Raw genomic sequence first — 72,089 nt, 5'->3', positions numbered from 1 at the left:
AGGAGGCAGAGAGAGACCGAGGAACACCTGGAAAATTCTGAGCAGTGGGAATTGAAGTCACATCTCGTGGTCTGTGCTGCAGCAGCCCAGCTTCTGGGGCAGCACCGGGCTGGGAGCTGCACACAAAATCCCAGCTGGGTCGGTTTACTGTGTTCACTCCCTCAGATATTACATGAATTTGAGGAAGAAATGTTTTACAGTGAGGGTGGAGAAGCCCTGGCACAGGGTGCCCAGAGAAGCTGTGGCTGCCCCATCCCTGTCAACATTCAAGGTCAGGCTGGATGGGGCTCTGAGCAATCGAATGAATTTGGAGATGTCCCTGCTTATGGCAGGAGGTTGGACTAGATGCCCTTCAAAGCATCCTTTAACTGGTCTAGGATTCTATGATTTATATGATTTTAGGCTCCGATTATCCTTGCCAGAGTCCAAAAGAACAGACCAGAGACTACTTTGCATGTTTATTTCACTAAAGACACAGGAACAATTTCTGCCCTCATACAAACAAGAGATTCAACTTGACCTTCTTGTCTATCACATGGAAGAAAGCAAAAATTGGGCCATTTGGTCCATATGTCTTCAGCATTCAGGTGGCTGTTTTCTTCCTCCCTAACTGTGCCTGTTGCTCTCTCTGACCATGTCCCATGAAATCCTCCCAGAGCTCTTTGGTAACTTATCTGCAGAATCCACTGCAGAGCTGTGTCCAGCTCTGAAATATTAAAGCATAATTTAGGGGGGAAAAAATTATGCAAGAGGCAGCCTGCAAATCCTCTTCCTCTATTTCCCTAGCAAAATTGTTCCAACTTCAAGACATCAGGGGGTTTTGTGTTGCAGATGAGCTCACAGATGTATTTTTCCTCCTCCCCAATTCCAATTCCTCTCCAATTCCAATGCATCAGGAGAGTGCATTGGAGGTTCTTAACCACCAAAGCAACCCAATAATCTTAGCAAACCTGTCCTCTGCAGGTGCCAATGACTGTGTCAGTGGAGGGAGGGGCACTCTGGGGATAAGAGGGAGTGAAGTGAGGAGCTGGTAAAGGCTGTTTGCTGTTCCATTGCAGAGGGGAGCTCCCTGTCCAGCCCAGCAGTGGTCACACAACACAAGAGGCCATGCTCCATTTCACACCACTGCTCACAGCTCCCTGCCATTGCATCCAGCCAGTCCATGGCCCTAAAAAACAGAAAGCAAGACAACAAGCCCTCTTGTTTGGGCTGGTCTGGGAGCTGTGTCCTTGCTCAGCACCCACCACCTTCTCCCCCAGTGACCCTGGGAGCAGAGGAGCTCAGCAGTGCCTTCCCTTCACTCTGGATGCACTCCAAGGAATGCTCAGTACATTTTGCTCCTAAGAAATAACCCACCCTGAGGTACAGAAATGACATTTTCCACCCTGAGGTACAGAAATGACATTTTCCACCTCACTGCAGCTCACCTGGATTTTCCTCACAGCTGACACCTGTATTGCTGTGCCGAGTCCCACAAATGATCCAATTCCAGATTTCATCCTCTGGGCTTCTGTGCTTACCACAACACCCTGGGATCTATTTATCATGTACAAGGTTCCTTATGGCCCCCCCAGTTCTGCTGGTGCCATTGTGAACTCCATCAGCTGCAGCAACTGACCCTGCACAGAAAATAACTAACAGAACCCATAACCTGACTCAAAGATTCTCTTTCTAGGTGAAAAAGAAATATATGGGTGTCAAGAATAATGAGAATAATGTGCCCCTTGTTAAGATGCTGGAGCTCAGTTTGGAGGAGCTGTGTTTGCACACAGTGAATGAAATCTGTGGACTCGCTGCCCTGGAAATGTGGGAGGAAAGAGAAAGGAAAGGGAAGTCAAGCCCTACCCCTCACTGAGGGGAGCTTTTTCTGCAAGGACTCCACTGCTGCAGCTGGATCTGCTCATGAGCAGATTTATTCACATGCAGCAACACAAGCAGTTTAAAAACACCACAGCTGAATTACCACAAAGCCAAGTGCCAGAAAATATCAATCTAATGCACCTTTATTGGGTTTTGCTCTGGAATGGCTGCTGAAAAGTCTCCCCAGGTCTTTCATGAGGCTGTAGCAGTTTGTTTTCTCCCCACTGATGATCAGAGGCCCCAAAATGCAAAGGGAGAGGCTCTGTGCACCTCCAGCCCCCAGCCCACGCTGGCAGCAGCACAGGAACAGGACACAAGGGAACAGAAGAGCTTTGGAAAATGCAGCTCAGTGGAGATCTGCTTCTCTTCCATATCCAATTATCCCACTGAACAGACAACAGTGTGCCACAGGAAAATGCATGAAAGGGAGAGAAGAAACTCTGCTAAAATTATTACATCATGAGAACAGACGTTTCATTACTGTGCTACTTCACAGCTCTAGAAATACCCTGTGTGAGAAATGAGGCTATTCCATCAATGTTCTTTGTAGCAAAGGACTGGGGAATGGGGGAGGGCTCAGGAAAGAATATTCAGAAATTATCCTTAATGAGATATCACCAGCTACGAACGGGAGCAGGTGAGAACTTATTTCTTGAGTCAGAAATCAGCATTTCACTGGTGCAAGGCAGAGACATTGGGAGGAAAAATAGCAGCTAAGGATTTTTGCATTTTCTTCCAGCAGAGCAGTGTCCCAAGGAGGGCTGGTGGCATCACTGGCTGGATGCAAGGGGATATATGGATGTGATTGCTCCTCCTCAGACCACTGGCATCAGCTCTGGAAGGTTTCTGCAATTCTGATTCCTGTGTCATGCAAGGCAAATGGAGTTTTGTAGAATTCACTTTGAAGCAAAGCACTTAAGGTTTGGCATCAGAGGCAGCAATTAAACACATTTCTGCCTTCCTTCAGATTACATATCCAGCAGCTCTTGGCTGAAAGACAATTTTGTCTGCTTGAGTTTTATTCTCCCCCCCAAAAAAAAAAAAAAAAAAGAAGTTCAAAAGTCATAGAAGAAAATTATGTAGGGGGTGCAGAAAGAAAAAGCCCTAAAGGACTTAGAGAATATTTTGGGTCGTTTAGCAAAAGTAAGGCTTTAGTATGGTTTAATTGATATATAAATAACCTTGTAGAAAAGAAATAGCAACTCTGAAAGGACTCCAAGCAGTTTGTGCTGAGCACAAAGAGAAGCTGAACTCAGATACAGAATCTACTAGGACAGAGTACTACAGGATTTCCCTTGAAGGTAGAATTAAGAAGCATTCCTGAATTAATACATCCTAGGCAAGACTGAATCACTGCACATGATAGAAGAGCCCAAGAAAGAAGTTCAGGGAGTCTGTCAGTTCTGTCAATTAAACACTCCAGCTGTAGGAAAATTCAATATATAAGAGAATAAATACATGTGCAGATGGCAAGATGTGAGTTTAATAACGAGCACTGTGCATTTATATTACAGATTTTCTAATGCAATGCCTGTCCCCATACAGTCTATTTATCCCCCAGAGCTTCAGCTGGAGGAGTAGAGGCCCAGAGAAGCTGACTTTGGGCAACGAGATGAGCCTGGAGTTCATTCCCCGTCACCCAGAACAGCCACAGACACTGGCACACAAGGACAAAAGATTAACAGGAAACCGGTCCTGCAAAGTGCTGCTGAAGTCAAGGTGACCCAAAACTTAGCAGAGCAGTACAAAAAGTGGGGCTGGCCCTATTTGCATCAGCATCTCATATGTAAGATAACACGTCCAGGGCTGGTCTCTAAAAACTGCCCCTTCTTTCTCCAAGGCAGCTGCAAAGCCTGATACGAACCAAATGTGGCCCAGCCTGAAACTGTCCCCTACCCCCAGCAGCTGTCAGTGCCCCTCCTCCTCCTCACTGGGGAATAAGAGGCGATGTCCATGACCAGCAGGGCAGAACATGCTCCACTGTCGCTTCCAGGTGAGCTCATCCCCGCACCGTGGGAAATGTCCCTGGCACCAGGAGGCTCAGCACTGTTTCTGTCGGTGCCCTTAGGGCCAGAGCCTCCCTGGTGTGTCACAGCACGGCAGCAGCTTCTGAGCAGTGACCTTGGCTGGGTGTGAGCGCAGGGAAAGGCTCAAAGGCTGCACTGCTCCCAGCCCAGGACAACGTTACTCAGCACTGCAGCATGTGCAGCTCTATTTCTGCCGCTCTCCTGCGGCGTCTCAGATGAGCTCAGGCAGCATGGACTCGTGTCCTCTGTGCCCACTCCTGAGCACACACAGTTCTCTATGTCCCACAGCCTTGGAAGAGCATTTACAACCAGCACTGGCACCAAGGACTGACACAGCCCCCTGGCTTTGCTAACTGGGACTTTGGGAGGGGACCCAGCCACTGGCAGCGTGGCATTGTCTGCATCCTCCTGCCAGCACCACGCACACAGAGCTGAACAGCCAGCAGGCAGCAGCTTCAGGATGAGAAGGTGATCCTCCTTATCTGTTTCTGGATGTAGTCTTCTCCCAAAAAAGCCACAACTCTTATAAAAAGGAGTAATTAGTGCTGCTTCATGTGACAGCACAGACAGAAGAATGGAGGCATGCTGCTATTTAAAGAATATTTCTCAAGGTTCTCACACAGGGACAGAATGACAGTTCAGCACAATCAGGTCCCTTCAAACTCACCTGAAACTGGGTGGCGAGCACTGAGAGCTGTGACACTGCCAGAGGAGCCTGGCTGCCTGTCAGGCTGCTGCAGGCACTGACAGGCAACAGTGACAACAGTGGCTTTTCTCTAACAGACCAGATTTATAATGCATAAGGAACCTTCAGATTTTCTGGGGTGAGAGAGCCATTTTTAGCCCAGGTTAAATTAATATTAATATATAATTCAACTATTTCCAAACCTACTTATTGTACCTGCTGTCATTTTTAAGGAATGTGACTGGATTAATGCACCCATGCTGATGGCTGCTCATCACCCTCAGTGATTCCCTTACAGGATTTTAAACTGGGGGAGGGTCCATTTAGAGTATAAGGAAGATTTTTACAATGAAGGTGGTGAGGTCCTGGCACAGGTTGCTCAAAGCTGTGGCTGCCCCATCCCTGGAAGTGTCCAAGGCCAGGCTGGACAGGGCTTGGAACAACCTGGGATAGTGGAAGGTGTCCCTGCCATGGTAGGGGTGGAATGGGATCAGCCTTAAGGTCCCTCCAGCCCAAATAATTTTGGGATTCTACGGAAAGAGCCAAGTCCAGGGCTCTGAAGAAAGCACAAAATGTCTGAATGTGCTGTGATGGCACACAACGGATGAAGCAGGGACCACTCCTATGGAGGAAAACAACCCTCCCATTGCACTGCCTGCCCCAACATCCCCCTCCCAACCGAGGAGAGCAGCCCTGGAGTTCCACAATGCTGACACAGCTCAGCAGGAGGTTTGGGCTTGGATGGAGAGGCCACACTGCAAAGGGCTCATGTGCTGCTTCTTCAAGCACGCAGACCTCGAGTGGAGCTGTCAGGAGAGCGAGTCCCTGTCTGTGCACAGAACCTGCCAGACCAAGGCAACACTTACACCTCCTTCCTCCTCTCCTGCCACCCACCAGGAAAACCCCAAACCATTCCACTGTTTCCATAGAGCTAGAGCACTGTCAATCTCTAATTTTAAGACCTCCTTGGCTCAAATAACAATAAATATTTTCATAACGCGGTTTTCCACATTAATTTATTGTTGCTCTTTTTCTTTACATGGCAGACAGACAACAGAGCTTTCAGTCTTCCAGAGCAATTCAGAGCCCAAGTACAAACCAGGTCTCACCACACCTCCACACAGTTTATTTTTAATAAACTTCTCAGTATCAGCATTGCCATGAGAGCACTGCAGAGCTGCCAGTGTTGTCCTTGAAAATTCTACATGCAAAACCTGAGCTTTTTCCCCACCCTCTCCTTGAATTTTCACAAAAACTTGTGATATTGGTCAAGGGCAAAATTTCACGTTTCATCAGCAGGCACGGAGGAGGTTAAAAATTTGCTGCAAAACTGTGAAATTCTGCCTTGGGAAAAAATGGCATACTTTTCCTGAATTCACTGTGAATGAAATCTCCTCACTTGTCCAGAGAAATGACACCACTTTGAACTGATGCTTTTTTTCCTGCAAGAAAAATTACGGCCCCTTCTCCCCCACCCTCCCAAAAAAACTGCATTTCTTATTTGAGGAAAAATGATGAAGTTGGGTGCAACCATGGGTTATTTCTTGTTGGTGGCATGGATGTTTTTTCTGTTACAGCTTAGACTGTAATGGACCCTTCAAACAGACCAGTACAATATAAAGCTGTGCACTGTGCTCTCTTGCTTGAGTCACATGTTATAAAACTTTAAAAACAGAGCATTTACAACCAGGGACATAAAGACGTGCTTTTAAAATTGTACATACATATATACAGGCTTGTGTGATAAACCAGAATTTCTCTGGGAAAAATGTTCCTATATCACAACAATGTACACACCTCTCTCCTTGGGTCTGTCAGGTTTTTTTAGTTGATAACACTCTAAAAAAGGCAGTAAAATAAATTGCACAGAAGTGACCTCTAGTAACCTCACTGGGATGCCTTAAAGGCACTAAACTGGGCAGCATCCATGCCAGAACTCCATAAGTAATTTAACTGACTGGAAGTTGAGTGGGTCTGAGGAGAACGGATTATTTAAAGCAGTATTTGGGCTAGATGACAAGAAAACTCTTCCTCAGCAATAATCCTCAAGTAACCAGTGATAATTTATACACTAACTGTGATCTTTGACAAGGTGTCCTACTAAACTGCACTGGGAAAATAAATCATAATCAATCAATCAATCATCAATAATACTGGTGCTTTAAGTTACAGTACATGGGGTTTATTAGCACTGCATACTCCTTTTTCAAGTGATTTCGGTACTCTCCAGACACACAGGAAGAGCATTCCTGTTTGAAAGAACAGGGTTTACCATACTAAAATTACATGATGAGAGGAAGGACAAAATGTGGAGAGGAAATAAAAAGGTAACGTGCAAAACCAGAGTGAGACAAACTGATCAGAGAGCTGTGTGTGCACACCAGCTGCTTGGACATAGACATAATGTCAGGAAACTCAATTTTTGTGCTATTTGAGCAAAATATACCAAACTGCCTAGCAGATCTGGATGCTCACTTCCAACTAGTTTGAATGACTAATGAGATACTCAGTTTTCCAAGGCTACTGTGAAAAATCCCAGCCTCCATTTACAATTAGTACATCTCTTTCAAGAGGAGATTACTGCTAGCAAAAAACTCCAAAGGGAACAAACCCTAGAGATCCTCCAGCCCAGGAATGAGACAGAGCAGCCAGCAATGGCACGAGCATCTCAGTCTCAGTCTTGGACTGGAAGCATCACTTGCAACATGGAAGGGGATGCAGCTTTTTATGGCTCATCCAGTTCTCAGCCTTCCCCCAAACCAAAATTGCACTCAGAAAGCGTCCAAGAGGGGTTTACCCAAAAATTCTGTAGTGAGATAATCCTGAAAACTTTTTCTTTCCAACTCAACACACACTGAAAACATTTTTATGGTGAACAGTGTTTCTTCTTTAAAGCTTTTCTATCAATTTTGAATAATTTGATTTTAATCAAAACTATACAAGATTAACTGTTTTCAGCAATTTCATACATATATATTTTTATCTATCACATATATATATATCTATATATGAAGATATATATAAAATTGATCCTTTTTTTCACTTTTTCAGGGTGGTGGGAAGGAGTATCAACTGGGCACTTGTTTTTTCTTAACTAACGTGCATACACAGATCTGTGCTTATCTGTGTGGACTGCAAAGTCAAGGACAGGAATAAATTGACTGAAACAAGAAGGAAATACGACAATCAACCCCTTTGGCCTCCTTAAAAAATTCCAGACCTGGATGCCACGTTAGCAGGGATCCTGGAAAATCAGGTGTTGGCAGAAGGAACCCTTCTCCTCACGGTCAAGTTCTGCCCAGAATTTCTGCCCAGAACTGGCAGATGATATAATATACCTGGGTGTGATTGACCCCATTTGGGGGCAGGAAAGAGCTAAGAGACCTTTCTGCACTGCATTTTACCAGCTGACCTGTGTGTTTCTGGAATTAGTCCTTACTGGCTGTCCCCATGCATGGCCTCTGGACAGGACCCCCAAAAACAAACACATGTCTAGAGACACAAACACAGGTGCTCTATTTAAGGACATGTCTGGCCTGATACTGCACAGCAACACCTGTGTTTGATACTGTCCCTAAATAAATAAATCCTCGCCATAAACAGTACCAGACTGGCATTACAAGTTATGGCAGCTTTTGAGAAATGGATGCTCGTCCCTTCATGGAACTGGGCTATCAGTGCATTTCTCAGAGATCATACAACAAGTGATCTTCCCAAAAATATGTGTCCTGATGCACTTCAAAAGCAACAGCATTTGCCCCTTAAAGCTAATGGTACAAAGTCAAGAGACTGGGGTACCCACAGAATTCACACGTGGAAACCTCAGGAACACCAACCACTCCCTTGAGTGGTTTTTGTGGGGTGCCCAGTTCTTTACCCGTTAGGATGGAAAGCAGAAATGAAAAGGATGTAACAGTCTTTGCAGAATTTAATTGCATAGTATGTTAAACCCTCTGTGCTCTCCCAGAAAGAGGAGGCTCATCCAGACCCATCCACCCTCTGAGCATGGCTACTTTGCTTGCAGATGCCTGAACACTTTTCCAGGGCTGTTCTCCATGCTGGCACGTGGGCTCCACACACTGGGGGAGCCCAAGATCACCCTGTCCCCAGCATGCACAGCTCATCATTCTCTGGAGAAGGCAGGAGCCTGCTCTGTTTTCCCTCCCTTGGAAGGAAGGGTGAGATGACAGAAGCACATCACCACTTCCAGCAGAAGAAATCACTGTCCCTGTTGTCTGCTGAGGAACCCATCTCACCTCATCTGAGCAAAGCAGGAGAGGATTATGCTTGAGGATTACTTCACCTCACCTTTCCCAGTCAGAAGTTTCTGGTACCTGAAAATACACAGAGAGTTGCATTTAATCAGAAATAGTTCAAGGATTCACAGTTCCATGTTCCACGGAGCTGGAAGCAGGACAAGTCATTCAGTGACCACTCTACAGGGAAGGGACACCCATTATTTAATTTTGCTTAGATTTCCCACAACCAAACGGTCTGTGCCACTCCTAGGGATATTAGCATTCATAAGCAACCACACCAATCATTCAGGAGACAGCAAACATCAGAGTATTACCAACTATTCCCTCAAATGTTGCTTTTTTTGAATGGTTTTAAGAAAGAATAAACTTCAGGCTGCAGTGTAATGATTTTGTCGGTGCTCTTTCTCACCTTTAGCTTTACACATGTTAAGTATCCCGTTCCTTAGCTGTTAAATCAGTATAAAGGAGATTATTACCTGCAAGTTAATGGTAGGGAAATGAAGAAGCAGAAAACAGTGTCTTGTTTAAACCAACAGAAAATAAACTCAGCCTCACCAACACATGGGGCTGGGTCATTAATTTGCCCAGGCCCATAGTGCTTCTACACAGGACCTCACCACTCCCCCAACTAAGGTTTTTGCAAGTTGTCACAGCACTGCAATTTGCATTGTAATGCTGGTCTTTGAGCTTGTGGCGTGCCACCAAAGCAGCCAGCAAAATGCACCTTCCCAGGGGTACTTTCTTTTTTTACAGTTAATATTTGTCTAGCATTCACCCATTCAGTCTAAAAGATCCCAAAGAACTTGGCTCATTATTACAATCAGACACAAACACCACTCCTTCAAAGACAAGGATAAAACCCATCCTTACCAAAACTATCACCATCTTCAAGCTCCCTAGGATCCAGAAGAGCAACACTTCAAGTCTTAAAAGATCAGGAACAAAACTCTCCCTAAACCTTCCAGGAGGGGTAAAGGGCTGACTACCCTCACACACCCTTTTGATCCACAGTATGTAAGTACCCATGACTAGGGAAGACCTTATCCCTTTGGAATTAGTACATCACATATTTAAAGAGGAGATTATTGCTAGCAAGAAGCTCCAAAGGGAATAAATCCTCGACAACCTCCACCCCAAATGAGACAGAGCAGCCAGCAATGGCATGAGCATCTCGGAGGTCTCACAGTTTTGAACTGCGAGCATCACTTCCAGCATGGAAGAGGACGTAGCTTTTTTATGGCTCATCCAGATGTCAGCATCTCAGCCTTCCCCCAAAGCACAGCTGCACCAGTTACAAGAGCAATGGCACTGGGGCTCTTCTGAGGCGTGCCCGAGATCTCTGAAGCACCTTGCACTCCTTGCCCACAGAAACACGGGAGGGTTTGGGAGCACAGGGGAAGGGAGCCCCGCACAGCCTCCCGTGGCTGTGGGGCTGTACCTGGTTTGCTCAGGGTCTATTCCTTGAAGAAGTGGCATGTGGTGGAGCTGGATTTCTTGCACTGCCTGGCGCTGGGGTTTTGCGAGGAGGAGGAGGGACATCTAGAGGCCATGCGGAGCCTGTAACTGTGCAAAGAGGCAGAAGAGCATCAGGACCGGATACAAAACCCGACACGTGCCGCAGTAAGCCACGAGAAAAGAAAACGACATTCCACCCACGCTTCAAGTCCCAAGAGCCACTTCTGAAGGCAGAAGGGTGTTTTTGCCCTGTTCCGAACTTACCCTGTGAGTTTATTCCAGGAACAGCTCATGTCAACTGGAAGCAGCATCCAGGCTCCCACCCCGTGTCCCAGAGCCTCTGACCAGGACAGACAAGCCTGCAGTTCCATCAGAAACTACAACAGTCATGTTCTGTTCTCTCAGGACAGTCCGTATCAAGTTTTAAAAGGCATATTTATAGAAAAAGAAAATTACCAGATCATATACCACACCTGGTTATTTCTCCCCAGGTCTAGGTCAGCAGAACACTCCTGTCACTATTGCACCGACAGACTCGACAGGACATGTGAAGGTCACAGCAGTGCCTTTATTGCACTTCAAATTTTAAACTGAGAGTCCCAAAATGAAAGGGAAAAATCAGAGATTTTTTACCATAAAAGTTTAATTATATGCCTCAGTTGATTGTGATTTCAAGAAGAAAGCCTGAAAACATGACTTGAAACACGGGAAGTCCAACTGCCTCTGCCTTATTCTAGACACACAATCTTAGTTTAAACGTATTCCCAAGCTAAACTTCCATACACTAAAAGATTCCCAAAAATCCCCCATTTGTTTTTAAATTGAGCACCTTTTGCTATCGTGTACAAACTTGTCTGCTTTCCCTCACACCTGTGCACCCCCATAGGTAATTACATACCTTCCTTCTCAAGGCAAATTCTTCAAAATTCTGACCAAACCACTTACATTCTTCCAAGGGAACATCTTTTGAAATATCATTTTCTTACAGAGCAACGCTTATAAAAAAAGTTAAAAGTTGGGTTTCTCTCTAGGTTATTTTTAGAGTTCAATATACACCCTTTAAAGGAGATTTCAGTTTGTCTTGACACACAGTGTAACTGCAAGTTAGGCATAAAGAAGTGCAAAAATTTCCATTACAACAGACAACCAAAACCACAGAAATTTTGAAAAGTAAGCAATTCAATTATTTTCAAATTAAAATCTGTGGTTAAAATTGCCTGCCAAAAGTTTTGTTATTGTTCTATGTAAATTATCCACTGCAACCTTTGTGAATTCAATCCTGAAACCTTCAGCCAATGTAGAACAACCAGAAAGTGGTAATGGGGAGGTCAACAAAAGCCAGATTTTTGTTCTATATAAGGACTGTTACCAAGGGAAACAGCAGAATATCCAAAATAAGTTTAGTTTGTTTGGTTTCAGATTTTTACTATAACTAGAAGAGGGAAATTTCAGTTTCTTTCTATTTAGAATATCTCCATGTAAGTAATGTTTTCTGTCAAAATATTAATTATGACTTCTTAAAGTTCTTCTATAATTGATGACATCTGTGTGCTCTCACATGCAGCGAGACAGGGTCTAGATCCTATGGGAAATCTAAAGAAAAAAATGTTAAAAGACTCAAATCCAAAGAGACAAAATATCAGGGAAAATCTGTCCTAGATTTTCAAATGCACACCATGATCAGACATTAGGAAGAAATTCTTCCCTGTGAGGGTGGCACAGGTTGCCCAGAGCAGCTGTGGCTGCTCCATCCCTGGAAGTGTCCAAGACCAGGCTGGATTGGGTTTGGAGCAGCCTGGGACAGTGGAAGGTGTCCCTGCCATGGCAGGGGTGGGACGAGATGGGTTTTTAGGTCCCTTCCAACCCAAACTACTGCAGAATTCTACAATCTTTCACCCCTAATTTCCTCATGCTTTAAAGCTAATAGATCATGGCTTTTCATCTGGCAGCTGAAGATTAGAGGAATGAGATAAAAAAAGGATTTTTTTTTTTTTCTAAATAGGAAATGAAACCGAGTTCCTTATGGAGTTCTTCCTGCTGCCATTCCATGGCTCCCCCAATGAACCAGGCTTCAAAACCACAGCCACGTCTGCTCTGCCAAGGCTGTCAGGAATCAGGGCCCTCCTCTGCTCCAGCATTACCCTGGCTGGATGGAAAACTCTCATTTAAGAGCCTGTTTAAAGAAGAGCTGGTGTTGGGATGGGTTTGACAAACTCCTGGGTGTGCAAGGGGAGCTGGTCTCCGAGGGGGAGGGGAGCTAAATCCCCCCATTGCATTAGGAGCAGTGATTGAAATTGCTGTTTTTAGCACTGTCACTTCACACCTGCTTTCACCATCTCAGCACAGGGTAACTGGAGACAGGCAAAGCAAAGGAATTCTGAGGCACCCCGTGCCATGCTGCTGAGGGATGCTTCCATGGGAAGGGGCAAGGGCTGCTCCCAGCCCCTCACACCCCTGTGCACAGCCCAGATCAACACCACAGCCCGGGCTCCCCAGATCTAACAGAACCACTGCTAGGGAACAGTGCTAGCCAGAAAAAAAGAATTAATGAAAAAAAAATTAGAAAACACACTCTCTTGGCCCAGAACCCAAACGTGAGGTAGCAGGAAGGACTTGTGCGCAGTTTTGTTCTGTCAACTAAGGACTTTTAAACCAAACAGTTTGGTAGATGCACCAGCTATTCCATAAATTAAAGCTAACCCAGAAGTTAAATGAAGCTATTTTTGACACCAAGACAGGGCCTAAAGCTCTCTCTGACAACTGAGAGCATACCCAACCTAGAAGAGATAAATCACCCAATTTGGTGAGACTCCCTACAATAAAAAATATGCTAAATCCCAGCTCTTAACATTTTCCATCCTCAAATCTGAGTTTTGTAGTGTGAGTCAGTACCATAATCCCAGTTTTTCAAATCCAAAATGGAGTCAGGTGGAAACAGATTTGCCAAGGTCACTCAGAAAATCTACATCCTTAAAGCATTGGACTGAACAAAGGAAAAGGTTCCCTTATCACCAGCTTTACTGTTACAGGTTAAATTGTCTCCTGAATACTTAAGCATTTGTCCAAACCAAGTTCCTGCTCCATGTCCCTTCCCAGGCCCCTGAGCCTTGCCATGAGCAGCACACACAAACTCAAAGGCCAGGAAAAATGCCAAATCCTGGCACACCCCTTTCCCTCAGACATTTCCAAAACATATTTGGCATTTTTTATTCAAATTAGCTTGTCTTCTACCACGCTTCTGCAATTAACATTCTCCTGGGTTGCTAGTTTAATTCTCTTGAAATGTCCCAGAAAAATAAGCCATGGTATTTGTGGGCATGAAGGCTGGAGTGGTGGCAGGCAATCCCACCAGGGAAATTCAGTGAACAAAGTCATGGCAGCATGTGGTAAAAATTCAGGTGATTTAGGTTCATGTTTTTACCTCAATTAAAGTGTTTTTTTTCCTGCAAGGATCATACTCTGTAATCTAAAATAGCACCAAGGATATGCTCCAAAATTTCAGATAGACACACATTCCACATTACATTTAATAATAAGCATGCCAGGAACATATTCTATCAAGGGTCTCCTACTCTTAAGTAAAAGAATAGCTAAGCTGACACAAATCATTGACTGTCTAGGGAAAAAAATAGAAATGTGGATGTTTACTCCCAGATTCTTGGTTTTGAAGAATTAGGCTGAGTAATTTCACAGGCCAGAAGAGAAGCAAGAGGGTTCAGGGCGTGGATAAATACCATTTCTGGGCTTTCTGCTCTCAGTGTGATCAAACCACAGTGCTGCCACCCTGACTGAAATATAATATACTCTCAGGCAGCAGTATATTGCTTAATGGGAAAGTAAATACACAAATCAAGGACTTGGAAAAAACATAAAAAACATCAACCACTAAGGAAAAGGCCTTTTGTTTCAGTGAAACAAAGTATTTATCAAGACAAAAAGGTTTATTAATAGAATTTTGTTGAAAGGAATGTTTCTCTTTTCTATGAAAAAGTCCTGACTCACTGTATAGAAAATGGGGAAGCAGCAGAAAGCAAAAAGGATCTTAATGTGCTGTACTGTGGATATTTGGAGACTTCCGTGTGTCTATTCATGAAAGCAGGGAAAGAGCTGGAGCACGTCAGGATTTTATCTTTCCTTCAAATGGTGAAAGGCGAGAACATGAATATTATGATCAGGCCTTTCATGAACCTAAACAGGAAAAACCTGTTCTTGAGATCCTTTGCACTCTGACTTCCAAGAAGATACCTAACAGCACTCTCCAGCCACAGTGCTTCAAAGAACTTAATCTTGTAAAGCAGCATTGCTGCCCCACAGGAACTCAAAAATTGCTTTGTTTCACATGTGCTCTACAGTTTAAGTTTCTTCATTGCTGGCTCAGTTCCATTCCCTGTGGATCACAAGGAGCTGTGGTGATGAACACCAAACCAACAGTGAGAACTGCTGGAAGAAATCTCACACCATGCCCACAGCTCACCTGGGGGACTCTAAAATTCATGAATCAACACCATTTTACCTAAATAGAACTGCCTTTTCAAAAGCAACCAGTGACCTAAAGTAGTGACTTGAAAAGGAATTCAGCACCGAGATAGCTTTTGAGCTCCTTCAGAAAATCAGCTGCCTTGAAGGTACTTCAAGTTGAGCTCAGAGATTAGCCTCAGTCACTTAAGAAATCATGGTGTAAAGCTATAATTTAGATGAACAGTATCATGTCAGCAATTTATCTTGCCGCCCTTTTAAAGTGGCACAGAGTTATTTTGAAAGCCAAAAGGTGAACAATTTTGGATTAAAACCAGAAGTACTCAAACTGCTCTTCTATACTGTCAGGTAATGTGATTTGGTAAAAAGTTTATATCTACTGAATCACATTCCTAAAAAAATGAGAAAACTTCCAGCACACAGAGGGAACACTGTAGTTGATTTTATTTAGCTTTATACAGAAATGGTGACACCAAAAGAGTTCAAAAGGATTGCTGGAGGGCAGCAGAACAAGGATGAGCCCTTTGTCCTGCACATCTCATTACATAACAAAACCCCCACAGAACAAAGTGTGCTTTTGATTTGAAGAAGTAACTGAGTGACATGCTGAATTTGCCATAATAAATGGAGAATACAACTTCAAGTTCCAGTGGCAGTGGAGTTTGAAACTCTTCAAAGCAGCTCAGTGATGCAAGAATTCAGTATTTCTCATCTTCCCACCTCCTTCCACGCTGCAATGCTTAGCAGAGATCTCGACACCTAAAGGAAACACTACATAAATTTCCCTCCACAGTCATGGCTGTGGGCTGTGCACACAGTCTGAACGTGGCACTGAGCCTTCACGTGCCCTGAGCAGGAATTCTCTGCATTCCCAACAAAATCTCTCCTGAAAAAGTCCTTGCATTTACTTTACCACAGGCACCTAACTTTGCTGAGCAGCACTGCCTGAACTGCAGAAGGAAACACAGACTCCCCGAGTTTGGACGAGACCTCCACGGCCATCGAGTCCAACCTGTGACCCATCCAGGATGGGGACTCCTCCTCACCCCTGGGCACCCTCTGGCAGTCTTGTCCTGTCCCTCGTTCCCTGGGAGCTGAGCCCACCCACACCTGGCTGCACCCTCCTGTCAGGGAGTGTAGAGAGGTTGTCCCCCGAGCATCCTTTTCTTCAGGCTGAGCCCAGCTGCCTCGGCTAGAAACAAGGCAGGCTTGGCTGAGACAGGCCTAGATATGAGATTATTACTCTTTGACTGACACAGGGCATTGAGTGGGACAAGTTTCAGTTTTGCTGCTCACCTGCTGGGTGCCAGACCACCTTGAATGACTGAACGCTGAGCCTCGCACTTCAGGGAAATGGAACATCACCTGCTGAATAACCAAAGCCATTTCTCACAACCCCCTGGCAGTTTCTGGGAGTACTGTCATCCAAAACATGACTCAGAGACCCCGTTTGGCCCATGAAACATAAAAGCCTTAAAAAATTAAACAGAGAGATAAATATATACAAACAAAGTGCATGTTGCTGATTACATTGTTTCAGTTAACCACTGGAGCTTTGAATAAAGAAAATGAAGCAGCTACCTATCTCTTTAGAAAAAGCCTCCCTCCAGCTTGGTTCCTGCCCAAACTTCCCTGAGTTTCAGTTTTACTGCCTTGTATCTTAAAAACCCAGAAAGCAGTATTTCAGTGCTCTTTTCCCAATGAATGCTCTACAAGCATGATCTATCAAAACCATTTTTAAAGACTTACGAAGAGAAGTAAAGGTGCAGCAAAAGGAGAGTGGAAAGTGATGAAGTATGTGTGGGAAGCAGCATTCTGAGGTGTCCCAATGCATTCCCCTTTACTAAGAAAGTGGCTGGAGACTGGTGCAGAGGCAGCACAGGACTCCTGGTCCTATGTTCTGTCAGTAATCTCATGTTTGATACTGGATGCTTTACACCCATCTTCATTCTAACAATCTACTTGCATTTTAAACATCTAACCCTTACTGTAACTGATGGGCACAAAGAGGCACCAACTCCTGCTGCAGTCTGTTACCTTAATATTTATTTCACTCAAAAATGTCGTAAGGCATTACTTAAGTTAAAAAAAAAAAAATCCCAAACAAAGCTTAGGAAATAACAGCAACTCATTAATGCACATGGAAAAAAGATCCCTCTTTAATAACATTCAATTCCTATATCTCATTTGACGTGTACAATGGACCATTAACTACACTTACACTGTGCCTTACTTATTTGCATCTTGCTCTGAAATATTTTCTTCACCATGCCACTCTTGTAAAGTACTGGAAGGTACATTCTTTTTTTCCATTAAAGTTGCTATTTTTTACAGTTTGAACAGATGTGGAAGTTCGCCCCTCTCTCATCATAGACTTACCACAAAAGCTCAGCTCCAAACCAGCATGTACTTCTTGTTCAAAATCAATTGTTCAGCTCCTTTTCATTATGAGCAGAACTACATCATCATGTGACTCAAGCAGATCACATTCAGTAAATAAAAGCTAGAATTAGTATATAAGGTCTTCTAAGTTCTCTTTTCAAGGTCATTCACAAGCTATTTGTCTCTAGCAATTCAGCTCCCTAGCTAAACCCAACTCCAGTAAAAAGCTGGATCTGAACCGGTAATTTTGGAAATGAAATCACAAACCACAGTAAATGAAGTGAGTGCTATTCTTATTTGCATTCAATATTGAATTTCTAGACATCAAACTCCATGACATCTTCCCAGAGAAAATCATCAGGAACCAAACCAGAATTTTAAATAACAGTCTTACAATACAAGATGCTGACAAGTCAGAGAACCAGAAACTCCCCAGCCTTAATCCCCTCAGGCAGCTTCCAGCAGTGCTGAGGAGCTGCAGAGCAGGAGGGGCCTGGCTGCATCCCCTGGACTGGCTCTAACACCTAGGACTGAACACAGCTCAGGTGCTAGCACAGGCTGGTTCCCATGCCTTCCAGCAAACTGGAAAATGGGAAACAAAAAAAGGTAAACACAACCTGTCAGATCTGCTGTCTCCACAACAACTCCAGCATCGCTGTTTTTATTAAAGACTCATTTGATCTCGCCCAGCGTGTCACTTGGTCTCTGTAAACAGGACAAGTTTAATTGTTTTCATTGCCTGTCTGGATCCATTTCAAGACATGTCAGTTCTTTGTGGGCAATGTTACAGCTTTATTGTTGCTTCAGATCATACAGAGGCAGCTATAAAAGCCAAGAAACTCAATTATGCAGATGAGCTGCAATAGCAATAGGAACTATGAAAGCTGCACATTCCTATTTGTGATGAGTCACCTATTTAGGACTGAAACTCTCTGACAATCCTCTCTCATTTGGAGATCTCCATCACCCAGCACTTCCCTCATCAACTGGTGAACGCAGGTGAACATCTCAGTCTGGCACATCCTCAGGACCCAACAGGATTTAACTCCACTGCAGAGAAACTGCACATAAAATGGTGAGAGGATTTCTGCCATGGTATTAGAGAATGAGATGGTTTACTCACCATCACGTCACTGCTACACAAGGCTAATAAACAAGGTGACTGAAATACCCAGACTGCAGCAAGATGAACCAGCTGGTACTTCCTTTGTCAGTAAAAGATTTGAAACTATCAAGTTTATGTCCCATCCTCAGCAACTGAGTTTTCTTTTTTTTTTTCACGTTTCCTTTTTCTTTTAAAACATCCAAATACAACACTGGGCATGTTTTCCCTTGGGTAAATACAGTAAAACCTAACCAAGACTTCCTCCCACCTCCTCGGTGTAACTGCTGTTGTAAGTAGACTAAGGATTCACCTCTTCCATTGTGGTGCAAATCCCAAACTGCAAAGAGCACAAAAACACTCCATGAAATATGCTGGTACCTCTGCATCATTCCACCAGCAGTTAAAATTCATGGAAAATGTTGTTATGGAGAGAACACATTCAAGGAATAACATCCCACACAAAAAATAAACTGTGAGTTCTTACCAAAGACTTACTCAGACGGAAGCATTAATTTGAACATACAACTACATAAAATAGTAACTTACTACTGGATTAGTAGGGAGCATGTGAAGGAACTGACTGCTCTAATGCTGTTCAGCCTTATCAATGTTACATTATTCCACCCCACTGCCACAATAATATGGACACTGATGCTTCCAGCTCCACTGTAAGAGGCAGAACACACATTATGGTAGTGGAATACAACATTCTAAAATTCTCAAGAGCCAAAAAAAAAATAAAAAAACTTAGCATGTATTATTTTTATTGAAGTATTTTACAAGTTTAAAGCATATAAAAATAGAAAACTATGTTATCAGAAAACTATAGTATCAGAAGTTGGAATAGCGTATGTAATTTTCGTTTAAATAGTTCAAATTTATTAGCTGCGTCCACAATTAAAACTTAAAATCCTCAAGCTAAGTCACAAGTGGCCAATTGGTATAAATTCATGTCACTGAACCAGGGGGACACACCTGAAGGATGCAAGCACATTTAAATCCTCCTAGATGTACATTGTTTCATTTGCCCTGCACATCTGCTCTCCACACAAAAGGCAAGTTTTTTTAAAAGTTTACTTTATTTTAGAAGTGTGTCATGATAGTTCCATCTAGCTGGTCATGAAGTGCTTGCAACACCACAGACTCAGAACTATGACTGGAACTCACAGCACAGGATGGAGCAAAATCCCTCTTCAGTGGCTTACCTGCACTTACAGTCCTCCAGCAAGGCTACAATGTTCAAAAGCAAGGACAACCCCACTTTTATGTCAAATTGCAATTTTTAATGTTTTCATTAGAATAGTCTTTATATCACTCTCCAATAGAAGAAACAATATAACTAACAGCAAACTTTAATACAGGAACATGCTCCAAGATTAACAACCCAAAATGAAAACAAAATGAAATTAATGTAAAATGTAAATCACATATAGTACAATTGAAGTGTCCAAAACAATTTAAATAATTTTAAATATTTTATTTTTTTAAACTTGCTACAAATGCTTTATACAATATTTCAACATAAAGTCCCCATAACAGAAATGTAACAAAATGGGAATGATAGTGAAAGTGAAAAGTTAAAGTGGCACAAATTCACCAAACAAGTATTAAACTACAAATTTTAAAGAGGTAGATTACTTTTTAAGAACAAAAAATAAAAGGGGTGTCTGTATAAAGAATAACTAGTCGCTTTCCATCCATTCTGTCAGTAATTGTGAAAGCTCTATGAACACGTGACAAACAGTATTTCCATAAAAAGCTGTTATGAACAATAGACCAATTCATTGTCTTAAATTAGAGGTGTACAACCTTTTAGAATAATTATATATTTCATCTTCAAAATATGCAGGTCTGCAGCCCCGCTCTAGCCTTCTTATCCATAAAAAGATACACTGCATCCATTATATATTTGGTGTTTAGAAATTCATCACTGCTATATAAAGTTTTATTTGCATGTGTAAATAACTTGGAAAATCCATAAAACATCCAAATCAGGCTTTTTTCCACTGTATGCTGGACATCTAAAAGACTCAAAGTGAGGAGAAGGTGGGAAGGGAATTTTGCCTGGCCTCTAGTGACTCATTTAGACAAAAGGCTTTAAGAGACCTAATACATGACAAAAATACTTGGGAGTGCAGCAATTGTTGGCCCTGAATCTACGCTGATTTCTGGACAGGCTGAAGGAACCTGCTTTGCCAAGCACAGAAACTGAACTTTCCTGTGGGGGTTTCATTTGTTTTTAACAGTACCCTTCCCTTTAATCTGAATCATCCTTCATGTGTCAAGCACAAAGTAAGAAAACCTAGGCCTGACACTGAGCATGAGCCTGCAGGCAATTTTATGCTTGTGACTCAGCTTCTGCAAGCTTGGATTTCACATCCCTTGGTGTAGTGCTTGTCCTAAGATGAGCATGCAACAGGTCTACCGTGGCATTAAAGGATTTTTGTTGTCGTTTTGTTTTTACAGGAGATTCCTAGAAAATAGAAATTAAAACCAAAACAAAACAAAAACTGAAGATAAACGACAAAACAATTTGCGAACAAGTATGTTTACACAGAGAAACTGAAAGGTGAAAAACAAATTGGCAGACGAATATACACAAAGCAAGTCTCGAAAAAATATTAAGATTTCCTGGAAAAGAAAAAAATCAGAACCCAACAGTGCCTACGTAGAGTAGAATCAAAGTTAAACTGTGCAGATATTAGTGTACAAAGGCAAAGAAATTCTTCATACTATGTAACTGATATAGAAAGAAGTTGACTAAATCTAGATTTATGAAAGTTACTTCAGAGACAAAAAGAATTCCCTAGTGTAACTATTTGTTAAATTGATAAAGACTCCAAGCAGCCAAAGTAAACCAACTTGGCTGGTATCTGAGCCACCAGTCAAGGAAACCTTACCACAGGTCAATTGTTATTTCCCCAAATATTATTGAACAATTCCCATTTGCACCCATTTCCAAGTACTTGGTTATTTTGCCTAAGGTCAAATGATTAACTTAGATGGAAAGATGTGGAGTTTTGGCTTCTTGTTCTACTGATCTGTTCTGGCATCATTTAAATACAGTTTCACACATAACTAAGAGAACAGCTGATGAGCATTAACATGAAGATGTTTATGTCCCAAGGGAACAGGCCTGGTAGACATTTTTTGCTCCTAAAAGGCATTTTTACACCATTAGTCTCCAAATTCCAATAACATTTTTCTCCTTCAACACATCCTAATTTGGGTATGGTCTATTTTAAGTCAAATTCCCCTCTAGCACTTGGGAACAATTCTGCTATATTGAACCTTTACTTCACAAAGTATTTCCTCACTATTTGCACCTCGGAGATCTTCACTGTAAGAAAAACAAACTGTGAGCAGTTTGGATCTTGACAATGAACAGATCCTGCTCTACTTGTTCTGACAGAGCAGAGCTCCCAGTTCCTCCCCCTCCTCCTCTAGCAATGACTTCGATTAAAAAACCCTACCCTCGGCCCTAAATCTGGTGCTAATCACAGCCAGGCGCTGTAATTACCAACCCCAAAAGAACTCTTAATTACCAGTGAGCTTTGTGAAAGTTCCTCAGCAAAGCAGATGCCTGTTTCCAAGAAAAACAGGGCAGGAGCAAGGTAACAAAGGTTATAAACACCGTGCAAAATACACTGTTGATTTGAGAGACTACATGAAGACGTAAATCGGGACTCAGGCACGTAGATTTTTATTTATTTATTGAAGGATTACCCTTTCTTGTGATTAAAATGCTTCTTCTCAAAAAGAAATAGAACTTTAATTATAAAGTTTTATACTGAAACATAAAAGCATGATACTTCTAACAAATTTACATGTTCATGTAACTTTTCTTACATGTCTATTTCCCTTATATTAAGTATTTAATTATCTCAGTCCATATGCACATACATTTTTGAAGTATTTGGTCATGGTTTGTTTCTTTTATATATATATATATATATATATATATATATATATATATGCAGAGAATGCTTTTTATTACAAACCAAAGCAAGGTATTTTAGTGAGTAAAGAATGCAGTCATGTTTTTGAACTTAGTGAACCGCCATAAATCAATCTAGAATGATTCTGGGCTACCTTAGAAATCAGATACCAAATACAAGGTCAGTATCTCCAATAACAGTGAGTTTAATGACATTCAGTTTATTTGCACTCAAGTGTTGACATTTTTTTCCAGAGTTCTCAGTTCAGTTTATAATTAAAGACATTCTCTATACAAACCGTGTATTGTTTCATGACATGACAAAATGCATCAAGTATGTACATCATACCTCAGCATCAGTAAGCTGCTCATCCATGTTTTAGGAAATGCAACTTTTTTTTTTTTAATTGAAGCATGAGAAACTCAAGGAAAAAAAAAAAAGAAAAAAAGAAACAAAAGAAAAAAGGAAAGAAGACCAAGAAAATTGGCTAATCAGCAAGCAACGTGTTCCTGGGTTGTTTCAACTTCAAATTAAATGCTTACCTGAAATCTTTTAATTCTTGCTTTGTACTGCTTTCATCTCTTTTGTTTTCTGCTGCCTCTGCATTTGCTGCCTGCTGCAGGCTCCGAGTGATTGGTCCTCCAATCCTCTCTCTAGATTTTACACTGAACCTGTCTGCCTTTTTCTTACTCGCCACAGATTTACTTGGCAAAACAGCTTTATTATTCCTTTGTATTCTGACGTGCAATTTTCGGGACGCTTTGCTGGAAATTCCAGAGGAATTGTTCTTAGAAACCACCTTAGTTTTTTTCCCATCAACATGGGACATTTTAGATACCCTTACAGGACTAGAGTTCCTCAACGATGAAGATGAATTTGGCTTTTTAGATCGTATGGAAGGTACAAATTTAACGTTTTGTTTGGACTTGAAGGAGGCAGAGGGGAGCTGGAGCTGTGCAGGTCCTGAGGTTCGTGCTCTTGTCTTGCCCAGGTGAGGCTGAGTGCTCTGCATTTTGATTTCTGCATCTGCTGTTCGCCTGCGCTGGTTGCTGCCTTTGTCACTGTTTGCAGGTGAAGAAGCTGCACTTTTTTTGGAAGAATTCTTTTTGGAGGAGGGAGAGATGGGTTTTTTGGGGCAGCTGTATGATGCGTGTTTGTTCAAACTCCCAATGTAAGTGAACTCTCTGTTACAGTAGGGGCAGATGTGAGAGTCTGTCTCAGATGGGTTATTTTTCAGTTCTGCCTTCTGCTGGGCAGATTTCTTTTTTTGCAGGATAGCTTTCTGGACAAGCTGGTTTTTCTTTTTCAATGCACTTATTTTTAGTTTATTGGAGGACATTTTGCTAATCTCAACATTGAAATTGAGTCTTTTAGGCTGACCCATTCGCCTGAAGGCATTCTTCCCAGGCCCAGCAACAACCACCATACCATTCTTAGGCTGCACTGTCTGTTTGAGGGGTACTGGATTTTTTTTAGGTGTGTATCTCTTTTTATCACTAGCAGATGCACAGGCCAGTATGTGTTTGTGTAACTCAGGCATGTTATCAACACTTTTTCCACATTTTGTGCATCGAATGGCAGTAGTAAAAGTCTGTGGGATATTGTGGGTTGTGAAGTTTGTTGCAGTAACTCCAATACCCATGGGATTACGATGGTGATACTGGAACGGAGGTGGTTTAAAGCTTGGGTAGTGTTGATTGAGGCCCATACGAACATCTGGATCTTTAGATTTCACTCCAGAAGCCATTATTTTTATAGTAGTATAAAGCTCTTCTGAAGAATCATTTAGATCTTCATCTTCTTCCTCTTTTGAAGGTTCCAAAGAATCTTCTGGCAGGCTCTGCATATGCTCGGCGTTCGCCTTAGTGGGGTCAGTAAAATTCTGGGGTCTCAAAGTCCCACTTTCAAATTCATGATGTGAGCACTCTTTGTCTGGATGGAGATCCCGTTGGTGCTGTTGCAAATTGCACAAAAAAGCAAATTCCTTTTTACACACTGAACAAACAAAGATATTCCCTACTCCATGAAGCAGAAAGCGATGTTCTGACAAGTCTGTTTTATCCGTAAAAAGCTGTACACAGAATTCACATTTGAAGGGCCATTCTTCAGCATGAATGGATAAATGCTTCGTTAGGTCTTTAATGGAAAGAAAAGGTGATTCGCAGACATTGCACACAAAGCTCTTGTTGAATGTTTCCTGCACTACTCCTGACTGACTTGAAGTATGAGGATCTTCTCTTGCCTTCTGCTGCTCGCTTTCAGCTTCTTCCTGCTTTATTACTGGGAGAGAACTTTCAAGGTTATCAGCAGAGGAAACAACAGAAGAAACTACAGAAAGAGGAGGTGGAGATGGAGACGATGAGGAGGAAGAGGATGAGAAAGAGGACGAAGAGGAGGAAGAAGATGAGGAAGACAGTGTAGGGGGGCCAGGTGAAGCAGCAGAAATAAGAGGTTCAACAGAAGGGACCGGGGATGGAGAAGGAGAAACTGTAGGTGAAAGAACTGGTAGTGGGGATTGGGTAGTAGTGTTGGAGAGTGGTGAGGGACAGGAGGAAGTGTTAGTGGCACTGGCAGAGACATCCGGAATGGGTAAGGGCATGGTTGGGAGCAGGGGGGGAGGTGACGTGGCCACTGTTAACACAGGTGGGCAGGGCGGTGGGGAGGGGGGGTTGGTGGGCGTTAACAATGGAGGCAGCTGGCACACGGCGGGTGCAGCAGGAGCCTGCGGCACGGGGGAAGCGGAGGAACTGAGGGGCTGAGCGTCAGTGGAAGACGACGCCGAGAGAGAGGGATCTGCCTCGGGCTCTGCCGGAGGCTCCGGGGCCTCGCGGGGGCCGGCGGCGCTGCCCGTGCCCAGGTCGCTGTCTAGGGCTGCGTCTGTCCCGTTGTACTCGTTCAGCAGAACCTTCTGCAACATGCAAGTGGTGGGTTTCTTCTTCTTAACACCACTACACGTCAGCTGTGTGGAGTTTTCTTTGCATTCCCTAATTTCAGCATCGCTGCAAGGCTTCTTATGCACACTCAGATCTAAAACGGATTCCCAGGGAACCTGAGTCTTGCTTTTGACATCAGACCTTTGTTTCATACCACTGGATAAATCCAGTGGTTGCTGGTTGCACACGTTGCCAAAAGTCGGAGCTGCTGTCCAGTCTTTTGGTATTTTATATTCTTCAAAGCAAAGAGGGCTCAAAGTCTCTTTGTCCTCCCTTCCAGTCGAGCTCCAAGCAGGTGAGTTGCTGTGGCTTTCTAATTTTGGCATTTTTGAACTCCGAATATTATCGTTCCACACAGTTTTTCCCTCACCTGATTTGACAAAATCTCGAAGCACTGGACTGTGCTGTGGAGAACTGGGAGGAGAGCTGGTCCTTCTTTTAAATCTGCTGGATACTGGAGGCAAAATAGGCGATGATGTAACAGAAGGTCCTATTTTAGGGATTTCACTTGATGGAGCTATCTTCTTATTGTCCTGTGTCTGAAGAAGCTGCTTTAATTTTGATGACAAATAAACCCCTTTTTCTTTATGAAAAGGCAAGCTTTCTGTTGAAATGCTAAGAGGAAGATTTAAAGAACTAGTAGGAGTTATAGGTTCTGGGTCTATTTCAGTTTTTATTTTTGGTACAAGAGGAGGGCTAGCAGTTCTTCTCTTTTTGGATTCACTGCTCCCACTGCTAGAGGGTTCCTTAGCAGGTTCATTCACATGTGTTTGTGTAACCTTTAAATTTGAGGAAATTTCCACTGTGACAGGACTGATTATGCAATTCAATCCATACAAGTCTGCAGAGTTGGCCTCCATCTGAATCACATCACAATTGCTAGTGTTGCTGTTGGACTGAATTTTACCATCAATGTAGTAATTTAAATTCTCAGAGATATTGCTGGATATATCCATAAGATAGACATCATCTCCTTCACCTTCCTCTTCTATTTCTGTGCTTGCTATGTACACACTCTGCACTGCTGGGGCAGGCTCTGTTGGGAGAGGTGGCTCTTCAGTAAAGAACCCTTTTCTTCTGACACCTTTGGGAATAAGATGACGCTCATGAACCCTACGCTGATGCCTCCGCATGTTGGTGTGAGTACCAAACACCTTCTTGCAGTATTTGCACGGATGCAATTCTTTGGGCTCCTTATTTTCCTCAGCAAATGCAGAGTTTGACATTTCCTGGGAAACTTTCTCAGAATCCAAGACAACAGAGTCTTGCACGAGACCGGAAACATTCAGGTCATCTTTAAGACCATCATCCACAATCACTTGGTTATCAGCAACATTATCCAAGTGCTGTGACGAGGTCAGTGTCAGGAATGGTTTCCTTTTCGGCCCGGCCTCGTGGCGTCGCTCGTGCCTCCTCCTGTTGATTTGCGTGCCAAAGGCTTTCCCGCAGTATCGACACTTGAACGCGTGGCTCAGGGTGGATATGTGGATGTGCATGTGGCGCTCAAGTCCTTGCTTTGTCGTGAACTTCCTCTCACAATGCTGGCAGGGAAACATGAATGTTTCCTGAACATCACCGTTGGACTCCCCTTGTGCTTTTGGAATTTTCACCACGAGTTTTTTCTTTGGAGAGCTTTCTGGAGATTCCTCTGACGTACTCTTTTGTTCTTCCAAGGAGTCCAACTTTTCTTCACACATCAAAGGCATTTCAGCATTTTCTTTAGGCATATTGGTATCTTCCATCTCCTCTTCATCTTCCTCTTCTTCATCCTCCTCTTCGTCATCATCTAAATCATCTGACACACAGTTTATTGCTTCTCCTTGTTTGTCTTCAGTTACCACCTGTGGTTCATTGGTCGGACTGGGGATCAGCAGCTTTGGAAGTACATCTTGATTTACCATTTCCTGAATGACAGCTGTTTGTTCCAGAGACAGCACAGCAGAAACAGAAGGTGTTTCATCTTCCTCTTTATGACCTGGAACACAAGAGTGTAATAAAGAAAAGCATGAGATACTTTTACTTTTTAAACACTTCAGGATATGCTACACCTTTCTTCTCCTTTTTCTTCTAGCACAACATATACAACACTCCTGACCCAACACAACACCACTACTTCTCATTTATTTACTCATGTGGATGGATGTTTTCACCTCTGCATGCAAGTCCTACCTATTTGTTGTCAGGTATATCCACTGCTCAAGAAAATAAGGCCAGGTTGAATGAGACTGAGCAACCTTGTCCAGTGAAACGTGTCCCTGCCCATGGCAGGAGGTTAGAAGATAAACTTTAAGGTCCCTTCCAGCCCACAATGTTTTGTGATTCTGTAACAATTCTAGGAAAATACTTTTGCTGCCAATTCTCACAATGTTGCCTAAGTGGGTACATTATTGAGCAAAAATATCCTTCTCCATTCCTTACCTGGGCTATAAGACACCTGAACAGTAGTGCACGTGTTGTGCAAGCAGAAGAGAGAACAGAGGGAAGGAATGGAAGAGCCATGGGTCAAAAGAATTAATACTGTATTTTTTCCTCCTTGGTAGTGACTTTGCTAATTAGCAATAAACAATGACCATGTAACTAAGCTCCAAAGACACTAGAATAAGGACTTGGCTCAGCTATTATTTTCTAAAAGTTTATCTCTAAATTTTGCAGCACACTAGATTTTCCCATGGTCAGAGCTGTATGTTTAATGACACGCTTCTAATAGCCAAGTTCCTAACTAGTAAAACAATGGGAGTAAACAATATAAACATGCTCACTTTGCTACAGTAAGATGACCTGTTAATGTACTAAACATGACAAGCATCCTTTGATTCAAAAAGACAAACAGAAGGAAAAAGAAAGACACTGAGAACTCACCCTCTTTAGAATCCCTCATATCTGCAGAAGTAGAATCCAAATCAATCTTTTTCTGTTTTGTATCTGCTGCCTTCTTTCCCTTGTTTTTACCTTCCTGAGTCTTCTTCTTTCCTGGGGAGAAAAAAAAGCATTTATTATTCCTGCTCAACGTTTTTCTATTTGTCAGGTTTAAACCCTCAGCTTTGGAGTATAACAAACTCCTGCAGAGACCCTGCTTTCCTGAGGAATACAAATGACTGATTAGGAGAACAGACAGCATTCAGGTAAAAAACTTCAGACACTGAAATACTTTCCTCACTTTCAAAGCAAGAACAAACTACCTGTCCAGGGTTAAGCAGCTCACACCATGCAGTTACTCAATGCCTTAATATGACCACTAAATTGCTGTATCTCACAGAGTATATGGAAAATAGAAAATATCTTCAAATATTACTAATCCTTAATGTTAATTGGAAGACCTTACAAAACAGAAACCCATAGAGGTTTACTCTGGTTGTAATACCATTCTGAATGATGAGGAGAGTTATGATAAAAGCAATGAAGTAATAACATCTTGAGAAGATTGAAAGCAGCATGAAGTTAACCAACATGGCAAAGGCAGTACAACCAAGTGAGATGGAACTGGGTAATAGCAAATGATGAAGGTATTTTGTTGGGTCCTGACACAAACACCACTTTCAAGTTATCACTTTCTGTTAGCAAAATGAAGCAGCATGTATTAGTTGCAGAGGATGATGGACATAAAAGAGTATTATATGCAAAGAGTCGACTGTAAGATGTAAACACACTGAAAACTTCATTTTCCACTGCACTACAAAGTTAATTTTCAGTGCACTGCTGTTAATTTTTGTCATTAACCTTATATATTCAGGCCTATAACATACAGAAATTATGATAAGGGGTGTGTAATAACAAATGGAAGTTTATGGTTTTCTGATTCACTTCATTGTAGACTGTACTCTCCAAACAGAATACAGAAAACACCACTGAAACTCCACAGTTCTACACACAACTCTTGGGCAGAACTGTCCAGGAGCAGAAATTCAAATTCCTCCTTTGCCCCCTCTAACACACAAAACACTACTTCATAACACACTGCCCATTCCCTCTGATCAGAAATATCCATTGCACCCCTAAATCCATCTCCTAGTTAGAATCACATTCTTCCATGCCACAATCCTGTCAACAAATTCCTCCTTTTTACCCCTTGAAAATATTTTTGTATCCTGAGCCAAGATACTGAAATGCCTTTTTAAAAAACGTTCCTCTAGTTCAAACTTAGAAGTTCCAAGTACACAAAGCCCCCCAAGAGAGCAGCTCAGAGTCTCAGCTTTAAAAGGAAACAGTTGTTTTGATTTGAACAATCTAAATAATTATCTGCATTTCCTCTCAAGGAGCTAAGATTTCATAGGCCATCCCCAAATTCCAATGTGGTTCAGTTTTATGTAAATAATAAACCTTTTTCAATTTCTTATCTAATTTAACAAATTTTAGTCTTATAACCTGACAATAGTCACTCAGACTGAATTTCTGCCACCTTTGGAAAACACATGCACATCCTTCCCAAAGTGAACTAGCAATTTGCTCTGAATATTCTCAATTATTATTATTATGATGCTCATCTCTAACCTGCCATAAAGGACTGATACTGGATTGTTTGAACAATGCAACATTCAATTTTGCTTTTATACAAAATGACTGCAACTGTCAGAAGATTTAGCACATATTTGGATATTCACATAGGCATACTGAAGTTTAAGCACACCTTTCTTTACCTGAGAGGCCACTGAATGTGATTTGAACACCATGTTTTTATTATCATCACCTCTAATGTTCATAGTTACAACCAACACTACCAAGATCTGAGTATGAAGAATATCAAAGAAGTTTCCAGAAGTATCTCCCAAGTCACTTGAAATGGCTCTGGGGATGCACAGTAACAACACAATCCAACAGTTCCACTTCTAGGGAAAAGGTGGAAATGTAAGATTTCAACACATTCCTAGGAATCAAACATGCATCACAATACACCTTATGAGTGACATAACACATCATACCTAATTCCTAGAACCCTAAGAACTCTCAACCACCTTGCAGACCATTATCAGTATCTTGACCTAAAAACAACACAATTCATGATTTATCTCTCTCAACAGGTGACATTGCAAATAAGAATGAAAAGGTTGGTCACAGGTTCCTCTCCTGCCAAATCTGTCCATGCTCAGAGACACATTTTCCCCCCACACTGCAGTGTCCAATGTATTCCAATACAATGAAGTCACAGGGCAATTCTGCATCCAACTCTACAACAGCCCTGAATTTCAACGTAACAACAGCTTACTGTCAAAGCCTTTAAACCAAGACCAAATTAATTATTTTTTCTAACAATACTGGCAATATACTGTACTCTTTCAAAGGTGAGGTAGGCAAGGTAAAGTATGAACAGGGACCAACACGAATCCCAAGTGCTAAAGCATGTGGATGTGTCTCAAAGTGTCATCCAGTTAGAGAACATAAAAGTACCTGAAATCCAACCATGGTATGAGCAATCACTACAACAGCAGGATTTTCACACAAAATCAAGGTACTTGTGTCACATACCTTACGCTACTGATGGAAAGCAGATCAAGAATTTTGCAGTCCTAAAAACAGATGCAACTTGCTCATGATGTAACCTGCTCCATGATACAGCTGGAGATGTTTCAATGCTTGGTGTTCAAGCACCGATGGATTTGAAGAGAGGATTCACCCAGCACCTGACTTACCCTGTCTCTGAACAGTAAACAAACTTCTTGTGCAGACAACATTTCAGATGTGTCAGACCAATTTCTGACCCATATCCACAGCAAACCATTGCAGATGATCTCCTATACCAGATTCAGTTTGTTCATCTGCCAGGTGGCAGTTTTCTTTGAGAAGGTTCAAAGAAACCTTCTATGAGAAGGTTCAAAATATGACAATGACTGTCCCAGATGCACAATTTCATGGTCCTGATCATTCAACAGCACGTGCCCAGGAAGAGAATTTAAAAACAGAGTAACAGGTGATACTTCACTGCTATGCTCTCCCAACTCTCATACACTTGGAGTCCAGGAACTTCTGAAGACATTTAACAGCTGCTGATAGACTTTCTCCCATGAGTTCTCAAAGTGCTTTTAAAATCCATATAAACCTGAAAGATTTGCATAATTTTCTTTCTGCATATTTCCAATAAAAACACAACCTACTACTGATATAAAGGGTATCAATGAGTAGTCCAAGGCCTGTCCCTTAGTTTTCTTATTGTTTCAGAGGTCAGGAATGAAGAGAAGCCTACAGGAGGGGGAAATGCCTCTGAACACAGAACCTGGTGGAAGCCTGAGTATAAGTACACACGTGCACTTACCATCAGGTTCCTGAAGGGTCCTACATGGCTGCTACGGCCAGCTGGATCCTCCACTTGGTCTAAACAAGAAAGATACAGGAATGAAACACAGGGAAAGTGAAATGGAAACAATGACAAAAGAATAAATGAAGGGAAGAATTTAATATATGTGTACGTGCTTTAGAAGAATTGTAAAAGAAAGATGCAAAGGAAAATTAATTAAATAAACAGATGGAAAGTAGGAACTTGTTTGTAGTGATGAAGATCAAAAGAGGAATTCACCAATTTGCAATTTCTCTTGCAACTTTCAATAGGGTTCCATTTTCTCTCCTCTCCACTTGTGCTGTAAGATAGCTCAGCCTTCAGACCTTTACAATCCCTTTATAACATTGCACCAGGAGGACTCACTCTACTGCCAATGTCCAGGTCATCAGTACTCCCACTAATTTTGGAGTTCAGACAACAACAGAGTAACAATGTAAGAGAAAAGTAATCTTTATTGCCCATACTTCACTTTATTGATAAAACCAAGATACCTCTGAAGAACCTGCAGTCAGACTTCTGTTGTTAACCAAACTACTCATGGGACTATTAGACCACTGAGTTATTTCTGGTGGTATGGAATAAACACACTCAGAAGCTGGGAGGGAAGATGTTTAACACAGTGTTTCCATACACTTGGAGCTGAACTCTATAATTAAATATTGCTTAACTGTACAAGATGCCATTGTCTTTAATAACCTTTAACTGCAGCACCAAACACGTTCACAGTTAAGATCATGAAGTAAGAAGGACATTCATACCTCTCAGAGCTCAAACACTGCTTCAGTCTCTTACAGAAATTCAGAATGTGGACATTTGCCTCCCCAAAGATTATAAAGAATGGAATAAAGATTAAGTGAATATTCAAGCTAAAACATTCTTCTGGAAAATTCAGCAGAAAACAACTGCACGATCATTTCCATATTCTTTTGATTAATGAATCTTAACATACTGATACAACCTGAATTTTAATTTGAGAAACAGCTTGCTATGCACCAGAATACATCTGTTCCTGTACCCAGAATGCTTGTTGATGTCATGCTTTTCAAAATAAATTCCTTAAACCTTCAGGCATCAGTAAAAATCGGAGTAGTTGTTTATTCTGCAGACAGGCCAGAACACTTGAATGCCTTTTTCACACACAGAATGCTACACCCAAAAGAACAGCATAAATTGCCTCAAAAAATTAAAACCAAGTTGTGTTGGCTGGAGGAGCACGATGAAATGCATAAACATGTTGCAGTGACTTCTTAGAATCTTGTCCAACTGTGAATGGCACAGTACATGGGTGTTAAAGACCTTACATATTTAATAAGTTGAATTGATTAAACAGTAAGGTAACTAGGCTGTTTAATTCAAAATGCTCATTATTAAGATGTGAATACTGTTGTAAGGCTGTTCTTTCACTATGTTCCTCTGTTTACATTTAAGAGTCTTTGTTTTGCTTTTGGGTTTGGTTTTTTTTGGTTTTTTTTTTTTACTCTACCAGCACCTGCTCACACAGCAAAGCCAAATCAAAAGCCACCTGGCTAAATAAAGGGCAACATAGCTGTGTGTAAAGGGCTGCTCTGAGCCACTGAGACAGCCAAGAACTCCCAATGTTTAGGGAAAGCTGGTAAGCACAACATGCCTGAGATCTGTATCTACATCTATATGTGTATCTATATCTGAAATAAGTGCGCATGAGGATTATTCCTATCATCAGGGGGATTACAGAAATTTGCCAAAAACATAACCTCAAACCCACAAAATTATGCAAATATTTTATTCCAATACCTAAGACAAGAGCCACATTTCAGAGGAGGCAGCACAGGATCACTGCTGCCATCCAGCACCTGGCTCAGTGTCTCACTCACAGCATCCACCAGCTTGTAGACCACTAATTAAATCTTTTTAAAATCGCTGTCAAGAGCTTGAAGTGATCTAGGATAGCTGAGGTTCAAAATATCTCACTGCAATTTACTGGAGAAAAAGGAAGCAGGAGTAAAAAACCTAATACTAGGCTAGGAATAAAAAGATTGCAGCCTTGAAAGAAAAAGCCTCAACAATTCTGCCTTATTTAAGCAAGCATTGCTTAAATGTTGTAACATCGACTTCAATATTTCTTCCACAATATTACTGTTCATACAACAATGTATCAAAGTTCCTTTCAAGTACTTGCAGAGAAGCACTGCTTTGAAAGGATTCCAGCAAGCTTAGCTGAGGAGCTCCAAGTACCTCTGAACAGACACACTCATTACCTGGGGAGGGAACAGCTTTGGAACCCCAAAGCTCCCAAATTAAAATGAAACAACACATGAAACTGCTGCCTACCAAGTGCTGTGGAGAAAAACACCTTTGTACTGACAGCAAAACAGGCTTCAAAACCCAATCACAGACCTCCCAAGAGCCCACGGCTCAGAAATTCCAATGCTGCCACAGAACACCTTTGGTGATAATACTGGTTTTCCCCCCAAAAGCCTGAGAAAGCTTTTAATTTTTATTTCTTTGTCAGTGTAAAATAGATGAGCTGTACTAGGTGCATTTCCCACTTGGCTTCAGATCATCCCAAGCACTGCTGGGCACGTACACATGAAAACCTCCATTTTCAGTACTGTGTCTTTCTAAAACTGAACATTTTAGAGGCAAAGTCATCACATTTTAATCATGTTCCACCAAGTCTAAGGATGAAATTCAAACCACAGGCCAATTTCTTAAACACCTCATTAAAAGGGATGTCAATTAAATCTACATGGCTCCACACAGTATCACTCTAAGAGGCCTATTTCAACAATGCTGTCAGGTAGGTATGAAAACCTACAGAAAAAGACACCATTTAAATGCTTTTATTACCCTGTTTTCTTCAATCTGTCATCATTGTTAGGTATTTGGTAGAGTGTACTTCTTGCAACACCATTATAGTTACCAGATACAACTAGTTTGTGTAGGCATAACTTTAGGTATTGTTAAGCAAATGAAACACTAAAATTGACACAAGCTGTTGCACAGTGTGCAAAAACAATTACAACAGAATTTTAACCTCCAACTCCTGAGAACCACAAGAATATTTCAGAGTTGCAGAAGATCATGGTCCTGTACTGTCAATCTGCCCAGACCTAACGTATCAAATAATATTAAAGCTGGAGGGGCAGAATACATACAGCTATATAGCACAGAAAAAAAAGGAAAAGTCTTGTGAATTGTCTACAGATTACGGGCAAATGCAGTGAGCAAAGGTTTCTCTGTAATTTTTTTTCCATCAGAACTTGCATCTCCTGTTCCATAAAAAGACACTTTCAAGTTTACCCAGTAGGAGCAGGAGAAAGAGGAAGCCAAACTTCACAGCAATTCTATTAATACCAAACTGCCTGTTGTATAAGCCTATTGCTACCCATTACCCATCACTTCACCCACAAAGAGCATATTTTAATCACTGCATTTTCCAACCACAACATAAAAGAAGCAATGAAGTCTCACCTTGGGAAGATGTTTCAGAGCACCTGAAGACAGAGGTACATACACCAAACTGTGCATGTGCATGAAATGATTTGTACTGAGCACTAAATACTCTTTGCAGGAAAGAAACAGAGCCATGCACTGACAGAGATTGCTAACGGGACATTTGCATAACAGATGAACTTGTTGCCATGGAAAGCATAAGAAAATTCTGAGCTGGGCTATTTAAAACACCCATTTCTGCAAATGTCTGGCAAAGTCTTCACTTGAATGATAGCACTGAAGATCATGTTACTGTGTCTCACCATAAACTTCTGGAGTTATGATAGTCAGTACAAGAAATGTGAGGATGGCATCACAGGTGTGCAATGGCAAGAGAAAGAAATGACCCAATAGTTTGCAAGAAGCAGAAGGGAGTATACTGCCATTATATGGAGATTGTGAGACTAGAAAATTTGACACTGTTCACAAATTTCAGATAAACAGATTTTAAAAACTGAAAAAAATTCTGAGTGGGAAGCTTGTGTTAAATATGTGGTATTACACCAATCCCTACAAGCTGAACTATGAGCTATCTCCAGTTTTCTTCATACAAGTTACATTTTGTAAATTAAATTACATACCATAACACTGTACCAGACAAGAGACAAAACCAGTTTAAACCTCATGTCTGTCAGAGTATGCCATCCAACTCTTGCAGCATCCCATTCCAACCCCCAACACATTCTGCCTTTTTCCTAACCTGAGTGCATTCCCCAGGAATTCTTAAGTTTATAGACTACAAGACTTAGTTACAACAACTTAAGTAGTACAGGACGTCACCAACCATTACAAGGCTTGGAAAACAAGGCTTTAATTCCATGCAATTTTAACCCACACAAGAGCTCTGATGGAACAATTAAATATAAATAATTAAATGTAGAGCTTTTATCCTAGCAAGATTTGAAAACGTTACTTCTGCCCTTATGCTAGTATTTCTAAAGCAGTAGAAAGGGGACACAAATATGTGACCAGACTTGCTCTAGATTTACTCAATCACTCCAACTCCTGGTGTATTCCTGCCTCCCCCACTCACTACAAATCCCTAGCAAGTTGCTCCATAGCTGCCACAGCCAGCCCAGGACAGAAAATATGATGAACATTCTTCTCTGTACTTCTATTCCATGAACTTTTGTTTTGCTAAGTATTAAGACAAAAGCAGCAGCAGAAGAAATGTCAGCTGGCACACACACTTTCCAGAAATAACTGTTCTCTATATTTAGCCAGTTTTTATATAAAATTCAGTTAAAAATAGAGCACCCAAACTGTGTATTTAATACAGAGAATGTCTAAATTTAAATCTCTGTCTTAACCAATCAGAACTTTTATCTAAGCCCAGAAAATGTTGCTTCCAGTCACTAGAGCTTGCTTCAAAATGTTTGTGAAATGAAGTTGCTCTCAGATAATTAGAAATACCACCTATTTTGACAGCAGCATTTACAAGTTAATGCAAATGAAAACCCTTATACAACTACTTGTACCAGCAAGTTTAAAATGATCACTACTAGATCAGTCTGCCTTTATCTGTAATAAAAAAACCCCAAATATTTGTTATGGCCCTATTTGTATCACTGAACATTTGAGAGGATTACATCAAAAATACCTGGGATTTTAGCCAAGTTATCTTCAAAAGTAACTACTTAGGCCTTTACCTGCCATTTTATTCTGCTGTTTGACAAACCAGGTATGTTCCAATCCAGCAGCAGTCACACAAATAAGTGACATTTAAAAAAAAAGGAATAGAAAAACAGGACTTTTGAGTCCACTGCTGACCCAAAAGCCCTTCTCACACAGCTGATCAAGGTGGTGTTTTGCTATTCAGAGCAATTTTGCCTCTCTATGCCAGACATGAAAAGCTGTCGCTGCATGGAAAACCAAACCTGAACCACTGCTCCAAATGTTTGCCCAGACAGGGGTGATGCCTTTGCTTGGAGAACACAGCTGTACAAAGGCTACAATTCCCAGGAAACAGGGCTGCCTTTGTGTCTAACAGGAGCCCAGGATTACTGTAACAGGAGTCCCCACTGCTGAGGAAACAAGAGCAAAGCCTCTCACAGACACAGGATCTGGACAGTGCTACCACCATGCTAAGCTCCCATGGATAAAATAAAGCCCCTCAGAATTGCACAAGGCCACACTCAACATTTTCATTTACAGTCACTCAAATTTGCCCTGTTATTAGTTTTATTCGAATTTGTCATTTATGTTTACCACATCTGCAACATATCACTTCTCAGAAATGTTTCTCCAACAAGCACTCCCAGTAAAATCACACCCCTCTGTGTTTTACAGTGTATTTCACCCTCTCTTTGACATCCATTTCCAAATTTCTTTCCTTGATTATATTTCTTCAGTACAACTACCTACTTGTATGCTGTGTTTCTCCATCAGTCCCCATTAAAAATATTACAGCATCTTCACAACAGGGTCTCCAACATAACAAAGAACATTAATTGTTAATAACCAGCTCCTGTCAAAACATATTTGCGACATGAAAACTCTGTTTCTACGTATCTGTTAAATTTGGAAAGACTCATCTCCTTCCAGCTTCAGAGTGACAAATCCAAGGTCATATGGTGGAATACCACAGCAGGTCCTTTAACGAAGTAGATAAATCAGGATAAATATTACTATGTAAACCCATCACTTTAATGTACAATATAGTCACCAAATAATTTTTATCTGCTGGGAAATTGTGGAAAATTTGCTTCACTTCCTTGGTGAAACAAAGTGCTTCATTCATTTCAGTCACAGCCCACTGATACTTTCTTCAAGAAACGCTTGTCAGCCTTCTCTGATAACATGAGATACATTGAATTATATTTCCAAAGGAACTGTAATCCTCCAGTTGCCCAATCAGTCCATTTCTCAAAAGGACTGTGCTACAGAACAACGGCAACAGTTGGTGCTCATGTTAACAAGACCGACAACAGAAGTTCTAAATTTATAATATGCCCCAAACCAGACAAGAGCAAACTGCTATGTGCTTAATTTGTGACACCAAGAAAGGTCACATGCTCATGGAGTCATTACAGGGAACAGCAACTTCTTCCATTTTTCAAGGAGTGAAAACAAATGTCAGACCACAAATGTACTTGTGTCTTCTGCTCAGTTAACTGCTACAGGCAAGATGAAAGTCTAATTTGATATAAATGGGTTAAAACTAGAAGTCTTTTGGACACAGTTGTTTATAGTATAAACATCAACTAAAACAGACTACAGAAATAAAATGTAAACTGCAACATAACTTGCACAGTTTAATTTGCAGGTAAGGAACCAGAAAATAAAACCAGCTCTGGTATCTGAGCAGGGAGAGCAGAGGGCGACACTGAACAGTTCAGGATTTGGGAGCTATGAGCTAAGTTTCAGCACAAAGTCCACCTTGCTTTTGCAATCCCTGACAAGAGTCTGTAAAATCAGAACCACTGGACTCACTGCTCTCTACCTGCAATTTGAAAGGGAACACTTTGCAGGAAAGACCACTTTTTCCTCAACTCACTGCCACTTGGTAAGACTTACTCCTTGGGAAAAGCCCAAGGTAACTCTAAGACTTGGCTGAGGATCCAGCTATGGCAAAGGTGGGTGTTTGCACGTTCTGATCCCAATCCCCAGCTGGACAGGTCAGCTATCACTGCACTGAGCTGCTTTACACCACAGCTCACTATCTCCACAGTCTGCACTTTTATTGGCAGCAACATATGGAAGTTTGCATTGGACTCAGCCCTGAATAATGGTGATGCCTGAGAAAATGTCCCAGATTTCTAAGAATCAAGTCACTTTTACAAACACCAGGCCTTTCCCATTCAACAGTCAAATTCTTTCTGATGGACTGCCAAACAAAACGAGATCTGTATCTGAGGAGACTCGAGTGAGGCATCTGGCTCTCAACAAGAGTTAGAATAATGTATAGCTGACTACTCATTTACATGGCATTTTGCAGCAATAATAATCAAGATGATGGATTTTCAGCTATTATAATACTCTCACTAGAATAACTCCATGTCAATCAGCACATTAATAACAGTGCCTCTCTGAAGTTCTGCAGCATTAATCACAGTCAATCAGAAGCTCTCACAGAACTCTGATAACTGAGTGTAACAAGAGAATTAACTCTTAACAGCTGGTAAGCTCCTAAGTGCTCAGAAAGCTTCATCCTAAATAACTCTCAGGCACTGGTGATCCAAATAAATATTGTGATTTTCCAGGGAAAAGTGTATAAAAGGCAAGTAAATACTTAAATGGTCAGACATTGCCTTATTTCTTAGCTACAAATGCTGAAATACCACTGAGTCTTGTTTCAATAACTGACAATAAACCCAAGCAGAAAGTCAATCTGTTGTAACATTTCCTTGAGGAACTCAATACAGCAAGTGTAGGCCGGTGAGAATTCTTCAGAACAAAGTCATTCCTGTCAATCTGTGTAAGGTTCTTGGCAGCAATGACAAAATAAACTGGAAGGTTTGACAGACTGAAAAAAATAAATACACTCCAATCTTACAGATGCTTTTCCTTTTTGCTCATTTGAAAAATATACAAAACAGTGAATAAATAAAATATAAAATTTCTTTGCTGTTTTGCAGGTTTGTAATGCAGTGATGTGAGAATCTTCAGAGAGCTGACAACCACAAGTTATCTTCTGAAGGAGATCTCATTAAAGAGAAGAGCTCTCAGCCACACACTCAAATGGAGTCTGCATGTCTCCATGAATAAACCAGGTATCAAAACTTTGTGAGCACACTCCTGATGTTAAGTTAAATGTGCCTGTTCACCACTGCAAAATAAATTACATGGGGCATCTGCAGATAGGCCCTCAGTATAAGACACTCCCTGTAAATAATACAAGTAAAATAAATGGTCAATGCAAAATTATGGTAAATTGCAATAAAAAAAATTAGTGCAGTTAATCATACAACATTATTCATATTAACTCTGATCAAACGGTTTTGAAAAGATGAGGCATAAAAAAAACCCTAGAGAAAGGCAGTAGAAATGATTACAGAATACAGAAGATTCTTATTACAAGAACTTAGAGCCTTCCCTAAATAAAAAGATGGCTCAAGCAGGAGGCTAACTAAGAATACACTGGAAGTCAGTAACTGACTTTACCTTGCATCCACCATAAACCTCTGAGTCCCCAACTGGAAAACAAACGCTGAAGTGGGAGATTGAACAGGAGGGTCAGGAAACCAGAGACAGCCACGGTGGCTGGTAAAGCCTTGACTTAATAGGAGGGAACACAAAACAATACAAGAAAGGATTTTTTCTGTGAGCAAAAGTCACTCAGATTTAGTGAGATGTAAGGAAGTCAGCAGCTCACTGAGTTTTTCTCTTATACTCTATAGGCAACAGGACAACTCTAAATCACTAAATACTTGAAGGAATAAAAAACAAAAGTACTGGTTTCTCTGGAAAACTGTGCCTATTCTACTCTGCAGGAATTCATTCCCTTCCTGTTTTGGAACAAATCCTCTAAATCTATCTCAAAGCTCTTCCCTAAAACAGCAATCACCAAATTTTCTCCACATCTTCTACACAGAAGCATTTAAACAATTCTATGAGTCAGAGGAAAACAGTCAAAAAAAAGTCCTGAAAAATCCCAATACAATGAAATATTTCTACAAGGAAACTGGTACTTCAATAGCAACTTCATAATTTTTAACTTATTTTCAGGAAAAACTAAAACAGTATATACTAAGAAAGAGAATAAAATAATCCACTGCATTTGGAAATTAAAAAAATTAGCAGTGAAATATGAAGCTGTTTTTCTTCCAGGTCACTCCTTACTTCAAAGCCAATCCTGATCAACTGAAAAAAAAAATTGATTAACAACAGAAAGCTGCCTGGTGCCTATTTCACTTCCCACTGTGGATTATGTAACTGAAGACAGCATTAGCAAATTTGCTGGGAAATGCCACAACTGTGGTCTAGATATATTTTACTTTTTAACTTGAGAAAAGCAGTCTAAGGAAGTGTGATTAAAATGCAAAAGTTATGAAAAAAATACAGAACACTTTAGAATCTGAGTTACCAAATAACCCAAGAATTTTTACTCTGTCAAGTAACTACATTCGTCTCCTTTAAGCAGATGTTAGTGGCCAGAAACACAACTTAGAATAACCATGAAGGCCAGATTGTTATTTTAAGTCAAACACAAAAACCCCACAGAGATAAAGTAACAGTGTGTGCAAGGTGCTTTTAGTACTTCCAAAAGTTCATACTTAAAACACAGTTTAAGGGGCCAACACAGCCAGTTCAGTGCTGAATTTTTAAATTTTCTTAAATACAGGCAATTAATTTTTTTATTCCTGAAACGAAGGCTTATTTTCTCTCATTCTTAAAGCCATAAGCAGAAGCAAGTCTGGAATGAGTGATACCAATTTCACTCTGTTCTGAAAGCATAGAGCAGCTGCCCCAGGAACTGGGGGCACTGCTGGAGAGGTGAAGATGGGAATTTAAAGTAATACAAGTCTCCCTTTCACAGGCCCCCATATGTGGGGGTTAAAAGAAAACTTGCACTGCTTAGAAGACCTCAAATGTATGAGTTACTCTCCAGACAGACACTTCCATGAGAGATATGGTCCCTTGCCATCCCAAATGCTGCTTCTGAACTGGAGCTGTACAGACCTTCTCGAAAATCAATGTGATTTGGGGAAATCAAAGTAAATTCCATTTTAAGTCTTTGTTCCAGATGATCTTGATGACTTTTTTCTTCCTCCCTTGTACTTCTTCCAGTCATTGGTTAGGAAATTTTGAAGCCTTGAGCTCCTAGCTGCGTTTTTCATTAAATTTTATTGGAAATAGAGCTTTGATAACAATACAATTTAATTATATCCTTGCTACAAATGTACAACCTACACATCACTCTATAAGCTACATTCCAATTCATACACAATCATTTTTATCACAAGTGCTTTCCAGTTTAGAAACAAACTTAAACTTAGTCCAAGTACAAACCTAATAAATCTGTGTAACTTAAAAATCGACAATCAGGGCATCACTTGACCATAATTTCCATTTGGGATGATATCCAGATGGCAATCCAAGGCCTACCTTTTATAAACAGGATGCATACTTATGCCACTCTCAAGAACAGCTAATTATTTAGAACTACATAAGAATGCCCAAGAAATTATTAAAAAAAAAAAAAAAGGAAAAACTGCAAGGAATTCTACTATCACAGAATTTAACCTGATTATTTCATCCCTACTTTTTCCTGTCCCCCAGCAGCAATGTGACACTGTTTCAGCAACAGTCACACCTTCAGACAAGAGAAAAAACTGTGTAACTTTCAGGATGACAGAGTTTATTTAGATGTGGGAAGCAGAAGTCTGAAGTTGCACTTAGTTTTCAGCCTGATACAAACAAAAGCACAATAATTATTTGTAACAGCCAATAACTGATTCTTAATTCACCACCTTCACCTCACACTGCCTCTGGGCCAGTGTTAGTTATTAGGAGTATCCCTACAGTTCATGCTCTGCCTGAAACCCAGGAAGAACTATGGGAAGCAGCAACATCAGTAACAAAACCATTTAAGCTAACAAAGCTTTAAAAGATTTATTAGCAGTGGTTTGAGACTTTAAAAACATACTGAACAATCACCAGGGGCTGTCCAGGACACAGGTGACCCTGATGCAGGTGCTCTGCCTGCACTACAATAGAGAAGTATTTTAGGAGTTGACTCAACTGTGGCTGAGAGGTCATTTGGTTTCACAACCCACTCCAGCTGCATTATGCAGCATGTGCTTTTGGAAGAATGAAATTAAAGACTTTCCCCCCCCCGTGGAGAGCCTGATGGCACCAGTGCAGCTCCCAGGGAGGCAGCCACAGCCTGGTATGAGGGGAACCTCCAGAGACAGAAACAAGCCCTGGAAAAAGAAATCATCCTCCTCTCTCTCCAAAAAAGGCTATTTTAGAGGTGTTACACCCCAGCAGGGCAAGCTTTCATGCTGAGTAACATCAGTATCTTTCTTCCTTCAAAACCAGACTTTTGATCTGCCACATAATCTGTAACAGAAATCAGATTTTAGCCTTGTTTGATCACACTTTGGAGCCCATGAAGCATCATAAAGCAGATTACAGTCTGATAAAAACAACTGATATCTTTATGTATGAACACCTATTGAATTACCATCTCTTCTTAAAAAAAAAAAACAAAAAACTTTAGCTACTGAAAAGTTACTTCTTTTCAGAAAGACTGAGTCTGAAGCCAGAGGTCTCATGCGTTCTTTCTGAAGGAAACACTCTGTTAATGTTACTGCTCACTACTACAAACTATTCCTGATCACTGCTACAAATTATTCCTGCCATATGCAAAAGAAGAAACGCCAGGAGGAAACAATAAAAATCCACACTACTTCTCTCAAGGACATATGAACCCAACTTGCAAAGTGAACCCAAGCTTTTTAATTTCCCTAGAAGGAGAATTAATGAAAGATCTTGTGCTAATGTATCTGACTGAGCAAATTTCCCTACAAGCTTGGCAGGCAGCACATTAACTGCAACGTGGGATAAACAAGGATAAATCTTTAACAAAACCCCCTGAAATTTCAGAAAATGCAAAAGAAACAAACAAAAAAAAACCCCAAAAACCCCAAAATCTCAACTATTGTTGGCCATGCACTGGCAGCTGCTGGCTCTGAACTATGTAGTTAAGGCAGTGGTAACAGCTTGGATCTGATAAAAATCTGTGATGGTACCCAAGTTCACCAGGTTTTCCTTTTTGGAGGGTTGTGTTTCCACCCCTCTCAATACCTGGTTATCCTACCAAATTTCTTTCTAAATCTCACGTGCACCTTAGGAACATCACACAGGGCTCCAATGTATGAAAATAAACTAGCAGTATCCACCTTTTCCCCCCCAGGACTCCTGAGCTGCTGTGCATGGTAGAAGGAAGATGCAGAGGATTTATTCCAGCTAAGCAAAGCTACGGCCAAGTCAGGGAGAAGCCACCAAACACGAACACCTGGGGACTATAAAGTAGCTTGAATGCAGAACACAAAACCAAAAATATGCAAGAGGGAGATGGGGACCTGGAGGAAATGCCAGGTGCCATGCTAGACACAGTCTAAAGGAGATTACAGACCTTGTGTCAGGGATCACTGGCAAACAGGGCAGCTCAAGGTCAGGGCGAGCAGCTCAGCGTGGACTTTGTGTCTGCCCAGGCCTGGTCAGCTCCTGGCTCACCCACACCTCACCACTTCAGTCTGTTATGCCTCTTCTGGGAGCCCAGTCTGACCTACAGCACCAGAGGATTCCACCACTCACGAGGAGAGAGGATTCCTCCTGCAACACGAACATGTTACAGCAATGAAAGCCTCGACTGACTGGGTAAAACAGCCCATTTTTAATAGCTGGGAAATGATCACTTCTTCTGACCTGTCAAGAACTCACTACATAGATGGCAGGAACAAGGTTATTTGTCCAATTATAAATATCTTACCTGTTCAAGCACAAGACCTAAGATGCATTAAAAATTCAGCAGGATATTTGTTTTACTGAAAATAGAATAATTATGAGTTTTATCTAAGAGCTACATGGTCTGTATCAAATAGTAATACATCTCTCAAATAATGTCTTGTCTAGTCATTCCTAGGGTATTACACTGTCACTTTGCTTTTCTGGAAAAAAAAAAAGTGTTTCTAGAGGACACACTCATTCACAGTTGTTAGAACTTACCAATTCTTACTTGGTTATATTTTCTTCTCAGTATGTAATACAACAGTGTGCAACACAGGCCAAAATAAAATTTTAAAAATTTATTGATCTGTTTAGGTCACTAATTAATTAAAACTTCACAACCCTCTGGAAAAGCTCCTCTCTAGCAAGTTTCTTAAACTGCTGTTTAATTCAAGTATTACCTTATACTGACTCCCAATTTTTCACACGCAAAGTTAATTCATAAAAATCTCTCTCTTCCCATCCCTTTGTATCATACAAATAGAACCATTTATTTTTAAATTAATTACATTTCAATCATGTTCACCACAATTTCCTTTATTTCCCCAAACCCCTCAAGTCTAAGGTTAAGAAGCTTCCCCATCCAAGGATACAGCTGAATCTACAAAAGTAAAGATATGAGTAGAAACCATTCTGGAATCCTCACTGCAACTACTGCTACCAAATCTGCAGGGAAAAGTGCATATTTCTTGTAAAAAGATTGCTGGGAATTGCAAATATTAGCAGGTGCTACTACAAACACTAAAATAACTGAGAGGAAGTGCAGAGTAAAATAATTCCAATGAAACCTATGAAAAACAGAACTATAACATTTCAAAATATTCAATGGATTGCCTCATCAATTACAGCTGAAACTCTGACAATTCAAATCAACTAAATACTAAGAATTTGGTCTTTCTGCTCCATGAGACAAGAGTATAACTTCATAAATACATTATTCTTGGTTATTCTCAAATGCTTCATCAATATTGTGCTTGGAGTTGGTATTCACTGGGTTGCTTTTTATTCAATAATTGTGAGCCTCATTAAGGAACTTATTATAAAAAGGGGGAATAGATTTACTGTTCCTTATTATGAAATCTGTAAAATCTGTAAGAGTTAAAACACTAAACCTAAAAAAGAGCACGAAATCAAAACCCAGAACCCAAATGAGTTTACTGGTATTTTTACCTATAACTTAATGAATGCAAGTCATACTTCTATGCCATGAAAAAATTACCTTATAAATTATTCTGTCTGGCTTTTCTGATTTATCATATAATCAAATTCTTGCAGGTTGTTTTTCTAGCCTTTCAGGTAAATCATAGGCATGCAGATTCCATTTGCTAAGATAATGCAGATTTAGGAAAAAAACATAATACAGCCTGTAATTTACCAAGTGGTGCTTATATATGAGCTAAATATGGTTTTCATTATAAAATAAAACTTAGTGCTTGAATTTCAGTTTTTATTTGCTTACTCTATGAAACAGTATTCAAAATAACTGTGTTGCACTACAGTCCGCCCTCCTCAATCTCAAATAAAAAACTTACACGATAACTGCTTTCAATATCTGACCTTGTTTCCAATGTGAGTTCCAGTCAACTGCACTAGCTGTAAGATCAGCCCCTACATTTTACATTTAAAAAATTACAATAATGCTTCTTAAAGTATTATCTTTCTTCGGTTCATTTGTAACCTCCAGAGAATACCAAAATGTACATACTCCCATGCAAGAGGAATTGATACATCTGTGCTATGACTGTGAATATTTCCCTTTTATACCTACTCCCTTTAACTAAAGGCTTTGCTGTGATTTTGGCCTAAAACGTTAGTCAAAATGTCAGTTATATAAGGCCACGCGTGGAGGCACACGCAATCTAAAAAACCCTGCTGCTGAATTAGTCATGGAAAAAATAATGGATGTCTGGTCTGACATACATATTCACAGAGAGAATAATGCGTCTATACCACCCGAAACTCTGTCCCACCCTCCCTCCTCGGCCGAAGTCAGCCAGGAGCAGCCATTCCCACCGCCTGCGAAATTCCGTAACCAACAAATCGGCCTAGAAACAGCAAGAAATTAAAAACCGCAGGGAAACAACCGGACCTGAATTCTCCATTTGGCTCGACTGACGTACCCCGACCCAGGGCCCAGCCTCCCATTCCCGAGGGATCCCGGCGGACCCGGGCCCGGCTCCCCGCTCTCCACAGCGGGATCGCGGCGGCGCCGGGCTCCGCTCCCGCTTCCCAAGAAGAGATTACGACGGCCGTGGGCTCAGCCTCCTCTTAGCAGGGAGGGATCGTGGGGGGGGGGGGCCCGAGCTCAGCTCCCTTTCCGAGGCGGGATCGCCACGGCCCGGGACTCCGCTCCCTTTCCAAGAAGGGATCGCGGCCGCCGCGGGCTCGGTCCCCGCCCCACGCGGGCTCGCTGCGGCGGCCGCGGCCCCGCGGGTCCCGCCGGCAGGAGCGGGACATTCCCCCTTCCCGCGCCGCTCCCGCCGCCTCTCCCAACTTTTCCAGCCACAACTTCCACGTTCCACCCGCGGCGCCGCCGCCGGCCGGGCCGGGCCCTTCCCTCCCTCCTCTCCCGGGTTGCGGAAGGTCACGGGGGCCGCAGGCCGGGCTAACCCGCGCGCCGGCGGCGGCGGGGCCGGTCCGGTCCGTACCTCTGCGGGCCTTCGGGGAGTGCCGGCGGCTGCGGGCGCTCGCTCGCTCCTCCTCGATCGCGGCCGCTATCGCCGGGTCGTCCTCGCCATTGTACCACACCAAAAGCTCCTCGCCCGCCGCGATTGGCTGCCGGGACACAACACAGGGCGCGCGGCCAATCAGCGCGCGTGTTGTTGGCGGGGCGGGGAGCGGCTGCGGAGGCGCCCACGGCGCGGCCCCCGCCGAGCCTCGAGGGCACCGCCCCGCGCGCCCCCTGCCGGCCGGAGGGCGCAGCGCAGAGCGCGCCCCGCCCCGCCCCCGAACCGCGCCGGTCGCACACACACACACACAAATAACAGCACCGAAACACCCCAAAAACACCCCAAAAACACTCACAGATTGTAACACACACAAATAACAGCACCGAAACACCCCAAAAACACCCCAAAAACACTCACAGATTGTAACACACACAAATAACAGCACCGAAACACCCCAAAAACAACCCAAAAACACTCACAGATTGTAACACACACAAATAACAGCACCGAAACACCCCAAAAACAACCCAAAAACACTCACAGATTGTAGCACACACAAATAACAGCACAGAAACACCCCAAAAACACTCACAGATTGTAACACACACACACACACAAATCACAGCATCGAAACACCCCAAAAACACCCCAAAAACACTCACAGACTGTAACACATACACACACACAAATCACAGCACCGAAACACCCCCAAAAACACCCCAAAAACACTCACAGATTGTAACACACACACACACACAAATCACAGCACCGAAACACCCCAAAAACAACCCAAAAACACTCACAGATTGTAACACACACACACACACACACACACAAATCACAGCACCGAAACACCCCAAAAACACCCCAAAAACACTCACAGATTGTAACACACACAAATAACAGCACCGAAACACCCCAAAAACAACCCAAAAACACTCACAGATTGTAACACACACAAATAACAGCACCGAAACACCCCCAAAACAACCCAAAACCACTCACAGATTGTAACACACACACAAATAACAACACTGAAACACCCCAAAAACACCCCCAAAACACTCACAGATTGTAACACACACAAATAACAGCACCGAAACACCCCCAAAACACCCCCAAAACACTCACAGATTGTAACACACACAAATAACAGCACCGAAACACCCCCAAAACAACCCAAAACCACTCACAGATTGTAACACACACACAAATAACAACACTGAAACACCCCAAAAACACCCCCAAAACACTCACAGATTGTAACACACACAAATAACAGCACCGAAACACCCCCAAAACACCCCCAAAACACTCACAGATTGTAACACACACAAATAACAGCACCGAAACACCCCCAAAACAACCCAAAACCACTCACAGATTGTAACAAACACACACACACACACAAATAACAGCACCCAAACACCCAAAAACAACCCAAAACCACTCACAGATTGTAACAAACACACAAACACAGAACAGCATCACAACACCCCAAAAACCTCTTCAGAGACTGCAATACACGCAACCCCCAAACCGCAAAAAAAAGCATTAAAAAGAAAATAATCCCATCAAAAATTCACTAGTTAGAAAAAAACACTACAGTGATAAGGAAAGACCAAACAATGACCAGAAGACAAAAATAAAAAAATTACACCTCAATATGTCAAAAATAACTTACAGATAAAAATCACAAAAAAATAAAAATACATCATCATCAAAAAAAAAAAAAAAAAAAAGCCAAAATCACACTAAAAAAAAATCTGAAAAATCATGGAATGTTAGGGGGTTGGAAGGGACCCTAAAGTCCATCCAGTTCCACTCCTTGCCATGGGCAGGGACACCTTCCACTATCCCAGGCTGCTCCAAGCCCTGTTCAACCTGGCCTTGCACACCTGCAGGGATCCAGGGGCAGCCACAGCTCTGTGTACCCTGTGCCAGGCTCTCAGCACCCTCACAGGGAATTGGATCTAAATTTCCCCTCTTTCTATTTGTATCCATTGCTCCTTGGCCTACCACTACAGTTCCTGACAATAGAGAGATAATATCAATACAGTCACAGTTAATATTAATACAGTTATATAGTTAATTATTAATATACAGTCCTTGTGTTAATAATTCATACACAGTTGTTATTAGTACTTCTGGTATGAACCTTCCAGCTGTAATGTCCCAAACTGTGGTTTGCATCAAACAGTGCTATTGATTTAAATCCCAGTGCCCACTTCTATGGATATTCACTGTTAATTCTTTGAAGAGAGCAGCTAGGCTGGGATAAACATACCTACCTTATAAAAAGCATTAAATAACGTTAATTAATCATAATATAGTAATAAGTTACTGCTCAAGCAGCCACTACAGCTGGGATCTGGAACAAAATCTAAAGATCCAGGAAAAGACTGTCACAATGGGTTATTGGGAATACAGATTCCAAATATGTGTTTAATAAATTCACTTCATCACAAAAATCCAAGGTTTGCTTGCCATTCCAAATTGATTATTTATATTCTTTTAAATCAAATTTAAGAAAAAAATCATGGACTAAATTAGTCAAATGGGCATCACTGCAAATGCTACGCATACTCCCAGCACTGCCAACAAAAGAAACTCTATTGATCAGTTCATTTCACATGCTCCTTAAAATATCAGACTCAAACTAGTAAATCCTCAAGTCGGCAGGCTAAAGATTTTAACTTATTTTTAAAATCTTCCTCATTGTTTCTCCATTTCCTGAAGCATTTTACCCAAAACCAAGAAAAATTTAAACGCCTTAACTTTAATTCCCCTCTTTCAGCGCTTGATGAACATGGGGCTGGTGGAGACCAGATCCTATTTTCAGTCATTACAACAGAGCAAAGGGTCCTCAGACTATTATTTCCAGTCTGAAGCCAAAGGGTAATTCTATATCAAGAAGAAAAGTAGGATTTCTTTCTTCTACAGCCCATTTTTGAGTGGGTCTCACAGCACATGATGAAGGTGACAATTATCATCATACCCCAGACACTGGAACAACAAGAGGTGCAAGATCCCAACAACTAAGAGAAGAGTAAGTTACAACATAAGCACAGCCTATGGCTTGGTTTCCTTGAGTTCCAGAGGCCTGATAGGATAAATAGTGGCAAAGTTATTTGCATGGCCTTGGAGCTGGTGAGCAGCAAGGAATGCAGCAGAGTTGTCGGATGCAAAAAAACCCCCTTATCATCTAAAAAATGTACAAAGCCAGCCCAAAGATCTCAATGAGGTTTCAGGCAATGCAAACACAGGGTGGTAATCAGCACATAATTTTTTGGCTGCATGGCTGGAGCTAACGTTCAACTTGATGAATTTAGTTTTATTGTGACTGCTCTAGAATCTAAATTAAACCCTCTAACCTGGTACTTCTAAAATGAGATGCAGCAGCAGCTTCTAAACCAGACAATTAAAGCTGCTCCCTCAACAGCAATATGTGAGAAGGACTATGCTGAGCAAGTGCCACTTGTACCACCACTCTTCCTCGTGACACCCTCTAGTAACAATTCCAAAACGCAGCCTCCTCCAAACTATTCCCTACAGATCCCTGGTGTAGCAGTGTCAGGCTGGGACAGCTAAAAAAGGTATGAATTTTGGGAAGCCTCATTAGGTTCATAATTCCCACGCACTTTTTTGTGCTTTTTGTTTTAACTGCAACATTTAAGTGTCCTTAATCTGAGTATTTTCTTTTCAAAAGGCTTACAGTAAGTTCAAAATTTGTTATTTTCAAGAGTAATTTCCTAACAATTTACTAACCTAACTTTAGAGGTTCCAGCACACATTGCCTAAAAATCCCCTAACTGTGCATGTTCAAGTACTCTGTGTCTTATACAGACTGAGGTGGGCATTTGCCTGCCTGACCTCATCAGAGTATCTGTTTTTCACCACAGAAACTGCATTTTACTGTGATATTGTGCTTCTGCACCTGGGTGTGGCCTCATCTCACCAAACAAAACCAAAGTGAACAGTCTGACATTTACTTGTGTGAATCTTCCACACTCTATAAACCAACATTATGTTGCTCTCTCCTGTGTAACAGGGAGGAGGATCTTGAGGTATCATAAACCTGTTGGGCAAAACAGTCTTCCACAAGCAAATTAATTTCATTTTAATCAGGACAGTTTCACAGCCAAGCTCCTTCAGAAGACTTTTCGAAATTGAGTTTTCACTGTATTTTACTGTTTCTAGAATTCAAGTTTTGTCCTGTGTGCAGAAGAACAACACTACACAGCAAGCTCCTCTCATAAGCAGAGGCAGGAAGAGCTGAAACTGCATCATGAGTTTAAGCTGTTCCCCTGCAACACCACAGATCTCACACAGGCATCCCGGGGAAAGCAGATGCAAAGCAGCTTACAAATACCCTCATCCCTTTAGGAAAGATGAAGAGAAGATGGAAAACATTTGCTTGTGCTCACTCACAAGTTCTATTCTATTCCATGACTATTCATTGAGAGCAGGGAACAGGGAAGTTAAAGCTCTACAGTTCTGAGGTGCCTGTACACCAAGCAAATTTGGACTTTGTTATCTCAGCAGCAAGGCTTGGAAATCAGCCTGTTTAACTTACAAATTTTAAACCTACAAAAAGCTGAAGGAAACCTTGGGAAAAATAAGACTCCATGACTATACTTTCAATGACTCAAAGTAAAGCAGAACAAAATTACACACAAGCCACTTGAATTCTCCTTTGGGGGTAAATAAAACTTATGCTGTTTATTTGTCAGCAAGTGGAATTTCCCCTAAATTTATGAATTATGATAAAGATCAGGAAAGTACTATGTGTTCATATCTGGGCTGGTAAATTGACTGCAGGTTTGAACTGGCAGTGTAGAGATCCTAATACTATATGCAAAAGACAAGGACGTGTAAAGATGTTCTTTATTACATGTCTTCTTTTGTCTCAGTTAGCAGTAAGGTGTGGCCATGATAAAATTCATCATAAGTCTGAAGAGACAATAGCCAAAGGAACAAAAGTCTATTCCAGTGCTGAGACAAGGTATTTGTTATTCTGTCAGCAGTGCTCAGCCTCTTTTAGCAGTACAGCTGTTTTCTAAAGTGCAATATCATCCATCAAATAAACAAATTTTAAATATATGAATCCTTGTCTCTGTCAGGACTGAAACTTCTGCAGAAAAGATTTAATGAGAAATTTAAAATGTCAGAGTGACTCCAAAAGCACACATGTATTAACAAGCTAGTGGGACTGTGGGCAAAGGCAGAGGAAATCCAAGATAAAGTGTATAGAGAAATCAAGGCTGGCTACAGTCACACTGGGAGCCTGCCTCTGTGAATAAACACTGCTGAGAAGTCAGCAGTCTGGCTGGCAATAGTGAACCTCTACTTGAATGCCATTACAAAGTTCAGAAAATGTTTAAAACGTTTCTTCAACCTAGCCTGAGCGACTTAAAATATAACATTTACCTACTGCAGCATAAACTTCTAAACTTCATGGGATCAACTCACTCTTTTATTAAGCAAATACCAATTACTTACAGATATTGTTGGCCTCACAAGGAAATGGAAGGAACAGCAATAGTGCAAAAACAAAACTGCATATACCTCAAACACCCAAAAGTATTAAAAAAAACCAAAAAACTAAGTCAAGCTACACACACTTACTGCTAGGAGGTCTTGATCAGGGATTCAAGAACTAGAGCCACAATATTCTTAAGCAAACACACTGCACCATTATAGTTAAATAATTTTTTTCTTGATTTGGGAGATAAAATGCTCCAGGAATTACACCCTTTTCCCTGCCTCCCCCCTCACTCCCTGAACAAAACCAAAATGGTATAAAACCTTGAGAAATAGCTTCATGGAGCTACCCATGAAAGTGTCTTGACAGCCAAACTTTGTCAAACAATGCACAGACTATAAAAATAACTGATTACTGCAAAAACATCCTCAGCAGAAAGAATCTTGGTATCTACAAAAACAGAAAAATGTTTCTTTCATACACTCTGCAGTTTTTCCTTCTAGCTTGTATCAAATTCAGTGCTACAGCAAATCATTACCCAGTAAGACAGACTTAGTGCTGATAAATCCTGTAGTTTAACAGCAAACCTAATGTCAATTGTATTGGCAGAGAAGAATTTATACCAATGATGTGTAGCATTTGCAGTGTCTCCAATATGTTTCATAAAATGTTTCGAACTGTTTAATATTAAGAAAAAAAATTTTCTAATAAGGCAGAATAAAAAGAATCAATACTAAGGATAAGAAAGCAGCATCTGTTTAGACAGTGATACCTTCAAACTCTTGTAGTAAATGGTCCTGTTGATCTCCAGAGGAAAGAGGTTCTGTTCCTTCCCTGAGCGGGCCCAGTTTATGTAGCGCAGCCAGTTGCCCTTCTCTGGGTCGGTGGCATCCACACACATCCAGCCCAGGTTGGGGTAATACACCTGTGAGAGAGGCAGCAGACAGACAGAGGGACACCTGCTCACACCACAGCACTGCAGCACTGCATTGCACACCTACACAAAGCACTCAGTGCCACCCAGGGCCAGGGACAGCACCAAGGGCACGCCAGAGCCAGGGCTGGGCTGGGGCAGGGCTGCTGCTCTTCTGCAATCTTTTGGAGAAACTGCTACACTTGGAAAAAAAAACCACTCACAGAATTCACAGAATTCACAGAATTCACAGAATCACTGGGCTGGAAGAGACCTTCAAGATCATTGAGTCCAACCCATGCCCTAACACCTCCACTAGACCATGGCACCAAGTGCCATATCCAGTCTTTTTTGCATATCCAACTCATGGCCTGCAATCCCATCTCTGAAGGCTCTGGGCTCAAAAGCCAGAATCTTTAAAACCGTTTACACTTTCTTTTCAGTTTGGCAAGCCTGATACTCTAGATTTTGCACTTAGTAAATTGACTGATTTTAAGATATGAAGGCCACAGAGCTTTATTTTTACCATCTGATGAACTGGAAAAAGTAACTATATAGAGGCTAGAAGTATTTGCTTTATTTGGAAAGATATGGGAAAGCATACTTTATATTTAATCTTTCTTTAGTATATAAAAGAACATTTTAACCTTTCAGAAATCTTGTGATCACATTAGATAACTGACCATATCAATACATTTCTGCATGTTTCAAGATGCTGTATAAATTCTTTGGTTTTTGTTCTTGGGGGAAAGGCTGACACTTACTCCTGATTTACAGTTCAAGACAACTTGCAGTAAAGCAAGAAGGGGACTGACAACTTCACTATTTTCTGATGACAGGTGACTCTGCTTCTCTTTCAAGATGTTATGCATCATCTTCTTATAATCCAAGTTAGATGCCCATAAGAAGAGCCATCAGTGGGTATTTTTCCTTTTCTGTTTTTCTAGAAGTCAAAAAATCTACAGTGTTGTAGCTTTCTATTTTCTGATACTTTACAAGTAATTCCAAGGCTTTTCAAACTGTTCTCCAATTTCAATCGTACATACACTTCTGCAGCAGTTTAGAAAATACCCTAATTAATAAATTCAATCCTTTTTGTGCTAATACTGTTGATTTAATGAAATAGAATTTTATTAATAAAAGTGAATTTTATCAATTTTATCAACCATCTTAGTTTCTTTCAAAGTAAACAGAAAACATCTCAGTTACTTAAACTATTCCAGCATAGATTTCATCAGCTGACTTTTGAAAGAATGTTCACCAGCACACCCAGCCCTTGCAATATGAAAGCATAAACAGTGTCCCAGGTGAGACTACAAAAGCAATTCTTTTGGTTAAAATGGAAGAGAAGAGCCAAAGAATGCTGTGGGAGAGCTAAAAAGATATGGAATGTATGTCTAAATGTAATTACTGATTACTTTCATATCTATAGATATAGATATAACCCTATTATGTTTTTATACTACTCTATTATGGGTTTTCCACAAACTGAAATACTTTATTGCTTTTCTAGTTTAAACAATATAACAGTCTAATTTACAGAATATTGTTTAAAGGCCTTGTGAACTGTGAGAAAGAAAATAGCTCCAACTCCTCTCCCTAACATAGTGACTTTAAGTGATTCCTGTACCCACAATAAAACCCACTCAGCACAGCTGTGCCAGTCATTCTGAACCAGCATTTCAGACACTTCTTCTCATTTTCCCAACTGTGGTTTTTTATCAGTAGAAAAGGAAAATATGTTCTCTCCTCAGACACCAGAGGCATATACTGACACAACTCATCTTTTTCACAATGAGCCTCTGGTTTAACAGTTCAAAATCATTAAAATTGACTGGAGATGCCAGTTTTAGAAGCTTTATTTTTTATTCAGATTAATTTGACTAAAGAAGCAGATGGAACACTTGTGGGAAAGGTTGTTCCCCAAGTAGAGTGTCCATATACTGAACTGCTCCTACACAGAACCATCCTTCAACAAACCATATTTTCTAGCAGTTCAGATTCTGGACTGGTTTCAGGTATCAGCATATGGGACCAACTGTTGCAGTATCATTTTAGCTGCTTTTTTTTCTAACTCTAAAATCACTATTAAAGCAACACACAATTAGTCTGGAATCTAAAAAGAGTTCCCATTATCATCTACACTGCAAATCAGGAAACTCTGAAACAGCTGGCTTGCAACTATCATTTCTCAACACAAACTGAAAAAATATCCACTGTGAACATTCAGCATCCAGCACTGAGAAACACAATTGTAAGGTCAATAATTTACTTGACTGATTCAATCTCAGCAAATGTTCCTGTAACAGATCAAAACTGGAGATACCTTATGCAGTGGAGTTTGTGATAGCATGAGCTCACTGCAACACACATTTACACATGAAAACTGTATTGCTTTTCTAAAGGGTAATTTGCAATTATGGGAATGTCCTAGATCAATTCCTCTGATAGAGGTTGACTAAGCTCTGTGCATGTTTTTAGTGTTTTAGGGAGTTCCATTTTTGCAGGCAAGAGGACAGAAGGATGGATGACCATTATCAGAGTCAGCCTTATAATCCATATTCCAGAACATTCTATGCCACATTCCTCCACCCCTCCCCTCCTTGACTATTCATTTTGCTAAAACCCTATCCTGTTTTTGTCTTCAGAAAGACTGAAAAAGTCTTTGGAGTGGTAAATGAACTGCCTTAAGGACACTGTAGATGGGATTCAGCTCCAGATTATGACATTAACTTTTGAAATCTCTGGTCTCCTGACTACCAGTGGAGCTTCCAGAGCTGTTCAGCTGCCCAGACAGCACTTGCTTCAAGGCAAGCCCAGTACAAGAAATACTGCAACACTTGAGAACTCTTACAAAAACCCCAAAAACTGGTTTTCAAAGAGCTAAATGAGCAGGAGTGATGTGGCTTCCTTAAGAAATTCCATATCTTCCCAATTTCCCTAATTTCATAAGAAGTTGACAGCACTCAGTTGCACTCGGGGTTCAAGCCAACAAAGCAAAGATCAGCAACAAACTCTTAAGGGCAGCTGTGATCCACACACAGCAATTTCAAACAATGTCAATGGTTTATAAAGCTTTTAATTCAGAATTGTTGTTCTATCCAAGTGTCTATAAACAACCTTTAGTAATGCAATGGAAGGGAATTACCTTACATCAAGTTTATTTCTAAAATATCTTTAAAAAGTAAAGGCTAAATACAAAATATTCACCAGATAACAGGCACATTTTTCCATTTACAAGCTCTTTCTTACCTCCCACATGTACACATTGCTCTTAACTTGAGATCTTTTTTTCTTGTCACCAACAAATGGTCCAAACTTCTTGCCTTTCAAAATTGACTTTGTTGCCCAGACACCTGAGGAGACATGTATCAGGAGTTAAAACCAATCTAAGTTATTCCAAGCAAATCCTCTACTCAAAATTCATATTCTTAAGATCATTACATGTGTCTGTCTTGGACTGGGGAGCTGTCCACTCTTTCCAAGAGGAATTATTTCAGACAAATACACCAGACATCATCTCTACCCAGCACAGGGGGGCACCAGGCTTTCATTGCAACTCCAATTCATGTGAGCTGCTGTAAAAATCTTGGTTCTCTTTTCACAGCTGCAGCACTCACCGAGCCGACTCTTGTCAACAGCTGATGGGAAGAGCCTCACATCCTCAGGAAGGCCCCTAAGCACGTGCTCAGGAACATCATCCAAGGTCTCCACAGCAACAGGGGAGTCAGTTGTGTTCTACAAGTCAAAGAGCCACCACCATTAACAGGCAGCAACAACTACACAACAGGTGATCAACCCACATGAACTTCAAAACCTTCTGGCTTGCAATTCAAGTAAAATTTCCAAACTCACCACACTGAGGATAATTTGACATACATTAGCAATCATTTATTTCCCTTTGACTACCAGGCATACTCAACCTAATCAGTCCCCCAAAACCAATCTAAAATAGTTTCTTATCTTGCCTTATGTGACAAAGTGCCCCTTGTGAGACAGACTAAAAAGTAACTTCAGGAGAAAACCAAACTCAAAGTTCCAAAAAAGTGCACACAGTTAAAAAATCTGAACAGCTACTTGCTCTGCTGATTGAAGTGAGCCTGTTGCAGTAAATTAACCACTCCAATGCAGACAGAGAACTTGCACTTGGGATACACCATCCACTCTGCCACAGCCTAGCAGGATGCTCTGCCTGGAATGGGGTAAGACAATGCCCTATTTGCAAACCTATCAGTGAATGGAGGGGGTGGGGTTGCTGCTTTTGGGGTTGAATCGTGCTGAAACCAGGCAGACTCTGCCAATCCCAAAGTTAAACTTCCTGAGTGTGAGGAGAAGATGTGGCAGAGCTGACAAAACACCTGATAAAGGAACAGAGAATGATACTACTGATAACCAGCCTGAAGCTGCTGAGCTGGCACAGCTGCCTGCCACTGTCCCAGGCTGCTCCAAGCCCCAGTGTCCAACCTGGCCTCGGACACTTCCAGGGATGCAGGGGCAGCCACAGCTGCTCTGGGCACTCTTGCCATGGCCTCCCAACCCTCACAGACAAGTCCTTCCCTACAGCCAATCTAAACCTACTCTCCATTCCTCCTTGTCCTGTCACTACAGTTCTTGGTGATTAAAGTAAGTGCACGTCAAGTTTACTGCTCTGCAACAAGAGAATAAAAGGGTTTTAACAGCAATTATTTTAGTGTCATAAATGTTACCCACATTTCTTACATCAAGAAGCAGCTCAGAACTTTAGCCAGCAGCTTATAATTAATACAAGAAGTTTTAAGGTATTTTTACATTGAAGTTTGATAGGCAATATAAATCTAATAAATTATTTACTGTCCAGCAAGTGATTAGTTCCATTTTATGGAGCCTCCAAGGTTCAATATTATTCTTATAATATTTCCATAGTATGACTACTCACACTTGTCATAAAACAACCTGCTCCCTATTACCCACGTATAATTAACAAAACACTATTTCTGACAGAAATTACTAGAATTTCAAAGTTACAAGAATGCAAAGTTTCCTATAAAATCTGTTCACATTTGGAAAGAACTGTGTTTGGTGAAAACTAAGCCTTTATTGAACCACATGCCCTAAAATAACTCCCTGCCTTCTGATATGGAACTCTAATAATTCTTCTCAGGAACAAACACTGCTGGTAATGGCAGGAACAACTCTAACATTAAGGATGTTATATTTGACCTCTGAACCCATTTTTAGGAAGAGGTTAAACTGAGAAAGTTTTCCAAATGAACTTTATTTTTTTGGAAATTACTCTGGCTTTTACCTATAACCATAAAGCAGAGAAACAACTGTAGATTTCACATACTTAATAAACTACTGAGTAATACTCAGAGTACTTTCCAGTGAGTACTTCTGAAATATGCTGAAAGGTTACTGGAAGTATATTTTAAAATGCGTCTAAATACGCCACCAAATTTAGTTTTCTTTTCTCTCTGAAGCAAAACAGATAAAATTTCTCAGTCCTTGTTCCGCAGCACCCAGTCTTTGTCAGGGTGCTGCTAGAGCAATCATTCACTACAACTGAAAACCCAATTTGCTGAGTGGAGTTAAAAGAACAAGTCTTCTGCCAGTTTTAATTGCAACAAGGATGAAAATTATAAAACTGGAGTCAGAGCGAGGTTATTCTAGTGCTGCCTTCATAAGCCTTAACAGTTGCACAGAGAGCTCCCAGAGAACTATTTGTAGGGGAGAAAGACCCCCAAATTGCAAATCATAGAAGGGAAAGAATGCCAGAAATCCCTCCCCATCCAAGAGCACAGACACCAGGGGAAAATACTTATTCATTCGTTAGAATAGCTGAACAGCTATTCAAAGCAGAGCAAAGCCTTATTTCGCTCTTCTGACAACCCGAAAGGAAAAATATTGATGAAAGCAGCCTGATTTTCAGACATCTGTTTGCCTTGAACTGATAGGCAAGAAGCCATGTCTCAGCTGAAAAAGAAACATGCTCTTCTCAGCATATCAAAGAAACCTAAATTTCTACCCAGTACATTACCCCAGGATTTCATCCAGGGAGAAACAAGCCTATTTTTCCCAGTGGTTTCTGACAATTTATATACAGAAATAGAAGAGGGTGGCTGACAGCTCTCAGAATGGTGCACTTCCAGTTTCAAGATAAAAGCAGGATGGTTTTTTGGCTGAGTTTCATTTGGGGGTTTGGTTTCTTTGGAGTGATGCCTGGAAAGGCTGACCTGGAACTCGACAGAGCAAAAGGAATAAAATAGGTATTTATTGAAAGGATACACCTTGGGCAGTGCAAGAGCCTGGCCAGGGCTACACCCAAATCAAATCCAAGATAGATCCCAGTCACGAGTTTTTACACTTTTCTAAGTTTTGGTTCATCTACATACTGGGGTCAATTGTGCCCCCTGACTTGCCCCCTTCCTTTAGCCACTGTTGATGTTTTTGGGTAATGGCTGTCCTTTATTCTCTAGCTGGGAAGGGACTGCTCTGTCTAACCACTTTGTGAAGAGAACTTACTAACACCTAATATGAAATTTCAGAATTACACACCAAGCAGCAGAGAATATAAAAAAAAATTAAAGCTAAAATCCAAGGCATCAGGAGAGTGCTGGTTTTGGTTTGGTGTTTTGATGAGCAGTTAAAAATCTCAAATCCCAGCCTTGGAAATAAATTTTAATTGATCAAAAGAGACTCACCTGATTCAGACCAAAGTGTACAGCACTGTAATACATCTTTGATTTTCCTGGTATATTCTTTAATAGTCACACCTTTTAACTGTAAATATTCCCAAACTTCTCTACCATTTAGGAAGTGCATTTGTATGGAGTAGTACACAATCAGAAATTTATTGTGCATCTACCTACATAAATCAGAGACTAGCAGGACATTCAGAGAACACAATACTCAGACTCATCCAACATTTGTCATATTAATGGATTTCACAAGTACTAGAAAACTGGATATGGCCTTTAAACAACAATACATTACACACCTCAAATGAATGATAATAAGCAAGCAAATTCAAAACAGTAAAATAAACAATTTAGTTCAGTCAAATCAGTGCAAGCTCTTATTATTTGCAATTTAGATGCAGCTACTTGAAACGCTTTCCAGATCACAACTTGTCCCCAAGCAATGTCTGTCTACCAAAAAGAAATAATATATTTCAATCACTTTTCTACCAAGATTTAACAATCACATTTAAATTTATTCTTCTGTTTACAAAACTCACTTCTTGATAAGGGTTGTGCACCTGTGTGTCCCACAGCCAACTTTTGCATTTATCTGAAGCCTTAACACAGTATTTTTCACTCCTTCCAAGACTGCAGTTTTGAATACAAAAGCACCTAAAGCTTATTTCACTTTTCAGCTTCTTACTCTGAAGTTCATCAGAAAATTACATTCTAGCATTTAAATCAGTGGCTTTAGACTTTAAATGAAGTGACTTTAGAACAATGCCAAAGGATCATTTGAGGGCTGAAGTGGTGCCTAAACTGAAACAATCTTTTCCTGTTTGCATAATTGTACTTATGAACCAAGCACAGATTAGTCTATAATGTTACAAACAGGATTTAAGCAGAGTAGAAAAGGCACCTGCAACAAGATATTTCCAGGCAATAAAAGATTAGAGTGAAAAGGAAATAAACCACCCTGAACAGTGCATTGAAGGAGAGCCAACCAGCTAGTGTCATGTTAGGGTGGAAACAGGATTAGGATAAATGAGAAGAGAAAGGAAAGGATGTCACTGAAGAGGGAGGAAGGGAGGAGATGGCAGAGAAGTTAAAAGAGGTGGCTGAGGAAGGGTAGCTGTGCCAGCTAGCACAGAAAAGCAGACAGGTCTCTCCTTGTCCAGGCACCTTACCTGGCTACTCCTCTTTGCCACAACTTCACACAATTTGTGTGCTTGAAAATGAAAGATGTATTTGAAGTATTTGAAACAATAATTGAAAAATTCAGAAGGAATGGGGGGAGGAAGTTCCAGTACAAGTGCAGGTGTTCTTTGTTCCTGTGCTCCTCAGCACTTCTTCAGTAACTGCCCATGCTGTTTACCCAGGAGAACCCAAATTCCTCCCACTCTGTCTTACTGCAGTCTGAGATAATGCTACCAATCAAACCCCATGTTTCCTTGGGGTTTTTAAAATTAATTATTCAGCTATTCTGATGAACTAATTTACACATTAGAGGAAGATCTCCTTTCAAAAGAGGACATACTGCCTATCCTGAGACGGCAATATTCCAAGAAACCCAAAAACATGAACTCCAAAAACAGATGGTTTTTGGTTTTTTTATTTCTTCAAAAAGAAGGCCAAAGAATTTAAGAAAAGGTTTTCCTTCACTTCTTCAAGATTTCTGTGGGACAAACCACAAACCAAACCAGTCTTTTCATAAAAACCAAATCAACAGCAGCCCAGTTAGTTTCATGGTCACCAAAGTCACACGAAAAGCAGAGACACGCAGAATGAAAGAAATATGAGAACAAACAACTTGAAAGATGTTTGGCATCAAGCAAAAACATTTCTTATACAGACCTGGCACTACAACTTGTCAACAGTGAATGAAATGACAAGGGCACTGCAAGAAAAAAACACCACAGGGTTGATGCTAAATACACAATATGAATGGTCAGCAAACAATTAAAAGCCATATGGGCTCCACGTGCTTTGGAAACCAAAGGTGAAAGCCAGAAACACCAAGGAGGACCCTAAGATGTTGTAAGAAGTCCCTGAGGAAGGGACTCATCTCACCCTTTAACTGTAACATGACACACATCACAGCATGGCATAAATGAGATCAGCAGTTCCCATAAGAAAAATGAGGACTTCTGATACAGCACAGAAATCTGACTTAATTCTAGAAACAAATCGTGGTTGTTATAGATGGGTCATGTGACTGATTGGCTCGATGAAACCTGAAGTTTCTTTTCCTTTTTCCATTGTCCTCACTCACATCAACAGACGCTGTATTATGACTCATCCAAAAATCAAATTTGACTTAAGAGAGGCATGAGTGGATCATCAAAATAGAAAATGAGGGTTAATTGTTTGAGCCAAATGACTTGTAGAAAAAGAAAAGGGGGGTTTGTTAGAAATAGGTAATGTGACAGATTGGCTCTCACAATTAAGGGATGAATATTGTGTGTATGTTAAGAGCAGTTTGATGGATGCACAGTTATGTTGTTGTGGCTCGTTGTCTATAGACCCTCTGTTCTCCCCATAGTCCCTCCCCCCTCGGTGTTGCTGCCACCAGACATCCTTGGTTATGAAAGACTCGTGGAGGGAGGGGTGCACACCTGCCCCTTGCACAGCATGGAAAAGCTTGTCGCTGGGGGGGCACGGTGTGACAACACCTGGTCTCCAGTCAAGCTGCAAGAAAGTGATCCCCACTAATAAATGGCAAATAAGAACCGAGTGACAGACTTTGGGAAGGGGTGGGGTTGGCTGATGCAACCCCAGAGGTCTGAAAGGCAGAGCAGCCATTCTGTAGGCGAGCACGCGGCAGTCGGTCACACGCTCCCGACGCCGTCTTTTTCCTCATTCCGTCCTTGGGTGAATTTGTTAAGGTTTAATAAACCTTGGAAATTTTACACGTGAGCGTTGTTTCTCACAGGGTGTGGGAACACAACACAGGACACGTGGACACACACTTGGGAAGGAAGCAGTCAATAGTAACAACTACAGATTAGGATCTACACTTTCCAGAGTTTTAGCAGAATCCAAACTGTATTGGAATGACTAATAAGGCAGGATTATTCCTCAAGCAGACAGAGCAACAGGATGCTGGCTTCATGCCACTGAATGCATCAAAATAAATTTTTCAGGTGAAAAAATTTCAATTCTCAATAGAAATTTTAAAGCAACAGTTAACCCTGCTCCCCAAAACAGACTATTAGTGCTTAAAAGTGTGCTAATGCAAATGTAATTTCTATTTCATATATATAATTAGTCTATAGATATAAGTATGTTCTTTCACAATACATATTTCAACATTCTGATAGAGATTATATTTTGTTTTTTGCCTTTTTAATATGTACAAATATATTGAAGACTTTTTACTTTAAATCAGAGGAAAAAAGCAACAGTAAACATCCCACAACCCACTCCATGCTGTAATTACTTATGCATATACCTCTATGACTTCACAAAAAACACACTTCAGCAAATGCCAACTGTACTCAGGCCTGCTGCTGATCAAATAAAGATAATAAAAGCACACATTAGCGACAGACATTGAAGTCTACAAAGCATTTTATACAACTGTGTACTGTGGTTTCTGACTCATAAAGCTTCTGTTCACGGCTGACTTTTTCAGTACAGTAAAAATGACTTTCCTGCAGTGTGACATCTTCTGGTCACATTCCCATGCCAAAGTGGCTTGGTAAGATCAGCCAGAGAGTCGAGGACTTGTGAGAAAAATTTGAGGCAACACATACTTTTTCTAGATCTCTGAGTAACACAGCTGTGTGTGACAGACAAACTGATGGACAATTCCTACTTGGATAAACACACCCAGAATAAAATGCTGCACAGTTGGTGCTGATTAGAACAACACCCTCCAGTCAGGATACTCATGACTGCACACAGCAAAGTGCTGCTCCACAAAGGAAATGGGATTTCCACTTGCTTCTAGGAGAAACACTTCAGATTTCACAAGTGTGACATTTCCCAATCAATCAATTTATGGCAGATTGTTTACTGCACATTTGAAAAAGGAATGTGATTATAAAAGGATTTTTAAAAACTGAAGTCTTCAATTTTCAAACCATTTTTATAAGGAACTGAATTATTATGTACAGCTTCAGGAGGAAACAGAATTTTCTGGAGCAGCGTTCTTAGAAGAGGTGCCAGGAGTAATAACTTAAACTAAAGTAAGGGCTCCTAAAGGGAATTCACAAAAACCTCGAATCCATGAAATGACAGACATCTCACAAGCATACATGCTGTAAAATGGATAATTATGAATTTAATGAGGCCAAAGATTTTAAAGAACATTTTTTAGTGGATGATTTAATTTTCTTATTAATAATTAACTGTTCTAAGCATTTTGATAAAGTCTTACAATTCTACTCACCTGATTCATTTTGAATTCCTGTTGTGTTCTGAAAAGAGACAACAAAGAAACTCCTTTGATTACATGAACCCTAAAAAGAAAAACAGACAATTGTAATACAAACCTATGTACAAATTTACATTGAACTGAAAGTACACACAGAGCTGTAGTTTCTCTTCCTGAATTTTCTGTAGAAAAGGAGCATTTTGCTTTAGAAAAAAATCTGCTCCAAGATAGTTTTTGCTATTACAGCTCAAATGTGAATAATCTCAAGATGGATCTTACATTAATATTTTTCCTATTTTAAATGATGATGTAACAGATGTGCTCAGGTAAGATTGTTCCATTTGCTTTTAGAGGTAAGTTAGCTCAAGATTGAGAACTTTTTAGAACTTCAGAAGTCAGATCTCTTTAGAATTTTATATCAAAGCATTATGGAAGGCCTTACATGGTTTTCAAATTTTAAAAATGTATGTATAGAGTCCCTACTCTTCTTTATTGGAAACGGGAAAATATTTCTTGAATTGAGCTGTATTGAGGAATTTTATTACACTAATGCATTTTACATTCCTTTTTAATAAAAGCCTGAGATTCCAAAAAGCATCTGACAAAAATACCTAGTTCAAGTAGGCAACACATTTGGAAACTCCCAACTTGAGGGGAAACTAATCAGAATGATGCCATATCTAAGGGTCGAGATCAACTCACTTCCTTTCTTTGTTAATGTATACAAAACAACTTTTTTGCAAATTAGGCTGAAAACCCTTTTAGTCCCATGGTCATAAAGAATTTTCAGTAAATTAACATCCCCCATTTTTGAAAGTTAATTGGTCCCTCATCACTTAAAGCTCTTTATTCAAGTACTTCTATTTCTTCCCTGTCTTTAGTTTTCCAACCGTAGCAATGATCAACTGAATTTTTTCACTAAGTAACCTGCATAAGTACTAACATTTAATTTAAAATAAGTACAAGCAAAATCCACTCCAAATAAATTTCACATAATCCCTCACATCTTTGCACGGCAAGAATTCTTAATGCTGTGCAAAAGTGACAACACTGCCAAGCATCGTTCAAATGTTACATTGCTTAAGAAATCCATAAGAAAAGGAAAAATGTCCTTGGAAATGATATTTCTGTTGTTACAGCTCTTCTAGGATTAACTCCTTTTGTCCCAGTGTTTCCATACCACTCCAGCATTTTAAACAGAGAGCTGAAACATCTGTGTTTCAGTTACAGTTTTGCAACTGATTCTGAGGGATTTAAAGTTTGCCAGCAAAGACTAGTTATGGGATAAGGAGCTCCATCCGAACAGCTTGTACACATCCAAAGAAAAACATTCCTTTTGGAAAGCCTTATTACTAACTTCCTAGCTTACTTCAGTACTGGAGTCAGTATAAACATCTGTACCTAAGCTGAGGCCTGAACATCAGGGAAAAACCCAGCAATCTTATTCACTGCTCATTGTGACAAAACCCATGCAACGTGGCTTGATAAATGAAACAATTTGTGTAGCAGGAGAGGGGTCAAACGATTTCCTAGTATGAAACCAAACTTACTATCAGTATCAAATGTCTCATTCTTCTATAATCTTAGAATATTTTTATACAATTGCTCACATAAAGTCAAGAAAAGCCAGAACATCTTATTTATACAGGAGCACAGCCTGAGGAGCACCAGGCTGTGGCTGGCATGAGTTTAAGTTGTTACTGTCTCCACCTGCCTATTTCTACCTTTTCTCAACCTTTTTACTGAAGATCATCATTCCCTCCATGCCACATGATCACTTTTGATCACAATTCTGGATTTTGAAAAGCAGACAAAATCTTTACTAATTCAAAAATACTTTGCTTAGAATAAACCGTTAACAAAGAATTTTCAAAACAAAAATAATGGTATTCTTACAAACTTTGTAAATATTTTATCTAATTTTTATACAACTGGCTGCATCCAAACCTCTCAATGGTATTTCTTAGGAGATGACAACACATCTTAATAAACTGATGTAGTTCAACATCCACACAACACAGTTTAAGCAGATTCCTAATAGACTGTACTATTCTATATTCTTTCAATTACCAATTACCAGTGGAATCACTTGAGAATAAAACAGAATTAGGTGGAAAATTAAATTTGTAGTAAACCAAAAGCTTTAACCAGTATTTTTTAAAGCTATTAATTTAAAATACACATTCCATATTAAAATTTTATACCTGCAGTTCTGCATTTTTCCCCTCTTGCACAGTACTTATTTTGTTAACAGTGAAAACTATGGAAAGCAAGATTAACTGCACTGGAAAATCAGTAAAATTAATGCTGTACAGAGTCTTGTGTGAAGCCACTAGTTTTCTTTCTACCTAAAAGGAAACGTTGTAAGAACAGAAGTATCTGTAACAGTAAACCTGGGGTTTAGCTTTCGTACATAAAGTTCAACAAACTCAAGAAAATATGAAACAAATTCAAACATTAGATGCCAGCACAATCAGTGAGCACCAGCAGGGTCTTGACTCTCATCACTGCAAGCAGGAACAAGCTCTGACTCCAATGAATTCACTGATGAATTCCCAGGTACATGCAGTCAGGTCCTATGTAGGATTTCCCAGGACAGCCCCAAAGAAAACCATGCTGCTCTGATGTGTCACCAGGGCAATCTGTCATCTATTAAAGGCACAATGATGGCCCCACTAAATCAGTTTTAACGTTAGCAATAGTTGACAACTGCCTTAGTACTTTGAAAAAGTCACTCAGCAGCTCCATCAAACACAGTAACAAGTATTTTCATTCAACCTTTCCTCCAAACTCAACAGCAACATAACCTAATTTATTCAAGACCTGGATATTGTTAATAGCATTTAGCACAGTGAACTTCAGCCATTCACTGACAGCCCTAAGAAAAGAACAATAAAGGTTCTATCCCAAAAGTAAAGCACACACACCAGCAAGCTGAATTTTCAAAATTAATTCTCAGAAAACATTGCCAAGTCATATTGATTTGAAACTACTACTTATTGCTCTGTCTCACGATTACAAAAATACTACACACTTACTTAAGACATTAAAGCATCTGGGAAACAAAGAAGAGAAAGGAGATCTACTGCATCATCTTATCTTAAGAGTTACAGAAAAATTCCTTTTTATGAAAGGCTCAGTTTCAGGCAAAAATTATATTTATTCATATAAGAACATACAAGGCATTTGTATTTAAGGAGACATTGTGGTCTCTAAAACAAAATGCTTAAAGCAAAAAGTATTTTGATATTATTTCTGGATCTACACTTCAGAATTCTAAATATTCTCTTAGAATACCTATAAGTTGTTAGGAATAAAGTCAGCAAACAAAAGCAAGCAGTTTTATTCAAAACCAGCACTGCAGATCATCCCTTTCCAACTCAGTCAGACAGAAACAGACCAGTAAGCACTCCTAGGTTTACTAAGTAGACTATCTTCTGGTTTTATAAGCCCTATTTATAATTTCTGTATGTGGGGTTTTGTTAAATCCCAGAATCAAAAAGCATTTTGAAAGAGAATGCTGCTTCCAATTCAGAGAAAGGAAAAAGCAGGCATGAGAGTATCAATCCTATTTTGGAAGCTGAAAATGGGACATGGATTACGTCACTGCTCCAGTAAAAACCTGTTCATTAGAGAACCAGGAACAACTTGAAAGTCTCCACGGCCTGTTTTCCTAATGACTGGGGTTCAGGCTGGGCTACTGCACAGCTCTTGGCTTTGTTTTACTTTCTATCTGCAGCACATGACCATTTTGTAAACATCTACACGTTTTCAATTTGATACTGAAACACTCTCATCCACGAATTTTCCATGCATTAGGTGAAATAACGTCTGCCAATTTAAAAACATGAAGTTCATGTTAACTCTAAAAGATTCAAATATGCACATGATAAGGCACCCCGTTTCTATTGACAGACACTTAATTGCAAAGACATTTTCAGTTACTCAAGGCTGCCTGAATAAAAAAGGAGAAAAAATGGGCAGACTATAATTTTCTGAACACTCAAATCTATTACCTATTGTCCAGTAAGAAAAAAGGCTTTGCTTACTGCCACGTAACCAAATAAACTGTTACACCTCGGGAAGGTTTATTCAGGTAACCAAGATAATAAGCCAAGAAATCACCAACACAGCACAAACCCCAGGTTTATTAATTAAACAGTAACTAGTCAAGAGAAGTCAACAGAAAATAACAAGTCTCTAACAAGTGCAAATATGCAGAAATGCCACTACAATCTTCAGATATGAGTGCACTTCAATTTGACTTGAAAACGCAGTAAAACCCAATGAAAATTTTCTCAGATAAGTACACTGTTGATTTACTACTATGAGAAAAAGCCAATTTCAGCCATTTCTTTTTCCAACAGAGGACTCATCCTCCCACTTTTGACTACAGCATGTTTTATACAGCAGTGGAGAAATATTTTTCAGCGCATTTTTCATCTTATTCTCAGTGAAGAGGTAAAAGAAATTATGTCATTTTGGGGGGGGGGGGTTATGTATCAGGATCATATCTGCCCTTTCCATGAGGACAAGTTCAACAGCAATATATTACAGTACTTTAAGCAGGTTTGCCAAGGCAGGAATACATTCCTAGCCATCCCTAAACCTCTCTGAATTTCTGTTTCCAACAGAGAGACAGCCAGTAAGCAGCACCTCCCTTTTATACACTTTATATTACTTGTTTATCCCTAAGGATCAAAGCTTTCATGTGTAACAGTGAAATGGAGATAGCACTACACTGCAGGATGGACTTCCAGAGCCATCTCGGTTTTTACAGAAAAAGACTTTCTGCTTTACTTCTCTTCCATTCCCAAGCAAATTTTCAACAGCAAAAAATGGATGTGTTCTACAAATGCACAGAAGTGCCTGAACATTCTTCCCCACCTTCCATGCTGTGCTGGTAGAAAGCTGTTCTTTGGATTCCCATAAAACAGGCACCAACTCAGGAATCTCCAAACACCACACTTATTATGGCATTTCTAGCAAAGATACTGAATCCAAAATGATGATTTGCCCTTTCATTAACATAACTGGGGTTTCACAGTAAGTGCCACTTATTTATATGGTCTGTGCTATGGACTGTGGAGGAACTGCTGTCCCAGCAAATCCTGAGAGCCATATCCTTGAAAACCAACAGGTATCTCCACATGGCTCTCACCACTGTCTCTGCAAGCCCAAAAGTTAATTTGTTTCTTAAAATCTATCTTAAAAAAAAACTTAAACTCCCTAATCTATCAGTGATGCAGATCTACATCTGAGAAGTGCCAGTGCTCTCACTGATTCACCATTATGCTTTTCTGCAGTTGGAAGAGCTGGAAATCCCTACACCAAGGAAAGCTCTAAATTCTTAACATGCCCATCGTTTTTACTGAAATGTTTTAAGAGTCAGAAGATACCAACATAGAATCATGGAATGGCCTGGGCTTGACGAGACCGTAAAGCTCACCCAGTCCCACCCCCTGCCATGGCAGGGACTCCTTCCAGCACCCCAGGCTGCTCCAAGCCCTGTCCAACCTGGCCTTGGACACTTCCAGGGATGGGGCAGATTCTGTGGGCTCCCTGTGCCAGGGCCTCACCATCCTCATAGGGAACAATTTCTTCCATGTATCCAACCTAAACTTCTCCTCTTTCAGTTTGAAACCATTATTTCTTGTAATCACTACAGTTCCTGGTGAGAAACATAATAATTACATGCCATGCTGCTGTACATCCCCACTTACCCTAATCTATTCAGTATATTTGAATAATAAATGGAAAGGCTTTGCATCCAAATAACATCCCCAAAGTCCAGAGTACAGACAACAGCAAACTGGGGCAGCATGAGAAGAAGAAGCACAAGCAGCCCTGCTGTTCTCTAAAGCTGTCCACTGCTGCTCACTCAAATGAGAAATAAGAAAAACAGCTCTCTTGCCACTGAATGATCATTTAGCAAGTGCACCCATACCACCTTCTCTTCCTCAACAGTTGAAAACAAAGTTTTCCTTAGTGCTTCAGAATGGAAATTTTGCAGCTTCATATGAATTTGAAACCACTGGAAACTTCACTGAATGCTTCAGCTACCTGTCCATGAGATAGTTATCAGCAATGCTCCACAGGCTGCTCTGGCTTCAAATAAAAAATGCACTTAAGATACATCTCTTGAGCTGTTCTACATGTCTTACATAAACATTTTTAATCTCACCTCAAACATTTTCCCCCCACAGTACCACTGTACCACTACGAATTATTCTCTGACTTAGAAGAATAATTCACAGATGGTCATTTCCAGTGAGGGAACCAATTCCGGAGTTAATTTCTTCAAGCCCTGCTCACTCAGCTTGGCGGAACGTGACCCGCAGGAGCCCTGGGGCCTGCGAAGTGCCAGAACTTCTGAAGGCACTTCGAAAGAGCAGAGTTCTCTCACTATCGGGCTGGCAGCGGCAGGAGCCACCCGACACTTCCGAGACAGCGTTTTCAAGCTAAAAAAAATTGAAAAAGCCGCCCAGGGGACGGCGCATCTTCCTCCAAGCGGCCTCCCTCGCAATCTTCCGCCCTCGCTTCCCCTCCCCGAGGCGCTCCCACGTCCCGGCGGGCACAGGTCCCGCACCTGCCGCCGCTGCCCGCACGCCCCCGGCCGCCGCCTCTCCGCGGACCCCGGGGCGGCTCCGCATCCGCGGCGACCTCCGCGGGCCCCGCTCCCCGCGCCTCCGGCTCGGCTCGGCCCTGCGGCCGCCCGGCCCGTCCCGGCTGCGCCCGGCGGGTCCCGGCGCCCCCCGCTCACCCGGGCCCCGCTGCTGCCGGAGCGGCCTCAGCGCCGGCACCGTCCGGGCGCCATCTTGTCTCCAGCCTCGGAAGTGACGTTGGGGGGAGGCCGCGGGCAGGGCCCGCCGCGGGACCCCCGGAGCCCCCTGCTGCCCTTCACCGTCCTCATCCTCCTCATCGTCCTCATCGTCCTCATCGTCCTCATCGTCCTCATCGTCCTCATCCTCCTCATCCTCCTCATCCTCCTCATCCTCCTCATCCTCCTCATCCTCAGAGCCCCCTGCTGCCCTTCCCCGTCCTCATCCTCCTCATCTTCCTCATCGTCCTCATCCTCCTCATCCTCCTCATCCTCCTCATCCTCCTCATCCTCCTCATCCTCAGAGCCCCCTGCTGCCCTTCACCGTCCTCATCCTCCTCATCCTCCTCATCGTCCTCATCCTCCTCATCCTCCTCATCCTCCTCATCCTCCTCATCATCCTCATCCTCCTCATCCTCAGAGCCCCCTGCTGCCCTTCCCCGTCCTCATCCTCCTCATCTTCCTCATCCTCCTCATCTTCCTCATCGTCCTCATCCTCCTCATCCTCCTCATCCTCCTCATTCTCCTCATCCCCATCATCCCCAGAGCCCCCTCCTGCCCTTCATCGTCCTCATCATCCTCATCCTCCTCATCGTCCTCATCCTTCTCATCCTCCTCATCCTCCTCATCGTCCTCATCCTCAGAGCCCCCTGCTGCCCTTCACCGTCCTCATCATCCTCATCCTCCTCATCCTCCTCATCCTCCTCCTCCTCAGAGCCCCCTGCTGCCCTTCATCGTCCTCATCATCTTCATCGTCCTCATCCTCCTCATCATCCTCATCCTCCTCATCCTCAGAGCCCCCTGCTGCCCTTCACCGTCCTCATCCTCCTCATCCTCCTCATCGTCC

General features: G+C 41.1%; 1 protein-coding gene across 1 annotated transcript; it reads right to left on the bottom strand.

Moving 5' to 3' along the window:
• Positions 1 to 19,353: 19,353 nt before the first annotated feature.
• On the bottom strand, positions 19,354 to 64,446 carry PRDM2 (PR/SET domain 2). The gene is made up of 7 exons (XM_062507503.1): positions 64,438 to 64,446; positions 57,006 to 57,123; positions 56,638 to 56,741; positions 53,245 to 53,397; positions 46,967 to 47,093; positions 27,980 to 28,090; positions 19,354 to 27,095 (listed from the first exon to the last, which is right to left on the bottom strand). The coding sequence occupies exons 1-7, from the start codon at positions 64,444 to 64,446 to the stop codon at positions 22,726 to 22,728; spliced, it is 4,992 nt and encodes a 1,663-aa protein (XP_062363487.1). The 3' UTR covers positions 19,354 to 22,725.
• Positions 64,447 to 72,089: the final 7,643 nt, after the last annotated feature.

Source organism: Cinclus cinclus, chromosome 23 (genome assembly GCF_963662255.1).
Source record: "Cinclus cinclus chromosome 23, bCinCin1.1, whole genome shotgun sequence".
NCBI classification, from domain to species: Eukaryota; Metazoa; Chordata; class Aves; order Passeriformes; family Cinclidae; genus Cinclus; species Cinclus cinclus.
The sequence above is the reverse complement of the archived record's forward strand: the minus strand, read 5'-3'. Positions and strand labels throughout refer to the sequence as shown.

Bases quoted from the DNA above. Each gene is read 5' to 3' on its own strand.
- PRDM2 (XM_062507503.1), bottom strand. The intron at 56,742-57,005 runs GTGAGTGCTGCA...ATGTCTCCTCAG, and splicing joins TGTTGACAAGAGTCGGCTCG to GTGTCTGGGCAACAAAGTCA. The intron at 28,091-46,966 runs GTACGGACCGGA...TTTTCTCCCCAG, and splicing joins CTCCCCGAAGGCCCGCAGAG to GAAAGAAGAAGACTCAGGAA.